The 72089-nt window shown below is 40.4% G+C and overlaps 2 protein-coding genes and 1 non-coding gene across 6 annotated transcripts; 2 read left to right on the top strand and 1 right to left on the bottom strand.

Moving 5' to 3' along the window:
• Window positions 1-12153: 12153 nt before the first annotated feature.
• card19 (caspase recruitment domain family, member 19) lies at window positions 12154-27966 on the top strand. 2 transcript variants are annotated; one of them, XM_062052494.1, is made up of 6 exons: window positions 12154-12215; window positions 14406-14545; window positions 14758-14914; window positions 25535-25600; window positions 25717-25782; window positions 25899-27966. In XM_062052494.1, the coding sequence occupies exons 1-6, from the start codon at window positions 12209-12211 to the stop codon at window positions 26006-26008; spliced, it is 546 nt and encodes a 181-aa protein (XP_061908478.1). In that variant the 5' UTR covers window positions 12154-12208; the 3' UTR covers window positions 26009-27966. The 2 variants fall into 2 exon arrangements, with proteins under 2 accessions (XP_061908478.1, XP_061908469.1); XM_062052485.1 differs by lacking the exon at window positions 12154-12215 and having other exon boundaries at window positions 14393-14545.
• LOC133661163 (U6atac minor spliceosomal RNA) lies at window positions 26915-27042 on the top strand. The gene has a single exon (XR_009827908.1). It is a non-coding gene; the product is annotated as a U6atac minor spliceosomal RNA (small nuclear RNA).
• ninj1 (ninjurin 1) lies at window positions 27961-69122 on the bottom strand. Of its 3 annotated transcripts, none has more exons than XM_062052506.1 (3): window positions 69021-69122; window positions 48136-48373; window positions 27961-32881 (listed from the first exon to the last, which is right to left on the bottom strand). In XM_062052506.1, the coding sequence occupies exons 1-3, from the start codon at window positions 69084-69086 to the stop codon at window positions 32739-32741; spliced, it is 447 nt and encodes a 148-aa protein (XP_061908490.1). In that variant the 5' UTR covers window positions 69087-69122; the 3' UTR covers window positions 27961-32738. The 3 variants fall into 3 exon arrangements, with proteins under 3 accessions (XP_061908490.1, XP_061908495.1, XP_061908502.1); XM_062052511.1 differs by lacking the exon at window positions 69021-69122 and adding an exon at window positions 65428-65562; XM_062052518.1 differs by lacking the exon at window positions 69021-69122 and adding an exon at window positions 65393-65526.
• Between the last annotated feature and the right edge of the window lie 2967 nt (window positions 69123-72089).

The following is a 72089-nucleotide window of genomic DNA, read 5'->3' as shown; positions in this document are numbered from 1 at the left end:
GCACTCTTATTTTGGTTCCTTTTCCAGCATGTCTCCCTGAGCGCTTGTTTCCCTCACCTGTACCTGATTGGCAGTCTGGCACACCTGTATGCTGAACACTTTCGACTGTTTGCTGTCTCCAGTTCTTCCTGTTTCCTGGTTCCTGTTTGCTGTCTCAAGTTTGCCTGTTTCCTGGTTTCTGGTTCGTGTTTTCCTTGCATTTTGTGGACATTAAAATCATGTTTTCCTGCACCAAGCCTGCCATCTCTGCATCTTGGGTTCGTCACCACTACTTCCTGACAGAATACTCCAGCCAAATACAAACCCCGTGGGGATTTCTATGGCGGAGAGGCTAGACAGGATACTGGCGCTGATGACCGAATGGAGATGTTTTGCCTCCTTTTAAGCTCCCTCCCACCCATCCCTGTTGTCTGTGGGCCTCTTAGGGGCCGTCTTAGATCCGTCCCTTGAGGGGGGGCTATGAGTAGTGTTGCGTTTGACCAGATGTTCCTCCAAGTGGGATGTAAAACGCTGGTTAGTCCCAAGTTCCTTAGTTGACATATAAACTGAACTCAAATGTACCACCAAGGACAGGATAGGTATTTTGTAATTTATTTTCAAATATTTGAGAATAGAGACCACCCTCGAACAACACATATAAATGCGGAGCCCAAGTTGATCTGACAAAATCTATGAAAACACTCTCTTCTTCAATATCTCTCCCCCCCCCCCCCCCCCCCCCCCCCCCCCGCCCTCACGGCCGCACAGATGCCCATTGTGTCCGTTATCTCAAGTCGGCCCGAGAAGGGAAGCAGGGAGGACTCCTCTTCTCTGCCTCCTACTTCAAGGTCGTCCACAGTGCAAGCACTTTGTCATGAGACGATCAAAACAATGAAAAGAGTACAAGATGGAACATTAGCTATTTAAAATATGACTATAGAAATATAGAAAGAAGTAACTCTTAATTATGGATAAATGTGGATATATGCATCCGTCAATTCCCCCTTTAAGATCTTCTAAAAAGATCTTCATCACTAGTTCAACACTTCTAAAGCACGCCCCTTTTTGAGCAAGCTAGCAATAAAATAAAAGCATAGCTACATGGGAGATAAATGGAGGGAGTTTATGTCAATGTCGTCATTGTCAGGGAAGGAAACTAGCAAATCTCGAAAGTCTTAAAGTCACCACTTTGCTAGACCCCCTTCGGAGACATAGCAAACCTAGAAACAGGGTGGGGTTGACCTTTGACAGCTCTAACAAAGATGCGGGTGCATGGGCGATAAAGCAACCGCATGAGGCTATAATGGCCAAGAAAACTTTAAAGGAGACTAGGGCAGACTTAATTATGTCAGTCCACCTGCCAAAGGTGGTCTAGAGCCAATCTTTAAATGGGTCAGAGACACCGGAAACTTCAGTAAGTTCCTTAGACAGGGCTTGGAGGCCTTCTAAGGCCTTCTGAACCAAGCCATTTATGTCAGTCAACTTAAAGGGGGCGGGATAAGTGTGGGGAAAGAACGTCCAGCGGAACAAGCAACACAGTCACCCAGGTTTTGGCTCTTAGCCATGCTAGTCATCCACCTGAGCCATAGGTTGCCTGCACCTGCTCCTAAGGTCAAAGCTACCAGGCCTTCGGTGGTGATGTCATTAGCACGCACAGATGTGAGAGCCTTTGAAACACCACCGAGGTGGGGTGGTACTTTGGGTGCTACAGAGGGTGTAGAGGTAGTTAACGCCCTCTCAAGGACATTAATTTTAATAATTCCTTTAGAGTCTGTATCAGTCAGGTCAACCCCCAAAACAACATAAAAGGGACGATGGGCACCACTTACCAGAGTATGTTGTCTGCATCCGACACCAATGGTTCAGGGTTGAGTCGTTACAAATATAGAGGTTATTACCACGGTAATAGCTATTGTGTCCCCCGTAATTAATCACACTGCACAGGTCAAAAAAATAAGTCTTGCTATCCCCTTTGACCCAGTCTATTTAAAGTCCGCTGTATGTTCTAAGACATTTGTCAGTCACTGTCGTCAGGAAGGAAGAACTGAGACATAAAGACAGTAGAACAAGCCCAAGCAGCAGTCTGTCAGGGAATACTAGTCGGGTGTAACATCCTGCCTTTCGTCTATCAAAATCAGAGTAATTTAGGTAACAAAACGGGGATAAACATCAAACTTTTCACTTAATGTAACGACACAGATAGTTATGCTGCAAACAAGCAAGAGAAATTGGATAACTTTGAGTATAAAGGCTGGTCTCAAATAAGGATATACAATATAGAAGTTGAAAAGAGTAATATAGGTAGAAAATCTCTCTCTCAGCGTCATCTTCTGGGCTGTAGGATTATGTGTGTGTAATTAAAGCCTCGCTCTTCTATGACCTAGAGGGGGAGAGGTTACTAGCACAATCACCCCTTATGTGTGTTACCTCGGTAACACACACTAAAAATGAGTCGTTTTCTGCTCCCGTTCTTCTTCAGATGCCTCAGGCTCAAAAGGCGCTGCTAGGGGGTCGACTGGGGCAGATGTAGTGGCGATGTCAGCAATGACATCCGCTGGTAATCTGTCAGGTTCTTCAGCAGAAGTGTAGAGGGAGAGGTGGTACCAGGCGTCCCTTTAACCAACCAATCGAAGGGCGTGGGACGTCCGTTCCACGACCTTGAAGGGACCAGTCCACCCGGGCTCCGTCCACTTGCGTTTGATGACCTAGATCTTGACCCTCTCAGCGGGCGGAAGGGAATCTGGAGTGGCGGGCTGTCATCCTCGTATCTGTACAGAAGAACTGGCACATAAATTCTGCATTTTTTGTGTAAAATACCATTTTGGTTTTACGCTGAGTCCTCCTTCCATGGGGGGCTGCTGGTCCTGTGAATGGCTGACCTGTATGCAGCTCATAGGGTGAAAAACTCAAAGGGCGGTAAAACAGTTTTATTCACGGACCTTCGAATGATCATTAACGCTAATTGCAACATGTCAATCCAATTAAATTTGGTCTGTGCACAGATTTTAGCCAATTAGTTTTTGATATTCTGGTCCATCCTTCAACCTTACCTTGGGACTGAGGATGGTACCCCAAACCTGTGTTCTAGTCCGAAAGCCTTTTCGACCAAGGCTAGGTGAGTATTTTTTTTAAATGGTTGCCGTTGTCTGACCTAATCTTTTTGGGGAGACCATGTCGGGGTACTAGGTCATTCACAAGTCATTTAATTACTGATATTGCATCCTCTTTTGAGGTTGTTGTTGCTTCCGGCCAACCACTGTGATTGTCAACACAAGTCAGTACGTACCTTTTCCCTTGTACCGTATTGATCATATCAGTGAAATCAAAGACTATACATGGTTCACCCTCACCTCCTCCATATTGTAAATTTGATTTACTAAACTACTATCGATGTGTAAAATCGTTATTTTCAAATTAAAATTAGTTATAACTTCTTACCCATGGGAAAACCGTTAAAACTATGGAATGTGTCAGAGTCGGATTTATTGTCGATTTTGTTCCAAGGAGTCTGTATCCATCCTCACTCACCCCCTTCTGTTTCTGAAAAAAGGACTGTGTTAGTAATACTATCACTTTCAGAAACATCTAAGAAAAAGGTCAACTAATAGCCAAGTAGCGGAGGACAAGTCATGTTTGAGGTCAATGATAGTCTCTTTAGCCTCTGTGGTCCACTGGGGGGTGTTGTTAGGGTAGGGGACCCCTTAGCGATATCACAAATAACTCAAACTCAACTAAAGCCTAACTTTTATGTAACTTGTTCAATATGGTGAAAGTAACAACATATGCTCATATTTATATTGTCACAAATACAAGAAAAATACTACCCTTATGGCGGATGTTTTAGCAATAGTATTTTGAAATTTTACCACACCTGGTGCCCCCAATAATTCATTAAGTCAAGCTCATGTTGTAGAAAGTCGAATGATGCGGACACGTTTGTTACTGAATACTTTCTATCAGACTTCTGCCATGGCAACTTTGTGTATGTAATGAGCAACTATAATTATTTGATATGCTTAAATGTGTAATGTGTCGTTTTAGCTCAGCTGTTGTGTAGCTGCTACCTCCTCGTAGTCTACAGGTGTCTAAAGTGCGGCCCATAGTTATGTGTTTAACACAACTATGTGCTAAACCTAAACAATTGAAAATGTGGTATTTGGGTGTCGGTGTAATGTTTGGCAGCTACGCCGTGTCTTATCATTGCACCTAAGTTCTTTGGTTTTGTAGGCGAGACAGAGAGCAAGGGAACAATGTGGGACACTATTGTGTCCATCTTATACCATGCTAGCTGTTGCAAAGATAGGTCAACATGAGCAGCCACACCTTGAGTTCCAACATATATGAATAATCATAACATATGGCGAGTTGGGTGGCAGAACACACGGAAGCATCTCAGTCAGTCAGGGTTTTCACTGTTAGAGCAGTTGGATGTCAGCCATTCCTGTTGTTTCAGGCTGTGGTATGAGCTCATGGAGGAGCCTTGGTAGTGGTGTCGCAGCTTGGTGGTTGAGCCGTCAGGTAACACCAGGAAGGTTCCTTCTGTGCGATATTGAATGTCAGGGTACAGTCTGTAAAGGAGGTCATTACCAATCTGGCAGGGTGTGTGCAGGTCAATCACGAAGGGGTGCTTTAGTGTGTGTCCAGCAATCTGAACCGGAAGTGGTTTGGTGACAGGTAACCTTCTTGTGACCCCATCGAAGCCTTCAACCTTTAAAGAGGAAGCACACAGTTTCTTTGGTACCTCTGCATTCAGAATCGAATGGGTGGCGCCAGTGTCAATCACGAACTGATAACATTGTCCGTCGACACTCATGTCCAGCAGGGGGCCAGTTTGTATCTCCTGCTGGGGCTCCTGCGGTGGGCGTCCTTTGCCACGCTTTTGTGTTCGTTTGTTGGCACTACGGAACCTTTCCTGTTCGGAAATGTTCGGACAGTCACGACTCCAGTGACCAGGCTGGTCACAGCCGAAACAGTTTCCACCCCGGACTGGCTTTGAAGCACCGTGTTGTCCACCACCCGAGTCCAACCGTCTGGTCGCACGTCTGTTGAGGATTCTTTCCTCCACCTGTTGGAACTCAGAAGCAAGGTCACCCAGTGCTGAATATACCCTAGCTGATTTTTTACTAATTAGTTCTTTTGACCTTTTATCTTCAGCGATCTGTAAATTAAGGAGTTGCTTCCTTGCTGCTCTGTCATTAGCCTTATCATCCTCATCTTGAGGAAAGAGACTGCGCATAGCAGTAGCTATGTTTGTAACGTATGGTGTTATCGGTGAGGTCGAAGATTCAGCCAATAATCCTGCTTGTTGTTCTGTATTTTTGCCATCTTGTGTGGAAACACAACGATACAAAATGCTTCTAAAGTCTGCTACGGAGAGAGTGTATCCTGCTGTTAGCTTGTCTAATGTGTTGAGCCAAAGACTCCCACCTTCAGACACAGGTGGAAATTTGTCAACAATGGCTTGCATGTCTGCCACAGCAAAAGGCTTATATTGTAGTATGTCCAAAGTGTTAATGTCATGTGTCAAAAATGTCTGCCGGAGAAAATGGTCAGATGTGTACTGTTAGGATCCGCTGCTCGGATCACAATTTGTTTACACTTTAGCGTCACGTGTTTGTTTCTGTTGCCATGACTGCAGATTTTACTCACCTGCCTCTGATCAGCGTTCGGGACGCGCACCTGTTGCCCGAGCACTGATCAGAGGGCTATTTAGTCTTTGCCCGGGCCTCACTCGGCCTGGCTTCCTAATTTGCTTTCACGCAACAGCTAACGACCACCTTGTTTCCTGCTAGCTCTCATGCTATATTATTTTGCTTACTAGCTCCCACGCTAGTCGTTTTTTGTTTTTCTCTGTCTGAGTATGTCTTAAATAAATCATTTTTTCCTACCTGCAAGCTGTGTCCGAGCCGTCTGCATCCTTGGGAGAACACCACCGCACCTCGATGCGACCAGGTCGTTACATGTACAAGGGGTTAATTTTCGGAGGCAGGATTAATCTTAGAGGGGGTGTGTTAATACCTCCTTCTCTTGTCACTGGAGTAGGGGGCGGTGTCCATCTCAAAGTCTGGGCGGGTCGTTTGAATTGTCTTACGCATGCGCGGCAGACAAAAAACCAATCAGTCAATTCTGTCATTAATCATCGGTTCTTTTGCTGCATTTCGTTTTTCCACGTAATCCCCGTTTACTTTTATCATACGCCAAACTCTTAAATTCTCTCCCTGAGTGTTCCATTTTCACCAGCGCACACACACACACACACACACACACACACACACACACACACACACACACACACACACACACACACACACACAACACACACACACACACACACACACACTCAGCAGCACACACACACACGAGCACGCCTAAGCACTCCCGCACACACACACACTCAGCAGCACACACACACACGAGCACGCGTAAGCACTCCCGCACACACACACACACACTCAGCAGCACACACACACACACGAGCACGCGTAAGCACTCCCGCACACACACACTCACACTCAGCAGCATACTCTCTGCGTTTCACTTTACCATAAAACTTCCAGTTACTTTTTTTAAAAACATTTTTTTATTTTATTTTACCAGACGTTTGAGTTCACGACTTTTCGAGTATTATAAACTCCCTCTTAACCCTTTCAAGGAACGTTCTCCTTTTTTCTTTTTTTTTTTTCCTCTACCTGCTAGTTCCATTGTCGACAACCGTCCATTCAATTGATCATTACACAGTAATGATTAATCACATTTTCCCCAGCCGCCATCACATTCTTGTCTGTCACACTCCTTGGCCATTGTGTCCATTTTTTTTTCAGGGGCCTCGAACCCCTGAGGGCCGTAAACCCCCAAACCATACGGCGGCCTTTAACCCCGTACTTTTATCATACAATACGCAGCTAGAGCCTCTAACTCTAACCCGTGCAATTTATCGTACAATACGCAGCTAGAGCCTCTAACTCTAACCCGTTACTCTTTTAGGCGGCGACCAACTACCCAGGGTGAGCCACACCCGACTATTTTCTTACTCGTCAGTGAAGCAGCCCGTCACGGTAATCTTGACACAATGACGTGAGTGGTATTCACAACTTTTATGCAATGGTGGCTACGGCAAAATGCAACCAATCTATCAAAATGCAATCAATCAATCAAAATACAATCAATCTATCAAAATCACCACTCTGTGTCTGGGGTACAATTCTGTGTTTGACTTACAGACCTCAGGACAGACTCCTAATGCAGATTTTATCTAAAAAGAAAGGTTCTGCTTACCTTGAATTATGTTTTGGCCATGTGAGTCTGTCCAGAAGATTGCAAGAGAAGGTCCAATTGTCAGCGTGCCATCTCGGACGAAGACCCCAAATTGTTGCGTTTGACCAGATGTTCCTCCAAGTGGGATGTAAAACGCTGGTCAGTCCCAAGTTCCTTAGATGACATATAAACTGAACTCAAATGTACCACCAAGGACAGGATAGGTATTTTGTAATTTATTTTCAAATATTTGACAATAGAGACCAGCCTCGAACAACACACATAAATGCGGAGCCCAAGTTGATCTGACAAAATCTCGGAAAACACTCTCTTCTTCAATATCTCCCCCCCCCACCCCCCCCCCCCCCCCCGCCCTCACGGCCGCACAGATGCCCATTGTGTCCGTTATCTCAAGTCGGCCCGAGAAGGGAAGCAGGGAGGACTCCTCTTCTCTGCCTCCTACTTCAAGGCCGTCCACAGTGCAAGCACTTTGTCATGAGACGATCAAAACAATGAAAAGAGTACAAGATGGAACATTAGCTATTTAAAATATGACTATAGAAATATAGAAAGAAGTAACTCTTAATTATGGATAAATGTGGATATATGCATCCGTCAGTAGCTGTGTAGCTTGGGAGGCACAGCTACTTCTAACTTCAGTGGATCTGCCGCAGTTGCCGCCATCCACCCCGGTGGGACTACAGACGCCGCCATCCACCCCGGGGGGATTTTGGACGACATCAACCACGGTGAGCCCTCCCACGCCAGCAGACGAGACGCCTGCTCCTCTGACTCCGCCCACGCCGGCAGACAAGCCGCCTGCTTCTCTGACTCCGCCCACGCCGGCAGACTAGCTGCCTGCTACTCTGGCTCCGCCCACGCCGGCAGACGAGCCGCCTGCTCCTCTAGCTCCGCCCACGCCGGCAGACGATATGTTTTGCCTCCTTTCAAGCTCCCTCCCACCCATCCCTATCGTCTGTGGGCCTCTTAGGGGTCGTCTTGGATCCGTCCCTTGAGGGGGGGGGGGGCTATGTGTAGCTGTGTAGCTGGGGAGGCACAGCTACTTCTAACTCCAGTGGATCTGCCGCAGTCGCCGCCATCCACCCCGGTGGGACTACAGACGCCGCCATCCACCCCGGGGGGCCTGTGGATGACATCAACCCCGGTGAGCCCTCCCATGCCGGCAGACGAGCCGCCTGCTCCTGTGGCTCCGCCCACGCCGGCAGACCAGCCGCCTGCTCCTCTGGCCCCGCCCACGCCGGCAGACAGCTGCCTGCTCCTCTGGCTCTGCCCACGCCGGCAGACGAGCCACCTGCTCCTCTGGCTCCGCCCACGGCTTCGCCAGCGTCTCCTGCATCTTCGCCTCCGTGACCTCCAGCTGGCCTGACGCACGGTCAGCCATCAAGCGCCGGCATGCGGTCCTCTCATCGGCCACGGATGTGGCCATTCCACGGGCGACCGCCTCGCCAATTGCGGAGGCGTTTAACTCGCCGTCGCCACCTGACTCTTCCCCGCTAGTTGCGGGGACACTTGGCCTGGTGGCCCATTGTGACTTTGGACTTTTTTTTGGTGGTTTTTTTAGAACGTCTTTTATCCGTTATCGGAACGGGGGCTACTGTCAGGATTCTCACTGACAGTTTGGTATGTTGTGTTTTTTTTTCTGTGTTTGTTTTATTTCCTGTCAGCGCTCTAATTTTGGTTCCTTTTCCTGCGCATGTCTCCCTGAGCGCTTGTTTCCCTCACCTGTACCTGATTGGCAGTCTGGCACACCTGGTGGCAATTGCCAATCAGGCTCCTATTTATACCTGCCTCTCCCACCAGTCAGTGCTGGAGTATTATTAGCTGTATGCCGTGGACTATGAGCTGTTCCTGTATGCTGAACACTTTTGACTGTTTGCTGTCTCCAGTTCTTCCTGGTTCCTCTTTGCTGTCTCAAGTTTGCCTCTTTCCTGGTTTCTGCTTCATGCTTTCATTGCATTTTTTGGACATTAACATCATGTTTTCCTGCACCAAGTCTGCCATCTCTGCATCTTGGGGTTCGTCACCACTACTTCCTGACACTGTAGTGAATAATTCATAACCTTCCAATCTCATTTCACAACACTTGTTCTCATCCAGCCAAGTCTCTGAGACTGCAACAACACTACATTTTTTGAACTGGCTCAGATATTCTCTGTTTTCATAGTTTTTATACAAACTTCGGCTATTAAAATGTATTAGGGTAAATAATTCGTCCACATTCGCACATTTACATTGTTCATCTGTGTAGAACTCACAATTTCTGATAATATCAATCCGGATCTATGTCACTACCAAACTCATTTGAATTACAGTTTTAATTGATAATGTCATACAAGTTTGGTTGGATGTGATTACAATTATTATACAGTTCACTACTATTATTATTCTCAGTACTTCTACATTATTTTAAAAATAAATTGCATCATAATAAATCAATCAATAATTCACTAAATACCAATATTACTGAATACATCTATTTTTCATCTCTACTTTGAAGGACTGTTTACCTATGTTCTTGTTTTGTTTTAATACAGTTCACAGTATTTTTAGTAAAAATGCCTCGGGACCAATAAATTCTGCAAAAGAGATGTGTGCCCCAAGTGACCTCCAGGACACAATTTGAGCACCCCTGCAGTAGGAAATCTAACTAATATAATTATTGTACACTGTGATACTGTAATAAGTTTGTGTATAACTGTTGTGTACTACAATATTACAATATCCTACCACGAAAAAACATAACATACATTTTTTATAAGCAGTATGAGTTTTAGTCTTTTCCATACATTAATTTATTTGTGGAGGGCCGACACAATCAAAACGGTTTGTTGCTACCTTTTACGCCCTCGCTCATTAATGCAGACATGCGGTACAAAATGGATGGATGGATGATGGGACTGTCACTTAATGTTATTGTAGGTTGTTGTTACAACTCCATACAGAAGATGGCAGTATAACGCTACTCCTTAACACAGCTCATACACATCTGGTCTGCCAGATAATAAGCAGATGCAGCAGGAGGCATCAGTGTGACCAACTTCGCAACTTTGTTGTTATGCTTATCAAGTATTCAGACCCCTCAAAGTTTTGTTTTTGAAAAAGCGACAAATTAGCGACTTTTTCTGGTCTTATAGGGCACTTTTGCTTTAACACGAAAGAGCGTATCGCTTAATGAGCAGCCGGTGCTGCTGTGGCCCTGCTCCCACCTAAAAGCACTCACAAGCATTACTCTTTGTCTCCCACAACGTTCCTAAAAATGATAAATGTGGCAAATTATGCAAATGACCAGATGCCATCATCTACTCCCCCCACATGTATACATACACATAGGCGCCGGTCCCGTGGGTGCTTCGGGGCTCGAGCACCCACAGACAATGCTGAGCACCCACTTGGGATTGATGGCAAATTATTTCTCACCACCAAGCAAAACCCGCGCATGCTCAGAAAAGTAAATTGTATATATATATATATATATATATATATATATATATATATATATATATATATATATATATATATATATATATATACTCCAAAGACATGCAACTGGGGATAGGTTGATTGGCAACATTAAATGGTCCCTAGTGTGTGAATCTGAGTGTGAATGTTGTCTGTCTATCTGTGTTGGCCCTGCGATGAGGTGGCGACTTGTCCAGGGTGTACCCCGCCTTCCGCCCAAAGCAGCTGAGATAGGCTCCAGCACTCCCCGCAACCCCGAACAGGACAAGCGGTACAAAATGGATGGATGGATATATATATATATATATATATTTATATATAATATAATATAATATATATTATATATATATTATAATAATATATATATAATATATTAAATGTTATAATTAATATATATATATATATATATATATATATATATATATATATATATATATATATATATATATATATATATATATATATATATATATAAATTGTGTCGAATGGCTCTCCAAGAGCCATGAATTCCATCTATATTTTCTGTTTCTAAAAACAAAAACATAATTTAGGTGCAAAACAGATTAATAACATAAACAAAAGAGCTTACCTCTCAATTTTGTTATGTGTATACAACGGTTTCTTGTCTGAAATCAATTTAAAATTGATATTGCACATTTGACCTTTAAATTATTTTTCAAACATTACCAAAAAAAATTTATTTCGGCATTTTTTGCAAGCGTCCCAAATGTATATCTCGTCTATGCAAACATGGTTTTAAGTATTTCCTATGACAAACGATTAATACGTTGAATGAATTAATTTATTTATTCCGGCAAACATATATAGCAACACTTCATCACTCTTTGTAATTTGACAGACATGCAACGGCACCCACCGAAAAGGGATACGGGGAAAAAGCAAGAATGCTTATCAATATCCCGCCCCTAATTTACAATCAATTTATATGTTGGTTATATATGTTGGTTATATATGTTGGTTATATAGTCCAAGTTTCAACAGCAGATTTGATGGTTACATGACAATTTCGGAACAAGAATAACATATGCTCGAAAACACTTTGTCAATAGCAATATTATTGACAAATTATTATTTTATGCGGAAGTAAAAAACACAAAGAAAAAGCCTTGGATGACAAAAGCGTTGAGTAATGCATGCAGGAAAATAAATTATTTAAAACTTTTTTGAAGGCCAGAAATGAGCAAACATGTGACAAATACAAATACTACAGAAATAAAGTGACTTATTTAATCAGAAAACAGAAAAAGGACTCTTATGATAAACTATTGACGGATAACTGGAAATATACTAAGAGCATTATGATGCTTGATATCAAAACAGTCCATTCATAATTACTACATTAATGCATTATTATTAATTGATTAGTTTGCAGTTTAAGAGAAAATAAGAACGTACACTAACTTCCGCTTCCGGTGTAGCCGAGGCTGTGACGTCAAGGGGGCGTGTCTTGAGAAAGGACAGCAAGGACTCCACCATGGGAGGTTTGTGTCTTTCGTTGAGTGGAAAACATGTTAAAGGCCTACTGAAATGAATTTTTTTTATTTAAACGGGGATAGCAGATCTATTCTATGTGTCATACTTGATCATTTCGCGATATTGCCATATTTTTGCTGAAAGGATTTAGTATAGAACAACGACGATAAAGATTGCAACTTTTGGTATCTGATAAAAAAAAGGCTTGCACCTACCGGAAGTAGCGTGACGTAGTCAGTTGAACATATACGCAAAGTTCCCTATTGTTTACAATGATGGCCGCATGAAGTGAGAGAGATTCGGACCGAGAAAGCGACAATTTCCCCATTAATTTGAGCGAGGATGAAAGATTTGTGGATGAGTAAAGTGCAAGTGAAGGACTAGTGGGGAGTTGAAGCTATTCAGATAGGGAAGATGCTGTGAGAGCCGGGGGTGACCTGATATTCAGCTGGGAATGACTACAACAGTAAATAAACACAAGACATATATATACTCTATTAGCCACAACACAACCAGGCTTATATTTAATATGCCACAAATTAATCCTGCATAAAAACACCTGCGTGTTTGTTATGCTAGCTCCTAGCTCCTCTGCTAGCTCCTAGCTCCATAGAACACGCCAATACAATTCAAACACCTGATCAACACACACAATCACTCAGCCCAAAAGACCGTTTACCTAACCCAAGGTTCATAAAGCTTATATATTTTTAAAAAGTTACGTACGTGACGCGCACATACGGTCAAGTTATCGAATGTTTAGCAGCCAAGGCTGCATACTCACGGTACCTGATATTCAGCTGGGAATGACTACAACAGTAAATAAACACAAGACATATATATACTCTATTAGCCACAACACAACCAGGCTTATATTTAATATGCCACAAATTAATCCTGCATAATAACACCTGCGTGTTTGTTATGCTAGCTCCTAGCTCCTCTGCTAGCTCCTAGCTCCATAGAACACGCCAATACAATTCAAACACCCGATCAACACACACAATCACTCAGCCCAAAAGACCGTTCACCTAACCCAAGGTTCATAAAGCTTATATATTTTTAAAAAGTTACGTACGTGACGCGCACTTACGGTACGGTACGTGTTATGCTAGCTCCTAGCTCCTCTGCTAGCTCCTAGCTCCATAGAACACGCCAATACAATTCAAACACATGATCAACACACACAATCACTCAGCCCAAAAGACCGTTCACCTAACCCAAGGTTCATAAAGCTTATATATTTTAAAAAAGTTACGTACATACGCAAAAAAAAGCCAAAGCTGCATACTCACAGTAGCACGTCTGCGTCTTTGTCATCCAAATCAAAGTAATCCTGGTAAGAGTCTGTGTTGTCCCAGTTCTCTACAGGCGTCTGTGTATCCAAATCAAAAGTCCTCCTGGTTAGAGTCTCTGTTATCCGAGTTCTTCCATCTTGACTGCATCTTTCGGGAATGTAAACAAAGAAGCGCCGGCTGTGTACTGTTGTGGCTGACTACGTTCGAAAAATACGTCCATTTCGCACCGACAACTTTCTTCTTTGCTTGCTTGGCTTCCTTCTCCATAATGCAATGAACATGATTGAAACAGATTCACGAACACAGATGTCCAGAATACTGTGGAATTATGAAATGAAAACAGAGCTTTTTCATATTGGCTTCAATGTGGAAGGCATACCCGTGTTCGTCGGGCTACGTCACGCGCATACGTCATCCTCAGAGGCGTTTCGAACCGGAAGTTTAGCGGCAAATTTAAAATGTCACTTTATAAGTTAACCCGGCCGTATTGGCATGTGTTATAATGTTAAGATTTCATCATTGATATATAAACTATCAGACTGCGTGGTCGGTAGTAGTGGGTTTCAGTAGGCCTTTAAGTTAACATTTTTACGCGCTTTTTTCCACTTCAATATTTGACATTTTAGGTTTCAGCGACGACGTCGGTTACACAAACCGCTAAATGACTCACTAAATCCATTTTTTATGTGTCCGGAAACTTTCTTACTCGTGAATGTTGCGTTTCCTGCTGCCTCTGCTAAGTCGAAGACACTTTGTGTTGTCTTTGCCTCCTTAAAACGCTTCTCTGCGTCCTCATGGGCAGTGGCTTATACAAAACTATGTTTAGAAACCTATTTGTGTGTGGGGGTTTTTTTTGGCGCCAATGTGTCACTGATTTAAATGTGACAATGTTTTTGACAGAAAGCTTCCATGATCAGCTGACAGAAGATGGCGCCTTCCTCAGGGCTGAGAGGAGACTGGACACAGAATTGGTGGACAAAATCATCCTGCAGCTCAACAGAATCTACCCACAAATACTCACAGACAAGGAGGCCACAAAGGCAAGTGCACACTTATCAGGGCTTAGCATGTCCTGAGTTAGTTTTTTTTTAATTTTTAGATCACAAGGTGAAAATACTGCAAGACTGTCTATGTTTTTATAAATCAAAAATGCTGACCGTGCATCATTATCCACGCTTGTAAGTCCCTCTGCTCAGGAATTGACATTCATAATGTTCTACCCCCACTAATGTGTCATTATGTCCCATTCCAGTTCCGAAACCTAGACGTGCCTACGTGTGTCCGCCTGGGCGAGCTCCTGATGCACCTGCAGGGGAAAGGCGAGGAAGCGTGCAGGGAATTTTACCGGGCACTTCACCTGCATGTAGAGGACGTGTACTACAGCTTACCTACACGCCTGCGCCTCAGAGGTCAGCACGCTAATATACTTTATATTATGCTGCATTCAAGTAAGTAAATGCAGTGTTTTTCAACCACTGTGCCCGTGAGATACAGTCTGGTGTGCCGTGGGAGATTATCTAATTTCACCTATTTGGGTTAAAAATATTTTTTGCAAACAAGTAATTATAGTCTGCAAATAATGTGCCGTTTTTGAGTGTCGGTGCTGTCTAGAGCTCGGCAGCGTAACTGTGTTATACTCTTCCATATCAGTAGGTGGCAGCCGGTAGCTAATTGCTTTGTAGATGTTGGGAACACGTCGTGTGAGACGACGATGGTTTGTCGTGATCACAATATGCAGACGACAGCGGGAGGCAGCCTGCAAGTAAAAAGGTGTCTAATGCTTAAACCAAAAATAAACAAAAGGCGAGTGCCCCTAAGAAAAGGCATTGATTAACAATTTCATGGAAAATCCTAAAGCAAATATTGCAACCAAACGTTTTTAATTGAGAATATTTCCAACGTATTTCGGCATGCTGGGAAAAAGTAAACAGCCAAGCAAGCTGGTGTACAGAAACAATTTGGAAAAATGTCGCCCTCGTGTGGTGTGAATAGAGTACTTGCACAAAGCCAGCCTGTAAAAGACAGCGTAAAAGCGCCAAATAACGTCCTTAAAAAGGGTTTTAATAGAAAGATACAATTTTATCAAACAGAGGCTGTATCTATGCAGAACGAAACTAAAACTGAACCGGCTGCAAAGTAACCAAAAACAGAATGCTGGGCAACAGGAAAGACTTACTGTGGAGCAAAGACGGCGTCCACAATGTACATCCGAACATGACATGACAATCAACAATGTTCCCACAAAGAAGGATAAAAACAACTGAAATATTCTTGATTGGTAAAACAAAGTAGATGCGGGAAATATCGCTCAAAGGAAGACATGAAACTGCTACAGGAAAATACCAAAAAAAGAGAAAAAGCCACCAAAATAGGAGCGCAAGACAAGAACTAAAACACTACACACAGGAAAACAGAAAAAATCTCAAAATAAGTCACGGCGTGATGTGACAGGTTGTGACAGTAAACCTACTTTGAGACAAGAGCTATAGTGATGCATGGTTGGTTATGGTTTAAAGTCATATCCAACAATTGCAACAACGACTTTTTACTGTCAACTGAGTTTAGTTTTTTAATGATTTCTGCTGGTGGTGTGACTCCGGATATTTTCAATGAAAAAAATGTGCCTCGGCTCAAAAAAGGTTGAAAAACACACAGTAAATGCACTCGTTATTCCAATACTTCAAAGTCCCAATTTCAAACATGTGAAATGTCCATGTTTTTAAACATTCATTTTTGCATCAAAATATCACGTTTTTGTTTTAAAATATCAATAAAAATACGATCTTGACACAATTTGTTGAACGCTCGCGTCAGCTGCAGGTACTAAACGCTGCAATGAGTTGCAGGACGGGGATCAGGAGCACCAAAACAAGCCTGCTAACCATCTAGCTAGCTTACTTGTTGCCTTCGTTGACTCTCCAAGCCACAACGTAGACCAGACCTGGGCAAATTAAGGCCCGGGGGCCGCATGTGGCCCATTGAGATTTTCAATCTGGCCCAAATAATTTTTTTAGATCTTTAAGATGGAAACTGTAGCTGCCATTATGAGGTGCAGTGATGTTTTCAAATGACCGTAAGTCTTGAACTATACAAAGTATTTCAATGGTTGGAATCTGCTCTTTTGCATGATATACTAGTTACTATGGTAATATTTCGCTGTGTCGGTTGCATTTTTGTTGCGTTTCGCTTGATTGTCAAATATGTCGATGGAAAGGGGGTGTGACGTTCATATGTTGTCAATCTTCCGTGTTTTATCGTTCATAGTTAATATTGTAAATCCCACATTCTTTATTTTCATGTACATTCTGGGTGTCTCATTCAGTCAAAAAAACGGAAAACTCCGTTCCGTTTTTCAAGGCGGTCTGTCATAGCGTTTTTAGCATTCAATCAGACATTATTGTGAGATTTTGTATTAGTGTTCCTAAAAATCAAATATACCGACCCCAGACACATTTTTCTCTCTAAATTTGGCCCCCTAAATAATTGCCCGGGCCTGACGTAGACGGCTGTCCACTTAACTGCTAATCATATTTGGATGATTACAATCCGAACACTGTTAGTTCCTAACCAGTTGTAGATCTCGTGTAGTTGTCAGTAGCCAGTGAGAAGGTATATTTTTGACGTGACCGATCGTAAACACAGAGGATAGAGTTGCCAAATGGGAAACGTTTTCTGAGTTCTTTGATTGCATGTCATAGAATTTTACATTACATTTTCAATGATAATATTGTTAGCAAATGATCTACTAAAAAAATGTGTACTGTAAGTGACAAAAAGACAGCCGAAAGAGGTTGGTGGATGAGATTAAATCTAAAGGTAAAATATAGTGTAGAAATGTAGTGTTGATCATCAAATACATTTTAACTTTTTTCTTTTTTCCTAAAAGGGTGCTCACATCCCTGCACATTATAGTATATTTCAACAATTAAATATGTTATGTTTCATGAATAAGTGTTAGAGGTCCCACAATAGTGTGTTGTTCCAAATTACTTTTAGTAAGCCTTACTGGGAACACATGTCTGTAGCTTTAATGCTAATGAGTTGTTTTTGTCCGGTCTTTGTGTCTCCACGATAGGATTGTGCGACATAGACAATATAAATGATAACTATTTGGTTGACGATAAAGCTTTTAATACTATCTTTATATCGTGATATTGCATGTTAATGACACGTTCTAGCTGTGTCCTGCAAATTTGTCAGTGACAAGTGAAGGAATTTGTCCTCAACGCACTTGATTGATTGATTGATTGAGACTTTTATTAGTAGGTTGCACAGTGAAGTACATATTCCGTACAATTGACCACTAAATGGTAACACCCGAATAAGTTTTTCAACTTGTTTAAGTCGGGGTCCACTTAAATTGATTCATGATACAGATATATACTATCATATATACTATCATCATAATACAGTCATCACATAAGATAATCACATTGAATTATTTACATTATTTACAATCAGGGGTGTGGGGGGGGAGGGATATGGACATCAAGTAGTGGACATAGAGAGAGAGAGAGAGAGAGATCAGAAGGCATAAGAAAAAGTATCTGCATTTGATTGTTTACATTTGATTATTAGCAATCCGGGGAGGGTGTTAGTTTAGGGTTGTAGCTGCCTGGAGGTAAACTTTTATTGCGGTTTTGAAGGAGGATAGAGATGCCCTTTCTTTTATACCTGTTGGGAGCGCATTCCACATTGATGTGGCATAGAAAGAGAATGAGTTAAGACCTTTGTTAGTTCGGAATCTGGGTTTAACGTGGTTAGTGGAGCTCCCCCTGGTGTTGTGGTTATGGCGGCCATTTACGTTAAGGAAGTAGTTTGACATGTACTTCGGTATCAGGGAGGTGTAGCGGATTTATAGACTAGGCTCAGTGCAAGTTGTTTAACTCTGTCCTTCACCTTGAGCCAGCCCACTTTAGAGAAGTGGGTAGGAGTGAGGTGGGATCTGGGGTGGAGGTCTAGAAGTAACCTGACTAGCTTGTTCTGAGATGTTTGGAGTTTAAATTTGAGGGTTTTGGAAGTGCTAGGGTACCAGGAGGTGCATGCGTAATCGAAAAAGGGTTGAACGAGAGTTCCCGCCAGAATCCTCAAGGTGCTTTTGTTGACCAGAGAGGAAATTCTGTAGAGAAATCTCGTTCGTTGGTTAACCTTTTTGATTACCTTGGTTGCCATTTTATCACAGGAAAGGTTAGCCTCTAGAATGGAACCTAGGTAGGTGACCTCATCTTTCCTGGTGATAACAATGTCACCTACTTTTATGGTGAAGTCATTGACTTTCTTAAGTTTGATGTGGGACCCAAACAGGATGAATTCTGTTTTAACCAAGTGTATGGATAGCTTGTTGTCAGCGAGCCAGGTGCAAGTTCTACAGAGCTCAGCACTGAGGATTTTCTCCACCTGTGACTTGTCCTTGCCGGATACCAGCAAGGCAGAGTCATCCGCAAACAAAACCAATTCACAGTCGCATGCCGATGACATGTCGTTTATGTATATTAGGAACAGTAAAGGTCCCAATATACTGCCTTGGGGGACTCCACAGCTTACCGAGAGGGGGGGGGGGACACGGTGCCGTTCACCTCTACCACCTGCTCCCTCCCCTCCAAGTAAGATTGCATCCAGCTCCATGAGGTTTTGTTAAATCCGATTGCTCTGAGCTTATCCAACAGTATAGCGTGGTTAACGGTGTCAAAGGCCTTCTGAAGGTCCAGCATGACCATGCCGCAGTATTTGCCCGCGTCCACCTCATGTTTGATATGGTCGGTCAGATAGAGAAGGCATGTGTCAGTGGAGTGGTTAGTTCTGAAGCCGGATTGGAATTTGTACATGAGTTTATTAGTGGCAAGGTAACTATCGACCTGTTCATAAACTATTTTCTCCATTACTTTCGAAACGGAACTGAGAATAGAAACAGGTCGGTAGTTGCCAGGTTCCAATTTGCTTCCTTTTTTAAAGAGGGGAGTTACTCTTGCTATCTTAAAATCTTTTGGTACTTGGCCTTGTGTAATTGATAGGTTTATTATGTGCGTGATGATCGGGGCAATGATGGAGGCAGAGTCCCTGAGGAATCTGGAGGGAATATTATCAAGGCCGGTGGCCTTGTTAGGGTGGAGCGCGCTCAATTTTTTAAACACATCATCAGCTGTGACCATTTCTTATTTGAAATCATCGTTGGATACTCCTAGCTTTCTGTAGAAGGCTTTAATGTGTTCTACACCAAAGCAACCAGAGTGGTGGGACAGCTTGTTGACAAGAGTTGCGGCTATGCTGGTGAAAAAGATGTTAAGTCTGCTAGCTACCTCCATTTTGTCTGTAAAGAGGGAGTCACCCTCCTTGATGCTGATGTTGGTGAGTCTTGTTTTAAGTTTCTGGCTACAACCAGAAAGCTGGTTGTTGAGAATTTTCCAGAGCTCACGTGGCTTATTTGTGTTTTCCTCTATTTTGTCGTTAATGTAATTTTTTTTTAAGGATTTAGTCAGGTTGGTTGACTTATTTCTTAATTTATTGCATTGCTTTTTGAGAGTTGAAAGGAGTAATTTGAGGTTGATATTATTGGGTTGTTTATCTACTTCTGTTTTACATTTTTGGTATTCAGAGTATTTCCTGTCTCTGTCTTTTATGGCAGCTAATAGGTCCGGATTCATCCATGGTTCCGAGCGGGCTTTGATCCTGACTGTTTTCACGGGAGCCATGTCATTTAGTATCTTTAAGAACGCCGTTTTGAAGCGATCCCAAGCAACATTGACCAGGTTGCTCGCGAGCACAGGGGACCAGTCCCACTCATCTAATTTTAAATTGAAATTGTCATTGGAGTATTTTTTGAGGGATCTGGATTGGGCTGTTATGTGGCCATTGGCTTTAGGTTTAGCTATTTTACGGGTGCAGAAGGTTAGATAGTGGTCGCTAAGACCACAGATCATGACCCCACTATTTTTTATTTTAGGCCGGTCTGAAGTGAGAATGAGATCTATGGTTGATTGGGTGGAATCACACACCCTTGTGGGTAGCGCTATTAGCTGGGAAAGACCGTGCAGATTACAAAACTTGCTGAAGGATCTGAAGACAGGCGCATCTTTGCGTTGAATATCTGTGTTCAGATGTGAAGTGGATTATATTTATATAGCGCTTTTCTCTAGTGACTCAAAGCGCTTTACATAGTGAAAACCCAATATCTAAGTTACATTTAAACCAGTGTGGGTGGCCTGGGAGCAGGTGGGTAAAGTGTCTTGCCCAAGGACACAACGGCAGTGACTAGGATGGCGGAAGCGGGGATCGAACCTGCAACCCTCAGGTTGATGGCACGGCCACTCTACCAACCGAGCTATACCGCCCCAGTTATAATTTTCTCCATGTTGTCTGTCCCTGCCAAGCATTCTTCCAAAGCCCCATAGAAATCACTCTGATTAGGGGGTCTATAAACAGTCCCTATTAGTACCGGCTTAGCGTTTTTAAATTTGATTTCCGCCCACACAGATTCCAGGTCATTGTGGTTAAGATCAGTGCGAGTTATGTATTTAATATCCTGGTGAATATACATACAAACGCCCCCACCGTGTTTATTCCTATCCTTTCTGATAACCGAAAAGTTTTGTATTTCTATCTCTGAGTCAGAAATACTTTGATCAAATTTGGTTTCAGAGAAACACAAGATTTTTACCTTCGTGTTGAGGAACATTTCTCTGATTTGGTCAAGTTTGGCTCCAGAGAGGCTGTTCACATTAAGGTGGATAATGTGTAGTCCACTGGAACCAAAAAGAGCATCAGAGTCCGCTGTGTTGTGGTACTGACCAGAAAAATTGTTGGTTATTATGGCTGTTGAAGTTGAAGAGCAAGGAGAGAGAGGAGAGAGAGAGAGAGGCATATTGATCGTCCTCCAGGTGAAGGGGGAGGGAGAGGGAGGGGGAGGGGCGGAGAGGGTTGCTGGGGGTGGGGTTGGGTTTCCTTTTGGCGGGCTTTTTTGAAGACAAAGAGAAAGAGAATAACGAAAATGTTTGTGTAAAGGCGCCTCTAAATCCTGTGTATGCCGCATCCTCGACCGTCTGGGACCGGGGAGAGGCCGCGTGGACCCCCGCCATCTCGTGCAGTTCCCCGCAATCACCGATGTCTGGGTCGCCGTCCACCGCAGCCGCCGCGTCGTTCACCGCCGCTGAGTCGCTGCCTTCTCCGATGACCGGGTTGTCCTCCACCGCCGCCGCCGAGCCTCCGACCGTGTCGGTGAACGGGGCGAAGTCCGCCGCCGATCGCTGGAGCACAGGTGAGCTTGAGCTGAGATGAGCCGGTAGCCGAGTTAGCTTCGATGGCGACGCTAGCAGTAGCATTGCTAGTCTTCGCCAGTCGGGACAACATTAACCGTGTTGTTGCAGGTCCAGGGTTGAGTTCAGTGTCTCCTGATAGTAGAAGTAATAGTAGTATTATTGACTTTCTGTCTATCCTTCTAGTCAGGGGCATGTTCCCTTTGCCTCGATGGCCAGTCAAGCACGATGCTAACACGTTAGCTCCAAAGCCAAGGTGCTTTGCTGATGTATTGTCGTGGAGATAAAAGTCACTGTGTATGTCCATTTCGCGTTCTTGACTCTCATTTTCAAGAGGGTAGAGTATCCGAGGAGGTTTAAAATATAAATCCGTGATCCACAGTAGAAAAAGGAGGAAGTGTGGGATAATCCGAGCAGTTGTTTGGATTCCCGATCGGGAGCGAAAGAGAGTGTGACCGCTCATCTCTGCGTCCAGCGACACTGTTGTGTGATGACTGTAGCATTCTTGCTAGCGGCTAACGTCCCTCCACAGTGCAAAGACATCCAAGTCAGCAATCCTCATCTCAATGACAGTAATTAAACTGGAGGACGAGGAATATTCTACACAGCATAGCAGGTCTTGAATGTCAACAACGGTGGGCGGATCAATACAAATATTGATAGCAACGATACAAAGTATAGAATCCGCATATGGTCGATACTAAAGTGACTAGATCAATATTTTTTATTATCACAAGACAGGGTATTCGCGGGGTCTGAAAGTCTAAAAAAGTCTTAAATCCAATAATTTGAATTTAAAGGCCTACTGAAATTATTTTTTTTAATTTAAACGGGAATAGCAGATCCATTCTATGTGTCATACTTGATCATTTCGCGATATTGCCATATTTTTGCTGAAAGGATTTAGTAGAGAACAACGACGATAAAGTTTGCAACTTTTGGTCGCTGATAAAAAAAAAGCCTTGCCTATACCGGAAGTAGCGTGACGTCACAGGAGGAAGGACTCCTCACATTTTCCCATTGTTTACAATGCAGCGAGACAGATTCGGACCGAGAAAGCGACGATTACCCCTTTAATTTGAGCGAGGATGAAAGATTCGTGGATGGGGAAAGTGAGCGTGAAGGACTAGCGTGCAGTGCAGGACGTATCTTTTTTCGCTCTGACCGTAACTTAGGTACAAGGGTTCATTGGATTCCACACTTTATCCTTTTTCTATTGTGGATCACGGATTTGTATTTTAAACCACCTCGGATACTATATCCTCTTGAAAATGAGAGTCGAGAACGCTAATTTAACTTAACTTAACATGGACATTCACAGTGAGTTTTATCTCCACGACAATACATCGGCGAAGCTCTTTAGCTACTGAGCTAACGTGATAGCATCGGGCTCAAATGCAGATAGAAACAAAATAAATAAACCCCTGACGGGAAGGATAGACAGAAGATCAACAATACTATTAAACCATGGACATGTAAATACACGGTTAATAATTTCCAGCTTGGCGAAGCTTAACAATGCTGTTGCTAACGACGCCATTGAAGCTAACTTAGCTACGGGACGGCGGCGGCGGCGGGCGTTGTAGTTTTCGACGACACCCCAGCCGCCATCAGAGTCGGCAAGAAACATATATTTCCCCAAAGTTACGTACGTGACATGCACATAGCGACACGCACGTACGGGCAAGCGATCAAATGTTTGGAAGCCAAAGCTGTACTCACGGTAGTGCGTCTGCTATCCTTCTCAAAGTCCTCCTGGTTGTGTTGCTGTAGTCCGCCGCTAATACACCGATCGCACCTACAGCTTTTTTCTTTGCAGTCTCCATTGTTCATTAAACAAATTGCAAAAGATTCACCAACACAGATGTCCAGAATACTGTGGAATTTTGGGATGAAAACAGAGCTTTTTGTATTGGATTCAATGGGTCCGAATACTTCCGTATCAACCATTGACGTCACGCGCATACGTCATCATACATAGACATTTTCAACCGGAAGTGTGGCGGGAAATTTAAAATTGCACTTTATAAGTTAACCCGGCCGTATTGGCATGTGTTGCAATGTTAAAATTTCATCATTGATATGTAAACTATCAGACTGCTTGGTCGGTAGTAGTGGGTTTCAGTAGGCCTTTAAGTACGGTGTAAATATATTAGTCTGTGGTTAAAAGGAGTTGAAAGGACTCGAAACTCAAAATGCAGGACTTGGGACTTGACTTGAGACTTTCCAGTCTTGACTTTGGACTTGACTCGGGACTTGCCTGTCTTGACTCGGGATTTGACTCAAGACTTGAGACTTACTTGTGACTTGCAAAACAATGACTTGGTCCTACCTCTGGCTAGTAGTGTACTCAGTAAAACTATATAAAAAAAAAACATGATTGTCTTATATTATTTCTATTATTTGTTCCAACAATGTCAGGTCAGCTTCTCATGCCTCATCTTTTCTCCCAAGTTTATACAGCAACTGACATTAAAAGTGTTTGCACTCATCTTATTGTGGGGTGAGGAAGGCAATGGAGATTTGCGAATGTCATCTTGTCATGTCTGAATAAAAACTAGTCCTTGTGTATTAGCAGTATGTTTTCAAAATACTCACAAAAAACTGGTAAAATGTATCCTTACACACCAGATACAAAATGAGCTGAGCACATTATTTCATGTTATCAACATTCACATCCAAATTCTGTTTGAGGCTTTCAAGACATAATCGCCTTCCTTCTTTTTAGACAATCGCTCTGTCTGCACTCTCTATTTTTCACAATTAAGTGCAAATACAGTAGTACTGTAGATTTTTTAAATCAGTTTGCTCAGTTTTGACAGCAGGAAAAAAAATTACCAAAGTTAATAATTTAGCTTCAGCAGAGATGCTATTGTTGTGCTTTCCTCTACCATTGCTGATGTTGTGACATGAGAACACTGGATATGAAGCACACTGCACCTGTTGCAAGAAAACACTTCTATGGCAAATCTGAAAATTGGCTGTGATGATGTTTGCTAATATTTTTTTCAATTAGTTTAGACTAGAAAAGCTCCTGGTGTATTTAGTTAGTTTAACCATTTCGTTTTCCAATGTGAAAGAGCAGTGAATTAATTAATATACTTAGAATTCATTCTGGACCTCTAATTTTACTTTGTCGTTGTATTTTTTGTCCGTATGGATGTGAAATGGTCTTAAATTATTTTCAAGATGGTTATAAAAAAAGTCTTAAAAAGTCTTAAATTTGACATGTTTAAACCTGCAGATACCCTGACTAACTTTACACTTCAGTTCTAGTAGTATTTGGTTGCATTGTCTCAAAATGTCGATTGTATTTTGCTGTTTCTGTTGTTTTTAATAGACTATATGCTGACTTTGTGAGCTCTCTGGGATGAGTGCCATATCTATAAAATGTACTTACTTTCTGACATACAACAACGTAACACTAAGGAGTGGGACACAAGCGTTAGCGACCTTAGCATAGCTGTGCGAGTTACAATGCTAACAGCAGTGTCAGTATCCTATTCACTTGAAAAACAAAGTGATCAAACGTACATCAATAGCAGCTGCTGACTGACAGATAGTTGGCAGAGCAGCAGGCTTTATTTTAAGATTTGAAGCAAAGCCTACCAACAATTTTTGCACAAAGCTGACCCTATGAACTTTGGAAGCGACCGTTTGAGCGCCTTTTCCCCTTTAAACAGGCGCCAGGGACACTTATGTCATGAATTTTGCATAATAGGAGTGCTTTCATGAAACTATATTGCATCGTTTACATCCCCAAAATCAATCTGTTTCCAGATTCTGCTGATCCCCTCACATATCCGACAAGTGCCTACAAACAGAGACAAGTTATGAATGATAAAGGTAAGCTGTCATTACAATGGAAGCTCCCACTATTCACTATTATCAGTTAAAACAAGGCATGAATTTAAGCGATCAACCCTTAGTATCATCACTTAACAATGTGTACCTCTTTTTAGGCCCCTTCTTCTTCCTAGGCTGTTTCAGTATTACAGTTGGAATGGCATTAGTCTATTATTATGGTGGTAAGGAGCTATTGTTTTTCCAGTGCTAATATTATATTTGCTAATTTTCCTTGAGGCTTTGCATAGTTTAAAATAGACATCCAGTGTCACCTACATAGGCTGTCCTTGTTCCGTAGAAGCCAAGATGGCGGGAGGCAGCCGGGCCCTTGGCATGGCAGCTCTGGGTTTGACGCAAAAAGCCCGTGAGGTTCTTATATGGTACACCGAAGAAAGCCTTATCAAGTAAGAATTGACTGATCCTCAGTGGCCATAAGGATTCAGCAAAAACTATCTGTACCAAAGCACAGCACCACACTTTGCCTTGTCAAATATGTAATACTTTTTCTTTATGTATTACTATTTTGGGGGTCCAATACAATGATGATGGGGCACATTTGGGTCCACAGTTGCTTATACTTGGTGGATATCTATTTAATTTAAGGGAAGTCAACTATTAAAATGAACAGGGAAGTATAAGATACTTAGCAGACTCTGCTTATAATATTAATAACATTTTGTCAACTGTCACAATGCAGTATATAGAATTGTGTTCATTTTAATTAAATGGAAAATCCTAAAGCAAATATTGCAACTAAACGTTTTTAATTAAGAATTTGGAAAAATGTCGCCCTCGTGTGGTGTGAATAGAGTACTTGCACAAAGCCAGTCTGTAAAAGGCAGCGTAAAAGCGCCAAATAACGTCCTTAAAAAGTGCTCAATTTTTTAGACAGATACAATTTCGTCAAACAGACTGCATGTTTTGACTTTAAAAGCAACCAGTTTGTGACTCGTTACTGCAGGAGCTAACCATTTCCGGGTCTATGCCACCGCTTCAGAGTAAACATTTTACTCAAGAAGAAACGTGTGGTGACTAATGTAGTCACGTGACTGCCGCAGCAGCCAATCATTTCTGTGTCTGTCACGCAGTGCCTTATGGGTGGCACCTCGATGCTTAAAAAATGTCGTAAAATGCCGACATAACATCTTGAATACTACGCCTACACAAAGTTAACGATTTAATGTAATCAGATAATCAACAATGTCGTAACAGTTAATTATAGAAAACAAACTAAGCCAAATGGCTAGCACCGTAAGTAAAGATGCACCGCGGGATTACCATTATAAATACACTAGTATTCGCTGTTTATATGACGTGTTGTATGAAAGGAGAGAAGGTTAGCACTCCCCTTGACAAGGATGGAAATGGCCCCTGTGGCCTGCAACACATATATGGTTAAGGCATTGCCACCTACTTCGTGGCATCTCTAACCAAGTTTTTTAATATTAATATTCCTTATTACTTTTAGTTTTCTCTGCTTATGCGTGCTACTTCTTGAGGAAAACATATTGCTATTTAAATTACAGAATTGAGAGCTTCTGTCAGATTTTTTGCACATATTTAGTCCACACAATCTAAACAAAAATGATTATATTTTTAAATGTTTATAAATTGCACCCTTGTTGTTGAGAAACTTTTCTATCCTAAAGCAGGCCTATTTGCGCACATCCACGCTTTGGTGCCTTTTGCAAACTATATATTTATGTGTATTTTTTGTTGTAATATCAGTCAGTTTGAAAGTAATCTAATTCAAGGGCCTTATGACAAAACATGTGTACTACCATAAATGCTCCAACTATAGCGCTTTAATGTTTATTTACTGAAACTACAAAGAGGATGCATGATCAATTCTACCATGAAGACTAAACATTTAAATCAACTTTATTTGAATATAACAACTTAAAGAACAATAATGGTGTTCACATAGTGCAGCTGACATCATGGTGTAATTGTTTATAAATTTACATACATTACATACCAACATTTTATGGCACAAGCAGAGCTAAATAAATCTGCTGAATGCTAACCATTCACAATACTTAAATGCATGTGAAATTGTGCAAACTGTATAGTGGTTAACTGCTAGCCGTTAATTGGAGCATGTACGGTACATCATGAAGACACGGTGCCTTAAGAACAAGTTGATTTCATGTATTTCTTCTTATTGTGCAGTTATGTGTTAATATTTAATATTCCTGTGCCTGAATTTTCCTTGCTTTGTGATGTAAAGAAGCCTTCAGTATAGACAAAGTGCCTCTAGGCAAGGCAAGTTTATTTCTAGAGCACAATTTGTTCACAAGGCAATTCAAAGTGCTATATTATAACAATAAACATAATCACAACACTCATCTGATGTTTGGATTGTATTTTAATTTAAAACAGTTGTCACAGTGTGTAATACGTCATATAGTAGAAATCCCAATTGTAAAAAAGTAAGCAGATAATCCAAGTGGTTGAACAGAAGACACGTAACACAAATGTACAGCAGTGGTTGCATAGTACAGAATAAATCATGTAACTGGGAAGATGCTTAGAATGTTGATCAAGCTTTGTGAAGAGAAGAGGCAAAGTGCATTTGTTGTTCTTTAGTTTGCAATAAGGCAAAAACTGCATGGATGACGTTTGATATAATACTCATGACTTCATAGTTTACAGGTGTCCAAACTTTACAGCAGGGGATATTCAAAATTATTTTGATATAAAACCCTGTGATGCATGAATTATCATAACCTATGTCAGAGGCATAAAAACGTACAGTAGATACACTTAATTAAAAAAAATATGGTCAATGTTCACAAGGGTGGACAACATGTTTTATTACATGCAACAAAACACAATGTCTTTTTAATGATCTTTAACAGTGTGTTCAAATATTTCAACATATTGCAAAAACATCGATCCTCTTGACTTCAAGAATACATTTATTGAATTGCCTCTTTCTACTGAAGGCTAAATGTACATTCTAATAACATAAATTCATGTAATGCAGCCAAAAAGTTGCTGAAGTACTTTCAAAAACCACAAAGTGCAATAATATTAAACATGGCAGTGAACATATATCTAACAATGTCCAAATTAGTGGACACATAATTTATTCAAAAATAAAATGATATTACTCTTTAGTTGTTGCTTGATGTCTGCATATTTGATACTTGCAAAGTGTCCTGGAATAGAAGAAGTGGAAAAGATCGTCCTGCCCTCTTCTTGACTTCTCTGTCGTCCATCTTGTTTTTGAGGGGTTTTATTTTGCACGTGTAACAGCTGACCAATGGGTGGCAGTGTGTTATTATTGCAAGACACAACAGTGTCCACTGTTGAGTTGAGTTGGACTTCATTTCCAACATGCATACAATTACTACATGATATGTCACCATTTCCAGTTTCTCTTTTCAACATGTTCGAAAAGTTTGTCAGATTTTTGACATTAAAGTCTCGTGCATGAAGGAGGGGGAGCTTTTAAATACACTGTTGTGCACATTATGCATCACAGGGTTAAAACCCATGTCAATAATATGTTAAAAGTAAGAAACTACAAATATTTCAAGAAAAAAAAACTGTCAGCTTTGTGTTAAAGGTGACAAAGCATATTTTTATTTTAACCTTTTATTCAACTTTTGGTTGTTGCTTTTCAAAAAAGTGGTTTTGTTGAATTGTTTACAATGCAACCCGCTTATCTCGCCTGATGACTTCCGCCTAAATAAGTTAAAAGTGTTAAAGTTAACCCTTGTGATAAATCACAAAAAATATCGCATTAATCACGTATAAATGCAAATTAATCATTCAATTTATTTTGAACAAATATATGACGTGCATTTAAGCAAGACATTTTTTAAAAAGTTACTGCAACATTCTGATAATAAAACTGCATTTGTGTCAAAAATATTAGGCTCTTTTTAAAGTTAATTTCAATTATGTAAGTAACTGCGATTAATCACGAGTATTCAAGTGTGATTAATCAGATGTTTTTTTACCCCGAATTAATCATTTTATAGCCGTACTATAATTGAATGGGTGCATTTTGTTAGTTGTGGTAGAGTTCAGGTTCATGATTTATTTTGAAGCTTATTTTGCACTGAACAGGAAGTCACCACGTGCACATTTTAAATCCCCATTTAGGAACTTACGGTTTTGGTTGATTTTGGCACCACCAGTGGACCAAAGCGGTCGTGTTTTGCCAGAAGAAGACCACATTTCCCATAAAGCGTCATACTGACACGATGTCCACCATGATATTGACACAATATTACGTCTCTAATAGCTATTGTGATGTTAAATAGCAGACACTATCAAGAAATGATCTTGGATTGTGCTTCAAACATGACGCTACTACCAAGAACGTATCGGAGCAGATGCCGGTCTCAACACCAGCTGGACATTTTTTTTGAAGGAAGAAGTAGTGGAACTATCACACTGGTCGGTATTTATAGCTTCCTCGCAAATTTCTGATTGCTAAAATTATTATTATCTTTTTGATTTAAGCATTGAAAGTCACTTACTAGTCCAACAGGAACAGAGCCAAGGCACCATTGGTCTGAAATGTGCTCATCTTTGAGCTCACGCCAGCGAGTGAAAGCCGGGGCAATGTTGATCCTGACTTTTCATTTATCCGGGTAAGATCCGTTTTCCTTTTTTGTCTCCTCAGAAAAAACTTTTTGTTTCTTTGGTTGTTTTGGAGCTTCGGCCATGATGGCAGTAATTGCAGGTAGGTGTTCTTCTTGTTTTCTGGTGGCACGCAGGCGTTCGGCAGGAAAAAAATATTCATTAAGAAAAGAAGAAAGTAAATGAATGTTTATAACTGAATACATTTACATATGCATAAAAATGTCTTTTCTTTTGTATTTTTTTTAAAGGAATTAACGTTTAGGACAGCTTTTTTCCAAAACACAACATAGAATGTGAGATATAACAGGATAATGCATACATTTATCATTTGTTTTCAAAACGCTTACAAAAAAGTGGGACCCCCAAAAAATTACTGTGGGACCCCATTTTTATGACTTGATGGGGTCCCTGGGACTCCATTTAGAAAATTCCTAGCGCCAACACTGATGGAGTATTGGTGCGTGCAAAACAGCAGCAGGCGGCTGTGGCCTGCGGGCCGGTTCTAATACTAATCAAATATCATCCCGGGGGCCATTCATTCGCGGGCCTTGACTTTGACACCCCTGCCGTAAAGCAAGTCAGCACATTTGTAGTTTTTTGTTCCTGCCACCCTCCTCAATGTTGCTAATTGCAAGGAAAATGCAATACAGACCCCTCAGGCAATGACAGAGGTGTCATTCAACTAGTTGTAAGTCCATGTATCGTCCTGAAAGTAATGAAGCATTTTTCTGAAGGTTGAAGTTACTAAACAGTACAGTGGTTGTGATGTGCTATTATATATATATATAATAGCGTTAGCAGTACTACAACACAAATAAACCAGTTTTTCAAAGTAATATTAATAATAATAACCTCACACAAAAGCTGTTCACCATGTATGTTGACTTAAAGGCCTACTGAAACCCACTACTACCGACCACGCAGTCTGATAGTTTGTATATCAATGATGAAATCTTAACATTGCAACACATGCCAATACTTATAACTTATAAAGTGACATTTAAAATTTCCCGGGAAATATCCGTCTGAAACGTCGCGGTAGGATGACGTATGCGCGTGACGTAGTCAGTTAAACGGAAGTTATGGTACCCCGTAGAATCCTATACAAAAAGCTCTGTTTTCATTTCATAATTCCACAGTATTCTGGACATCTTTTGCAATTTGTTTAATGAACAATGAAGGCTGCAAAGAAGACAGTTGTAGGTGGGATCGGTGTATTAGCAGCGGACTACAGCAACACAACCAGGAGGACTTTGTTGGAGAGCAGACTCGCTAGCCGGCGACCTCACCTTGACTTCCTACGTCTCCGGGCCGCCAAACGCATCGGGTGAAGTCCTTCGTCCTTCCGCCGATCGCTGGAACGCAGGTGAGCACGGGTGTTGATGAGCAGATGAAGGCTGGCTGGCGTAGGTGGAGAGCTAATGTTTTTAGCATAGCTCTGTGCGGTCTGGTTGCTAAGTAGGCTTCAATGGCGTCGTTAGCGCAGCATTGTTAACCTTCGCCAGCCTGGAAAGCATTAACCGTGTATTTACATGTCCACGGTTTAATAGTATTGTTGATTTTCTATCTATCCTTCCAGTCAGGGGTTTATTTTTTTTTGTTTCTATATGCAGTTAAAGCACGATGCTATCACGTTAGCTCGTAGCTAAAGCGTTTCGCCGATGTATTGTCGTGGAGATAAAAGGCACTGAATGTCCATTTCGCGTTCTCGACTCTCATTTTCAAGAGGATATAGTATCCGAGGTGGTTTAAAATACAAATCCGTGATCCACAATAGAAAAAGGAGAGAGTGTGGAATCCAATGAGCCAGCTTGTACCTAAGTTACGGTCAGAGCGAAAAAAAAACATGTATTTCACTGCATTCTAGTCCGTCACTCTAACGTTCCTCGTCCACGAATCTTTCATCCTCGCTCAAATTAATGGGGTAATGGTCCGAATAGCTCTAGCTGCGTTGAAAGCAATAGGAAAATATGAGGGAGTGAACAACTGACAACGTCACGCTACTTCCGGTAGGGGCAAGGTTTTTTTTTTATCAGAGACGAAAAGTTGCGAACTTTATCGACGTTGTTCTATACTAAATCCTTTCAGCAAAAATATGGCAATATCGCAAAATGATCAAGTATGACACATAGAATGGATCTGCTATTCCCGTTTAAATAAAAAAATTTCATTTCAGTAGTCCTTTAAGCAGGCACTTTATAGTCGACATAAGCGGGTTCCACTGTATTTGGCCAATAAGAACCAAGCTGGAGATTTACTGGCTTGTGATAAACAATTAGAAGAGTTTTTACTGCACACATGTACGATAAAGAAGGCAGTTGTTGCGTAACAGTCACCTGAGCATGAAATGAGCATCAAAAGGTTAAAAAAGAAAAATCATACTGACCGCCGCCAGAGAGGAAGACGTGTGATCCTTGATGTACCTTTGCTCTGCTCGGGCCAGCGAGGTCAAATTCCAGCCGCCGCTCGTGTATTTAGTCCGCTTTGTTTGCGGGGCGAGGGACTATCTCGCCCCCGTGAGCGAAGAGTTCAGAGGTCACTGGCTGGTGTTGGGCCGCTGCACGCCGAAGGCCGTGATGAAGACGTTGACCACCACGATAATGAACACGAAGGCGGTGGCGGCGTTCTCCATGATGTTCAGCCTGTTGTGCATGCGCTGGTCGTTCAGGTTCCACTTGACTGTAAGAGAGTGAAACAGAGCGTGTATAAATGTGTCCACTAGGGGAGGCTAGACTGACAATATTTTGCTGATATATTTGTTGACTTTCAGTTTCAGTATCAATAACACTGACAGTGTATTTACTTGTGCAAACAACTGAGTTGTGATGCAATGTCACCACAATGACGACACCAGCACCACAATCTATACCCCGCAAGGCATGCTGGGTAACCCAGGGTACTCTTCCACAACATACCAATCAGACCCGTCTAGTCTACACCTCTTCCAAAAGGTGACTTTTTCTTGCCTATTTGGACACTTTTAGAGTCTGACATGCTCTTCTCAACGAGCAGCGGGTCCTTCTGGAAGCATCGGAAATCTTGTGACATTTAAAAAACAAAAACAGTTAAATTAACTCGTATTTCCATGGGTGTTGTTGATAAATTGCGTTCGCTTTGCATAGTAGAGTTTTAACTTGCACTTACAGATGTAGCGACAAACTGTAGTTACTGATAGTGGTTTTCTGAAGTGTTCCTGAGCCCATGTGGTGATATCCTTTACACACTGATGTCACTTTTTGATGCAGTACTGCCTGAGGGATCGAAGGTCACGGGCATTCAATGTTGGTTTTGGGCCTTGCCCTTTATGTACAGTGATTTCTCCAGATTCTCTGAACCTTTTGATGATATTACGGACCGTAGATGGTGAAATCCCTAAATTCTTTGCAACAGCTCGTTGAGAAATGTTGTTCTTAAACTGTTCGACAATTTGCTCATGCATTTGTTCACAAAGTGGTGACCCTCGCCCCATCCTTGTTTGTGAATGACTGAGCATTTCATGGAAGCTGCTTTTATACCCAATCATGGCACCCACCTGTTCCCAATTAGCCTGTTCACCTGTGGGATGTTCCAAATAAGTGTTTGATGAGCATTCCTCAACTTTTTCAGTCTTTTTTGCCACCTGTGCCAGCTTTTTTGAAACATGTTGCAGGCATCAAACTCCAAATGAGCTAATATTTGCAAAAAATAACAACGTTTACCAGTTTGAACATTAAGTGTATTGTCTTTGCAGTCTATTCAATTGAATATACGTTGAAAAGGATTAGCAAAACATTGTATTCTGTTTTTATTTACCATTTGCACAAACTAACTGATGGTTTTTACTCAGAGAGGCGTTTCAGACCACTGACTTTCTTTCTCTAGATTTAGGACGCTTACACAATGGGGAAACACTGTTTAGATAAGATTAGGACACTTTTTGTCCAGCTGTCTGAGGGGCCCTGTCTTTCCGCAGTCACATCATTAGGTACACCTCTGTACAATCTCATGAGCTATGTAAAAAATGTAAGCATTTACAAAGATAATAATACTCATAATTGTATTATTTCAAAACGTGTGCAAATTGTGTCTGTCTTCATGAATATATGTTGATCATCAGAACGGCCACAATACTGGGAGGAGAGAATGCAAATATAATGATCCATTATTTATCATGTGATTTATAAAGCATGAAACTGTTCTGCGAGACAGATGGACAGAGAATCCTTCGTCCTACATGTGTGTCAACATATTTGGACTGTCAGAAGAAGAAAAAAAGCATTTCGTTTAATCAGCTGTATCATTTTATAGCTAATGGATGACTTAATGAGCTGATTTAAACAAATTAAAATTTGATGCGTTTTGGTGTCTGCTGGCGTTTTTTTTATGCCATTCTTTTTTCCATTTAAGTAATATATTATAATATATTTTCTATATGAAAAAATTTCTTTCAATATGCATTTTCTTTAGTTTGGATTATTCCAGATTAGGGGTGTAACGATAAACGATATAATGGTAAAACTTCCCACGGTTAGTACGACCATTTTAAATGAAAATAATCGTAAAACTGTGATTGATAACACTGATAAACTCAAGGACCACTGACACTAGGGCTGGGCGATATGGCCTTTTATTAATATCTTGATATTTTTAGGCCATGTCACAATACACGATATATATCTCCATATTTAGCCTTAGCCTTGAATGAACACTTGATGCATATAATCACAGCAGTATGATGATTCTATGTGTCTACATTAAAACATTCTTGTTCATACTGCATTAATATATGCTCATTTTAAACTTTCATGCAGAGAGGGAAATCACAACTAAGTCAATTGACCAAAACTGTATTTATTAAACAGTTATTAAAGGCCTACTGAAACCCACTACTACCGACCACGCAGTCTGATAGTTTATACATCAATGATGGAATCTTAACATTATAACACATGCCAATACGGCCGGGTTAACTTATAAAGTGACATTTTAAATTTGCAGCTAAACTTTCGGTTCGAAACGCCTCTGAGGATGACGTATGCGCGTGACGTAGCCCGGGGAACACGGGTATGCCTTCCACATTGAAGCCAATACGAAAAAGCTCTGTTTTCATTTCATAATTCCACAGTATTCTGGACATTTGTGTTCGTGAATCTGTTGCAATTATGTTCATTGCATTATGGAGAAAGAAGCTGAGCAAGCAAAGAAGAAAGTTGTCGGTGCGAAACGGACGTATTTTTCGAATGAAGTCAGCAACAACAGTACACAGCCGGCGCGTCTTTGTTTACATTCCCGAAAGTTGCAGTCAAGATGGAAGAACTCGGATAACAGAGAATCTAACCAGGAGGACTTTTGACTTCGATACACAGACGCCTGTAGAGAACTGGGACAACACAGACTCTTACCAGGATTACTTTGATTTGGATGACAAAGACGCAGACGTGCTACCGTGAGTATGCAGCTTTGGCTTCTAAACATTTGATCGCTTGACCGTATGTGCGCAACTTTTTTTTTGCATATGTACGTAACTTTTTAAAAATATATAAGCTTTATGAACCTTGGGTTAGGTGAACGGTCTTTTGGGCTGAGTGATTGTGTGTGTTGATCAGGTGTTTGAATTGTATTGGCGTGTTCTATGGAGCTAGGAGCTAGCATAGGAGCTAGGAGTTAGCATAACAAAGACGTAGGTGTTTTTATGCAGGATTAATTTGTGTCATATTAAATATAAGCCTGGTTGTGTTGTGGCTAATAGAGTAAATATATGTCTTGTGTTTATTTACTGTTTTAGTCATTCCCAGCTGAATACCAGGTACCGTGAGTATGCAGCCTTGGCTGCTAAACATTTGATAGCTTGACCGTATGTGCGCGTCACGTACGTAACTTTTTAAAAATATATAAGCTTTATGAACCTTGGGTTAGGTGAACGGTCTTTTGGGCTGAGTGATTGTGTGTGTTGATCAGGTGTTTGAATTGTATTGGCGTGTTCTATGGAGCTAGGAGCTAGCAGAGGAGCTAGGAGCTAGCATAACAAACACGTAGGTGTTTTTATGCAGGATTAATTTGTGGCATATTAAATATAAGCCTGGTTGTGTTGTGGCTAATAGAGTATATATATGTCTTGTGTTTATTTACTGTTGTAGTCATTCCCAGCTGAATATCAGGTCACCCCCGGCTCTCACAGCATCTTCCCTATCTGAATAGCTTCAACTCCCCACTAGTCCTTCACTTGCACTTTACTCATCCACAAATCTTTCATCCTCGCTCAAATTAATGGGGAAATTGTCGCTTTCTCGGTCCGAATCTCTCTCACTTCATGCGGCCATCATTGTAAACAATAGGGAACTTTGCGTATATGTTCAACTGACTACGTCACGCTACTTCCGGTATGGGCAAGCCTTTTTTTATCAGATACCAAAAGTTGCGATCTTTATCGTCGTTGTTCTATACTAAATCCTTTCAGCAAAAATATGGCAATATCGCAAAATGATCAAGTATGACACATAGAATAGATCTGCTATCCCCGTTTAAATAAAAAAAATTCATTTCAGTAGGCCTTTAAGCAGTGGCACAAACATTCATATCATTTCCAAAACAGAAAGTGCAAGATTGTCAGACATTTTAAAACAAGCTGTTAGTGCACTTTTGTGCATGATGTCACTAAGATGACATATAAAAACATCACTAAATTAAAGTGTACTTTTTGTACAGAATGCCACTACAATAGTTTAAAACAAATAAAGTGCACTTTTGTGCATGATGTCACACAATCTATTTCAATAGCTGTCAAATAAAAATGAGCTGCATAATAGGTTCCTGCGGACGTTATCTCCTTCTGTTGTTGACTTTTTTTTTTTTCATACGGTGTTGATCTGGAAATAGTTGCTTCGGCATTTTGTTGGTGTGGCACCGGCCGGAGATGTTGACATGCAGAGTTTCAAGAACTCCTCATTCTCTAGCGGGTAACTTTTCAAATGATGCTACATTAGTAGAGCTGCTACTTTTTGTAGCAACGCTTTTGCCGCATAAATGTTGAACATATTCCCGCTTGAAGCCAAACCACCGCCAGACGATGGATCCCGTGCTGTTTTTCTTGGTAATTAATTATTCCTCCATTTGTTACCAGATTCACACCTTCTCTCTCTCGTATTACCACCCGCACCTCACCGTTAGCATCACAGCTAACGTTACCACGTCGCTACCTCGCTGACGTTGCACACGTGACGTATATAAGAAGGTACGCTTGTTTAAGTCTCTGTGAGAAGGAGAGACAAGAAAGAGTGGGAAACTCATGTAGTGTAATGCCCGCAGCTAAAAGCAACTGCGTGAGAACGTATACTGGAATATCACGATATAGTCATTTTCTGTATCGTACAGAGACAACCCCGCGATATATCGAGTATATCGATATATCGCCCAGCCCTAATTGACACTATTCATTTCCTGGAGGAACAAGCTAGCACTTGCTAGCTAAAATGCTAGCATGAAAACAAGAGACAAAAACGTCTTTCTCTATTAAAAAGGATATTCCCCAATCTAAATGTATACAAACACATTACTGTCCGAGCAACTAAGAGATTGTGATGTATGGGGACGGCGTGGCTCGGGTGATAGAGCGGCCATGCCAGCAACTCGAGGGTTCCAGGTTTGATCCCGGCTTCTGCCATCCTAGTCACGTCCTTTGTGTCCTTGAGCAAGACACTTCACCCTTGCTCCTGATGGATCGTGGTTAGGGCCTTGCATGACAGCTCCCGCCATCAGTGTGTGAATGTGGAAATAGTGTCAAAGCGCATTGAGTACCTTGAAGGTAGAAAAGTGCTATACAAGTATAACCCATTCACCATATTCAATTGTTAGCCTACAGGCTGTATTCTCTTAGAGCAGTGGTTCTTAACCTGGGTTCGATCGAACCCTAGGGGTTCGGTGAGTCGAGCTCAGGGGTTCGGCGCAGGACAAGACCCACGCTACTCATCGTGTAAATAAAAATGTCTCCCTATCGGCGTATTACGGATACGGCACCAGCAGAAGTCAGACTGTGCAGGTGTGTAATTTGTTGTGAGTTTATGCACTGTGTTGGTTTTGTTGTTTGAACAAGGTGATGTTCATGCATGGTTCATTTTGTGCACCAGTAAAAAAAACATGGTAACACTTTAGTATGGGGAACATATTCACCATTAATTAATTGCTTATTAACATGCAAATTAGTATCATATTGGTTCTTAAAGGCCTACTGAAATGATTTTTTTTAATTTAAACGGGGATAGCAGATCTATTCTATGTGTCATACTTGATCATTTCGCGATATTGCCATATTTTTGCTGATAGGATTTAGTATAGAACAACAACAATAAAGATTGCAACTTTTGGTATCTGATGAAAAAAAGGCTTGCCCCTACCGGAAGTAGCGTGACGTAGTCAGTTGAACATATACGCAAAGTTCCCTATTGTTTACAATGATGGCCGCATGAAGTGAGAGAGATTCGGACCGAGAAAGCGACAATTTCCCCATTAATTTGAGCGAGGATGAAAGATTTGTGGATGAGTAAAGTGCAAGTGAAGGACTAGTGGGGAGTTGAAGCTATTCAGATAGGGAAGATGCTGTGAGAGCCGGGGGTGACCTGATATTCAGCTGGAAATGACTACAACAGTAAATAAACACAAGACATATATATACTCTATTAGCCACAACACAACCAGGCTTATATTTAATATGCCACAAATTAATCCTGCATAAAAACACCTGCGTGTTTGTTATGCTAGCTCCTAGCTCCTATGCTAGCTCCTAGCTCCATAGAACACGCCAATACAATTCAAACACCTGATCAACACACACAATCACTCAGCCCAAAAGACCGTTCACCTAACCCAAGGTTCATAAAGCTTATATATTTTAAAAAAGTTACGTACATACGCAAAAAAAAGTTGCGCACATACGGTCAAGCGATCAAATGTTTAGAAGCCAAAGCTGCATACTCACAGTAGCACGTCTGCATCTTTGTCATCCAAATCAAAGTAATCCTGGTAAGAGTCTGTGTTGTCCCAGTTCTCTACAGGCGTCTGTGTATCGAAGTCAAAAGTCCTCCTGGTTAGAGTCTCTGTTATCCGAGTTCTTCCATCTTGACTGCATCTTCCGGGAATGTAAACAAAGAAGCGCCGGCTGTGTACTGTTGTTGCTGACTACGTTCGAAAAATACGTCCATTTTGCACCGACAACTTTCTTCTTTGCTTGCTCAGCTTCCTTCTCCATAATGCAATGAACATGATTGCAACAGATTCACGAACACAGATGTCCAGAATACTGTGGAATTATGAAATGAAAACAGAGCTTTTTCGTATTGGCTTCAATGTGGTAGGCATATCCGTGTTCTCCGGGTTACGTCACGCGCATACGGCATCCTCAGAGGCGTTTCGAACCGGAAGTTTAGCGGCAAATTTAAAATGTCACTTTATAAGTTAACCCGGCCGTATTGGCATGTGTTATAATGTTAAGATTTCATCATTGATATATAAACTATCAGACTGCGTGGTCGGTAGTAGTGGGTTTCAGTAGGCCTTTAACTAGTCATTATTAAGTACTTATTAATGCCTTATTCGGCATGGCCTTATTATAACCCTAACCCTCTAACCCTGACCCTAACCCTGTAACCCTAACACTAACCAAATAACTCTCAATTAAGTCTTTGTTACTTAGAATATGTTCCCCTAGTGCCCAAATAACTCTATATTAAGTCTGTTACTTAGAATATGTTCCCCATACTAAAGTGTTACCAAAAACATAACTTTGTCTTGAACTTGAAAAAAAAACAAAACATTTTATTTTTCACTAAAGAAGGGTTCGGTGAATGCGCATATAAAACTGGTGGGGTTCGGTACTTCGAACAAGGTTAAGAACCACTGTCTTAGACAAAAAGATCGATCGATACTCAAAGCAATATGACAACAGGAAGTGAATTTGGGTGATGTCAAATAAACCAGACGTGACGCACCCAACACGTTTTTTCAAAATCATTAAAAAAACACAAACTTTTACAAATTGAAACGAAGAAAATAAACATTATACTCTCAAATAAAAATCATATGGCTCTTAAAGAGGAAATGCACTTTGATGGAATGTTGCCTACCAATCACAACACGTGTCTTTGTTTAATGCATTCTAAAAGTGCATTTATTCCGCCCATAAAGCCCTCTAAATAACCATTCAAAAAGCACCAACAACACACCATTTACATGTCGTTACCTGAATATTAACCAAATATTACCGATCTTGGTATTATAAGCGCAAACATTAAGGACCTACATTTAACGGCGCATTGATCCGAGAGAGGCAACTTCCTTCTGCTGCTGAATCATCAGCTTGTGAGCTGCTTTCTCGCCCCGCAGCTCGTAAAAGTGTATTCCAGATTATAAATTATGCCTCTCACCTTGATAGTAAAATGATGTGGACATAAAGTTTAACAGCCAATTTAGACCCTGAAATGGCGAGAAAGACATAGAAGATGCTGGCTTGCACCCACCCTTTTTTTAACCCTTCGCAAGGATTATGAGTCATTCTTTACCTGAATGGGAATAGATCAACATCCCAGCAGCCGGCATCCTATTGACAGCTGACATTGTACAGTAAGTGATGTTTTATTATGCTTGTTGGAGTGAGTAATAATCCGTGATGTTGTTGGAAGGAAAAGCAAACGTTAGTCAAATTAATGCGTAAAAATGATCAAAATATGTACATGTTGTTATGATTGTGCCTGTTACTACATTACATATATACTTGCAGCGTATATATAAAACCATGATGGAGGTGTTTGGATGTTTTTAAAGTGCTTTAAAGGAGGAATAGAGCGATTTCCATAGGCTCCATTGTAAGCAGACTTTTTGCTTGCATTTATTTACGAGTTAGAATGCGTAAAAAAACAATACCTGTGTGTGTTTGTCTTACATAAGGATTGTGAATGCGGTTCACCGTGCGTGACTGCTCGCCGTCTGTTCGCTGTTGCGAAAAAGGCTAAGTATCGCTCTATCTGTGTGCTTTTAATTGTTCTACAGCTTTCTTTATCACTTCTCAAACATATATAGTGGTAGTATTTAACTTGCAAATCACCCGATCTCTGTCCCACCACCCTTTCCTCAGCTAGCTAGCTGCTAAGCTAGCGCGGAGAAAGGCAGCGCCGGTCAGAAGGTAAGTAGGAAGCTACTCCCGCAGACCGCGACCACTTCCCTGAGGACAGCAGGAACTTCACTCGGTGACAGAAAACACTGTGAGTAATGGCTTCCTGCGCGTCTTGCACCATACTCACGGAGAGGTTGGCTCTGCTAGAGGGCCGTGTCCGCCAGTTAGAGCAGAGTAATGTCGTAACTTTAGATGTTGCGGACACATCTGCTAGCGTTAGCTGTAGCGAGCTAACTAGCCCAGCTTGTAGCAGTCCTAAGCGGCCTACAAGCTACGGTGTACCGGTTGAGACGCATAATAGATTTAGCTCTTTAGCTAGTCCTACACCCCAGTCTACCGGGCACCACACCTTAGTCATAGGGGACTCCATCACCCGAAACATAAAGCTTAGCAAACCAGCCACAGTAAAGTGTATCCCTGGGGCCAGAGCACCTGACATTGAAGCTAATCTTAGGGAGCTAACTCGCAACAGGCCTAGTAAACACGTACGACAGGCTAATCGCACCACTAATTATGCGAATATAGTAGTACACGTTGGCTCCAATGACACTAGAATGAGACAGTCAGAGATTACAAAGAGAAACATAGCCAGGACTTGTGATCTCGCCAGAAAGATGTCCAGGCATCGAGTAATTGTCTCTGGCCCCCTGCCTGCGAGAGGCAATGATGAGAGATATAGCAGATTAGTCTCGCTTAACAAGTGGCTGCCTAGCTTCTGTAGGCAACAGGGACTAACGTTTATTGATAACTGGCCCTCTTTCTGGGGCAAACCAGGCTTGCTGATGAGAGACGGCCTTCACCCTAACCAGGAAGGCGCCATCATCCTGTCTAGAAACATAGACTACTATTTAAGTCTCACTTGATTGACTACACTAGAGCAAGCCCGGTCACAGGCAATTACAATGTCTGTTAGTCCGGGTGAAGAGTCAGTTAAGCTAGAACTAGCCAGCGCCAGGCTGGATAATCCATGTACGCATAGCAATTCTCTTAGAATAATACACAATTCACATAATGTTTTTTCTGTTGTGTCTGTGTCAGAGGTGGACATGCATTCTACTGAGGTGGCAAATTATGATATGTCCAGTCTATTGCAGCACCAAGCAAACAATCGGAAAATTCCCGTCATATCAATTCCTAGATATGGTCGAAACTATTTAAAGTGCACTACGCATAATAAACGCAACATTGTTAATATTGCCACTACGGATAATCTTAACAAAAACTCGTCAAAACAGCCCAATACCTATAATATGGGCTTTTTAAACATAAGATCATTGTCTCCCAAGGCGTTATTAGTTAATGAGGTCATTAGAGACAACAATCTTAACGTCATTGGTCTTAGCGAAACCTGGCTCAAACCAGACGAATTTTTTGCGCTCAATGAGGCATCTCCTCCTAACTATACGAATGCGCATGTTGCCCGTCCTCTTAAAAGGGGAGGGGGTGTCGCACTAATATACAATGAAAATTTCAACCTTACCCCTAACCTAAATAATAAATATAAATCGTTTGAGGTGCTTACTATGAGGTCTGTCACACCGCTACCTCTCGACCTGGCTGTTATCTACCGCCCCCTGGGCCGTATTCGGACTTTATCAGTGAATTCTCAGAGTTCGTTGCTGATCTAGTGACGCACACCGACAATATAATCATAATGGGGGACTTTAATATCCATATGAATACCCCATCGGACCCTCAGTGCGTGGCGCTCCAAACCATAATTGATAGCTGTGGTCTTACACAAATAATACATGAACCCACGCATCGCAACGGTAATACAATAGATCTAGTGCTTGTCAGGGGTGTCACCACCTCCAAAGTTATGATACTTCCATATACTAAAGTAATGTCCGATCATTACCTTACAAAATTTGAAGTTTTGACTCATTGTCAACAAGCTAATAATAATAATAACTGCTATAGCGGCCGCAACATTAATGCTGCCACAACGATGACTCTTGCTGACCGACTGCCTTCGGTAATGGCACCATTCCCAAATTATGTCGGCTCTATTGATAACCTCACTAACAACTTTGACGATGCCTTGCGCGAAATTATTGATAGTATAGCACCGCTAAAGCAAAAAAGGGCCCCTAAAAGGCGCACCCCATGGTTTACAGAAGAAATTAGAGCTCATAAATTATCATGTAGAAAACTGGAACGCAAATGGCGCGCGACTAAACTTGAGGTTTTCCATCAAGCATGGAGTGATAGTTTAATATCTTATAAACGCATGCTTACCTTAGCTAAAGCTAAATACTACTCAAATCTCATCCGCCTCAACAAAAACGATCCTAAGTTTCTGTTTAGTACAGTAACATCGCTAACCCAACAAGGGACTTCTCCCAGTAGCTCCACCCACTTGGCAGATGATTTTATGAATTTCTTTAATAAGAAAATTGAACTCATTAGAAAGGAGATTAAAGACAACGCATCCCAGCTACAACTGGGTTCTATTAACACAGATACGACTGTATATACGACGGACACTGCCCTCCAAAATAGTCTCTCTATTTTTGATGAAATAACATTAGAGGAATTATTACAGCGTGTAAGTGGGATAAAACAAACAACATGTTTACTTGACCCACTTCCTGGGAAACTTATCAAGGAACTGTTTGTATTATTAGGTCCATCAGTGTTAAATATTATAAACTTATCACTTTCCTCCGGCACTGTTCCCCTAGCATTCAAAAAAGCGGTTATTCATCCTCTGCTCAAAAGACCTAACCTCGATCCTGACCTCATGGTAAACTACCGACCGGTCTCCCACCTTCCGTTTATTTCCAAAATTCTCGAAAAAATTGTTGCACAGCAGCTAAATGAACACTTAGTGACTAACAATCTCTGTGAACCTTTTCAGTCCGGTTTCAGGGCAAATCACTCTACGGAGACAGCCCTCGCAAAAATGACTAATGATCTATTGCTAACGATGGATTCTGATGCGTCATCTATGTTGCTGCTTCTTGATCTTAGCGCCGCTTTCGATACCGTCGATCATTATATTTTATTAGAGCGTATCAAAACACGTATTGGTATGTCAGACTTAGCCTTGTCTTGGTTTAACTCTTATCTTACTGACAGGATGCAGTGCGTCTCCCATAACAATGTGACCTCGGACTATGTCAAGGTAACGTGCGGAGTTCCCCAGGGTTCGGTTCTTGGCCCTGCACTCTTTAGTATTTACATGCTGCCGCTGGGTGACATACGCAAGTACGGTGTTAGCTTTCACTGTTATGCTGATGACACTCAACTCTACATGCCCCTAAAGCTGACCAACACGCCAGATTGTAGTCAGCTGGAGGCGTGTCTTAATGAAATTAAACAATGGATGTCCGCTAACTTTTTGCAACTCAACGCTAAGAAAACGGAAATGCTGATTATCGGTCCTGCTAGACACCAACATCTATTTAATAATACCACCTTAACATTTGACAACCAAACAATTACACAAGGCGACTCGGTAAAGAATCTGGGTATTATCTTCGACCCAACTCTCTCGTTTGAGTCACACATTAAGAGTGTTACTAAAACGGCCTTCTTTCATCTCCGTAATATCGCTAAAATTCGTTCCATCTTGTCCACTAGCGACGCTGAGATCATTATTCATGCGTTCGTTACGTCTCGTCTCGATTACTGTAACGTATTATTTTCGGGTCTCCCTATGTCTAGCATTAAAAGATTACAGTTGGTACAAAATGCGGCTGCAAGGCTTTTGACAAAAACAAGAAAGTTTGATCATATTACGCCTATACTGGCTCACTTGCACTGGCTTCCTGTGCACTTAAGATGCGACTTTAAGGTTTTACTACTTACGTATAAAATACTACACGATTTAGCTCCAGCCTATCTCGCCGATTGTATTGTACCATATGTCCCGACAAGAAATCTGCGTTCAAAGAACTCCGGCTTATTAGTGATTCCCAGAGCCAAAAAAAAGTCTGCGGGCTATAGAGCGTTTTCTATTCGGGCTCCAGTACTCTGGAATGCCCTCCCGGTAACAGTTAGAGATGCTACCTCAGTAGAAGCATTTAAGTCCCATCTTAAAACTCATTTGTATAATCTAGCCTTTTTTAGACCAGTTGATCTGCCGTTTCTTTTCTTCTCTCCTCTTCTCCCCTGTTCCTTGCGAGGGGGAGTTGCATAGGTCCGGTGGCCATGGATGAAGTGCTGGCTGTCCAGAGTCGGGACCCCGGGTGGACCACTAGCCTGTGCATCGGTTGGGGACATCTCTGCGCTGCTGACCCGTCTCCGCTCGGGATGGTTTCCTGTTGGCCCCGCTGTGGACTGGACTCTCGCTGATGTGTTGGATCCACTGTGGACTGGACTTTCACAATGTTATGTCAGACCCACTCGACATCCATTGCTTTCGGTCTCCCCTAGAGGGGGGGGGGGGGGGGGGGTTACCCACATATGCGGTCCTCTCCAAGGTTTCTCATAGTCATTCACCGACGTCCCACTGGGGTGAGTTTTTCCTTGCCCGTATGTGGGCTCTGTACCGAGGATGTCGTTGTGGCTTGTACAGCCCTTTGAGACACTTGTGATTTAGGGCTATATAAATAAACATTGATTGATTGATTGATAGGCAAAATTTCCCCCAAAAAGTGCAGTTCCTCTTTAAGTAGCCAGAACAATGTTATGTATAACATATTTCTTCTGCCAAGAAAGTACATTGTGTGGCTGTTTATTTATTGTATTTATTTTTTAAATAGTGGGTTTTCTAACAATGTGTTTATTCATTTTAGTTATTTAAAACAAATAACATGGTCCAAATATTTCAATGTGCGTATAAGTACTTTAAAGGCCTACTGAAACCCACTACTACCAACCACGCAGTCTGATAGTTTATATATCAATGATGAAATCTTAACATTGCAACACATGCCAATACGGCCGGGTTAACTTATAAAGTGCAATTTTAAATTTCCCGCCACACTTCCGGTTAAAAACGTTTTATTATGCTGACGTATGCGTGTGACGTCACGAGGGCAAGGGAAGTATTCGGAGCCCGTAGAAAAAGCTCTGTTTTCATTTCATAATTCCACAGTATTCTGGACATCTGTGTTGGTGAATCTTTTGCAATTTGTTTAATGAACAATGGAGGCTGCAAAGAAGAATGTTGTAGGTGGGATCGGTGTATTAGCGGCTGGCTGTAGCAACACAACAAGGACTACTTACTTGGATAGCAGACGCCTAGCCGATGCTAGCCGCCAAACCCACGGATGAAGTCCTTCGTCGCGCCGTCGATCGCTGGAACGCAGGTGAGCACGGCTGTTTAGGAGCAGATGAGGGCTGGCTGGCGTAGGTGGAGCGCTAATGTTTTTATCATATCTCTGTGAGGTCCGGTTGCTAAGTTGCTAAGTTAGCCTTAGCGTCGTTAGCAACAGCATTGTTAAGCTTTACCAGGCTGAGAATTATTAACCGTGTAGTTACATGTACATGGTTTAATAGTATTGTTGATCTTCTGTCTATCCTTCCAGTCAGGGATTTATGTATTTTGTTTCTATCTACATTTGAGAACGATGCTATCACGTTAGCTCAGTAGCTAAAGAGCTTCGCCGATGTATTGTCGTGGAGATAAAAGTCACTGTGAATGTCCATTTCGCGTGCTCGACTCTCATTTTCAAGAGCATATAGTATCCGAGGTGGTTTAAAATACAAATCCGTGATCCACAATAGAAAAAGGAGAGAGTGTGGAATCCAATGAGCCAGCTTGTACCTAAGTTACGGTCAGAGCGAAAAAAGATACGTCCTGCACTGCCTCTAGTTCTTCACTCTAACATTCCTCATCCACGAATCTTTCATCCTCGCTCAAATTAATGGGGTAATCGTCGCTTTGTCGCTCCGAATCTCTCTTGCTCCATTGTAAACAAAGGAAAATTGTGAGGAATATTACCTCCTGTGACGTCAGGCTACTTCCGGTACAGGCAAGGCTTTTTTATCAGTGAGCAAAAGTTGCAAACTTTATCGTCGATTTTCTCTACTAAATCCTTTCAGCAAAAATATGGCAATATCGCGAAATGATCAAGTATGACACATAGAATGGATCTGCTATTCCCGTTTAAATAAATAAAAATAATTTCAGTAGGCCTTTAAAGCACATTTAAAGGAGCCATATGCAATAGTGTGGCCAGAAATGGTACTGCAATCACGGTCAAAATTCTGTAGTCCCCTGCCTGACTGAGGTTGCCAAATACGCAGCCGAATCCAGCTGGATGGACTGGGCTACTCCAAGGAACTTCAAACTTCCACTGCCTCTTACTAAGGGTTGAGGTGCTGGGACAATAATAGCTGAATAGACAAGCATTTTGTCAAAAACAAATCTCTAACCAACAAATTTTACACATAAATTAGGCTATTTTAATTTTCCTGAGGGAACTCTCCTGAAGGAATCAATAAAGTACTATTTATCTATTTTCAGGAAGAAGTGCGTCATGCCTGTGTACAATATCACAACCAATGGAAATCATATGGTTTAAACAACATCGCACACAGGCTGCAGAGCATAATAACAGAAATATGGAGGGAAATTAGTTTTTCCATGGCCACAGCCATTAGTACACGCAAAACCTAATTTAAATAAGGCGGTCTGCACCACTTGTTATCAATTGCACACACAGTCTTAGTAGATCACACGCCCACTAATAATACACGCAATGTTATTGTTTGCACACGTGTGGTATTTGGGTCTTAGTAGATGAGGCCCATAGTGGCATCGAACGTGTTCTAATATTCCTTACAAATGACTGAAGGTTACTTCCCTTATGAAACAAGTCAAGAAAACAAGTCTTACCGATGAAAATGAGCAGAATCCCAACCAGGATTTGCAGGAGGAGGGAGACGCTGATGAGGACGATGAGTGGCACGTAGAAGGAGGTGTTAGGCCCTTGTTCCATCACGGCCTTCAGCTGCGACGCGTTGGCCATCAGCAGAGCTACGTCCAGCATGCTCTCTGCCACGCTCTTCTTGTTGGCGTAGTGGTTCATGTTCAACGGCCTCGTCCGCTGCCTCGTAGGACCGCGCAGTGGAACCTGCCACACAAAACACCACTTTTACTTCAGCTCCTGATACAGTAGTGTAGTACACACCACTTTTACTTCAGCTCCTGATACAGTAGTGTAGTACACAACACTTTTACTTCAGCTCCTGATACAGTACTGTAGAACAGTACTGTATCAGGTACCGGTCCGTTGATCGATTGGTACCGGGCCCCACAAGAAATGTAAAAAAATAGATACATTATTTTTTAGTTTTTATTAAATCAACATAAAAAAACACAAGATACACTTACAATTAGTGCACCAACCCAAAAAACCTCCCTCCCCCATTTACACTCATTCGCACAAAAGGGTTGTTTCTTTCTGTTATTAATATTTCTGGTTCCTACATTATATATCAATATAGATCAATACAGTCTGCAGGGATACAGTTCGTAAGCAGGCATTATTGTATTTTTTTATGACCAAAAAAAAAATAAAAATAATTTTTATTAAATCAACATAAAAAACACAAGATACACTTACAATTAGTGCACCAACCCAAAAAAACTCCCTCTCCCATTTACACTCATTTGCACAAAAGGGTTGTTTTTGATTGATTGATTGAAACTTTTATTAGTAGATTGCACAGTTCAGTACATATTCCGTACAATTGACCACTAAATGGTAACACCCCAATAAGTTTTTCAACTTGTTTAAGTTGGGGTCCACGTAATCATTTCATGGTACAAATATATACTATCATCATAATACAGTCATCACACAAGTTAATCACCAGAGTATATACATTGAATTATTTACATTATTTACAATCCGGGGGGTGGGATGAGGAGGGTTTGGTTGATATCAGCACTTCAGTCATCAACAATAGCATAATCAGAGAAATGGGCATTGAAACAGTGTAGGTCTGACTTGGTAGGATATGTACAGCGAGCAGAGAACATAGTGAGTTCAGATAGCATAACAACAAGTATATACATTACAAATACATTTGATTATTTACATTTGGTTATTTACAATCCGGGGAGGTGGAAGTGGGAGGGTGTTAGTCAAGGGTTGAAGTTGCCTGGAGGTGTTGTTTTAGTGCGGTTTTGAAGGAGGATAGAGATGCACTTTCTTTTACACCTGTTGGGAGTGCATTCCATATTGATGTGGCATAGAAGGAGAATGAGTTTAGACCTTTGTTAGATCGGAATCTGGGTTTAACGTGGTTTGTGGAACTCCCCCTGGTGTTGTGGTTATGGCGGTCATTCACAATAAGGAAGTAGTTTGACATGTACCTCGGTATTAGGGAGGTGTAGCGGATTTTATAGACTAGGCTCAGTGCAAGTTGTTTTACTCTGTCCTCCACCCTGAGCCAGCCCACTTTGGAGAAGTGTTTCTTTCTGTTATTAATATTTCTGGTTCCTACATTATATATCAATATAGATCAATACAGTCTGCAGAGATACAGTCCGTAAGCACACATGATTGTATTTTTTTATGACAAAAAAACAAAACAAAACAAACAAAAAAAACATACCTCCGTGGGACAAATTTTCAAGCGTTGACCGGTTTGCAGTTACAAAAAGGTTGGGGATCACTGCTGTGGTACACACCACTTTTACTTCAGCTCCTGATACAGTACTGTAGTACACACCACTTTTACTTCAGCTCCTGATACAGTACTGTAGTACACACCACTTTTACTTCAGCTCCTGATACAGTACTGTAGTACACACCACTTTTACTTCAGCTCCTGATACAGTACTGTCGTTAGGGCTGCAACAACTAATCGATTAAAATCGATTATAAAAATAGTTGGCGATTCATTTAGTCATCGATTCAATGCATCTATGCTATGTGCATGCGCAGAGGCATTTTTTAAATGTATTTATTTTATTTTTATTTTTTATAAACCTTTATTTATAAACTGCAACATGTACAAACAGCTGAGAAAAAATAATCAAAATAAGTATGGTGCCAGTATGCTGTTTTTTCCCCCAATAAAATACTGGAAAGGATAGAATTTGTTTTTCTTTTATCCGACTATTAATCGAAGTAATAATCGACAGATTAATCGATTATCAAATTAATCGTTAGTTGCAGCCCTAACTGTCGTACACACAACTTTTACTTCAGCTACTAATACAGAGCTGTAGTACACAAAACGTTTACTGAAGCTACTAATACAGCACTGTACTATGCAATATTTACTCAAAGTACTAATACAGACTGTAGTACACAACAAAACATTTACTTGAGGTACTAATACAGACTATAGTCCACAACAAAACATTTACTTGAGGTACTAATATAGTACTGTAGTACACAACATTTCCTTGAGGTACTAATACAGACTATAGTACACAACATTTACTTGAGGTACTAATACAGTACTGTAGTACACAACAAAACATTTGCTTGAGGTACTAATACAGAACTGCAGTACACAAAATTTACTTGAGCTACTAATACAGTACTGTAGTACACAATATTTACTCATGGTACTAATTAAGGCTGCAGCTAACAATTATTTTTCTATCTATTAATCTATAGATTATTTTTTTTGATTAATCGGTTAATCTATAGATTATTTTTTTCGATTAATCTATAGATTATTTTTCCTTTTACCGATTATTTTTTTATTCAAAATGAAGATGAAAAAATAAATGTAGACCAGTTTTTTCAAAAGGCATGGCTTTTATTTACAAAAAAAAAAGAAGTATGGCCACTCAGTCAACATTGACAACAACATGACTAAATATTCTGTAACAATGTAAACATTTAAAACTTTTAACATTTAACAAAATTAAAAGTAGCTTATTTGCTTTTTAATGTGCAAATATAAAAGTCAACATCCAGTGCAAATCTTAATATTCTGCAATAGTATAAGCATTTCAAAAGTAAAAGTATTGCTTATTTTGCTTTAAAATGTGCAAAAATAAAGATAAACATCCAATACAAAAAAGTGCAAAACGAAATATTCTGTAACAACAGTGTAAACATTTCAACAAAAGTGAAAGTATTGCTTATTTGCTCAAATGTGCAAAAATAAAGATAAACATCCAATACAAAAAAGTGCCAATCTAAATATTCTGGAGCACTGTAAACATTAAGTATTGCTTTTAAAATGTGCAAAATAAACATCCAGTCCAACACAGTACACAATAACCAATTCTACTCATTCCAGTGAGTGACTAACAGTCGTAATGAAGAAAGGTTAGCATGTCTACATGCTCTGGTTCTTTTCATGTTTACAATATTCCCAGCAGCTGAAAATAGCAAACAGAAGTGGTCGATGTGGCTGGAACTAAAAGGTAATTAGCCTTCACCTCAAGCCAGGACTGCGAGTGAGCTGAGCTCCAGTTTATATTCCTAGAAGGTCAACGGGCTCATAGTGATGTTACTAGTAGTTGACCGGGAGGTGTTTATTATCATTTGGGGGGAGTCCGCTGCCTGATGCTCACCTGCTAAACACCTATCTGCTCCACGCTGAAGCACTGACTACATGCGCTCTGAATACGCACTGCTGATTGGCTGATAATGCTTTGTGTGTACCAATCAGATGGTTGTGTGGGTGGGACAATGCTGCGTGCTGAGACAGAGGCAGAAGGAGCAAAGCAGCTTGTTAAGACTTTAGCTTTAGCTTAGAAACTCGTTCGGTACACCCCCGTACCGAAACGGTTCAATACAAAACACGTACCGTTACACCCCTAGCAGATACAAATGACACATTCATGTTTTTGTGTAATGATGACAACGTATGCTCACACGGACGATTGACTAGTTGATGGTTGATGGTTTTCTTTTCAAATGTTCGTTCATAGCCGTTGTGCTGCTATGATAGGCCATTTACGCTCGACACAGTGTGCATACAACAACATTATTAGGCCGTTTATTGAAATACTCCCACACTTTTGACGACTTTTGGCGTGATTTTTCCCCCTCGCTCGCACCGCTCGCATCGTCTGCTTTGATCGTCTGCTTTGCGCTTCGCCATGACGGTAGTGTGACGTAAATATGCGACGCGTCGACGCACAAAAACGGCGTCGACGTATTTATGTAACCGATGACGTCGACTATGTCGACGCGTCCTTTCAGCCTTAGTACTAATACAGTACTGTAGTACACAACAAAACATTTACTTGAGGTACTAATACAGACTAGTACACAACATTTACTTGAGGTACTAATATAGACTGTAGTACAAAACATTTACTTGAGGTACTAATACAGACTGTAGTACACAACAAAACATTTACTTGAGCTACTAATATAGTACTGTAGTACACAACAAAACATTTGCTTGAGGTACTAATATGGAACTGCAGTACACTAAATTTACTTGAGCTACTAATACAGTACTGTAGTACACAATATTTAGTACTGTTTGTAGTACACAACAAAACATTTACTTGAAGTACTAATACAGACTGTAGTACACACCATTTACTTGAGGTACTAATATAAACTGTAGTACACAACATTTACTTGAGGTACTAATACAGACTGTAGTACACAAAATGTACTTGAGCTAGTAATACAGTACTGTAGTACACAGCAAAACAATTATTGAGCTACTGATACAGATCTGTAGTACGCAACATTTACTTGAGGTACTGATACAGTACTGTAGTACACAGCAAAGCATTTCCTTGAGGTACTAATACAGAACTGTGGTACGCAGCAAAACATCTGCTTGAGGTACTAATACAGTACTGTAGTACACAACATTTACTTGAGGTACTAATCCATTATTGTGGTAAACAACATTTACTTGAGGTACTAATATACTACTGTAGTAGTAGTAGTAGTACACAACATTTACCTGAGGTACTAATAGAGTACTGTAGTATACAGCAAAACATTTACTTGAAGTACTAATACAGTGCTGTGATACAAACATTTACTTGAGATACTAACACAATACTGTTGTACAATAAACATTTACTTGTGCTACTATACAGTAATGTGGCACAATAAACATATAAACATTAACTTGTGGTACTACTGTAATACAGTACTGTGGTATAATAAACATGTACTTGTGGTACTACTGTAATACAGTACTGTTGTATAATACACATTTACTTGTGGTACTACTGTAATACAGTACTGTTGTATAATACACATTTACTTGTGGTACTACTATAATACAGTACTGTGGTATAATGAACATTTACTTGTGGTACTACTATAATTCAGTACTGTGGTATAATAAACGTTTACTTGTGGTACTACTATAATACAGTACTGTGGTATAATAAACATTTACTTGTGGTACTGCTATAATACAGTACTGCGGTATAATAAACATTTACTTGTGGTACTATGTGGTATAATAAACATTTACTTGTGGTACTACTATAATACAGTACTGTGGTATATTAAACATTTACTTGTGGTACTACTATAATACAGTACTGTGGTATAATAAACATTTACTTTTGGTACTACTATAATACAGCACTGTGGTACAAAGTGCCATGAGGTTCTAAAAGTTTGAAATCCAAACGTGTGTTTAGCTTTTTCTTACAAAAAGAAAAGAGGAAAAGTGTGATGATAAACATAGAACAGGAAGTTTAACTTGTGTGGTTAAGTCCCTGTCCTGGCTGCTCAGTACAACATGTAGTCCCACTTCAACATTGACAAGGGTCAAGGGTGAATAACTTTATTATAATAAGTTTTTTTGTTGTGTAAGTTATATTTTTGTGTCGTGTTTACTTCTTTTTACACTTGAATGACAGTTAAGCGTGTTAAATATGTCCCTTGTGGTTTTCACTAAACACTGCTACGGGGTACTATTATTCACAAGTTTTATTTATGTATTATTTTTATTTTTGTATTAGTTTGCTTCTTTTTGCACTTGAAGGACAGTTAGGAGTGTTGAAATGTAACTTTTGCCTGTACATTTTGGAAAAGTTTTATGATGGTTTGCTTTGAGAACACTTCCTTTATTTCCTGTGGAAGATTGTGAACACACGAGAAGTCAATTGAAGGGAGTGAAGAAGTTTCCATCTCCAACAACTTCCACTGCCACTTATAAAAAGGTTATGTTGCAGAAGTCAGCACAGTAATGACCATAAACCCTGAATATAGATTAGTAAGTGATGTCCACTTGCATTCCCTTCTTATGAAATCTCCAAATGACCATCAGCATCTGTTTTTATTTTGTTTGTTTAATTCGAGGGGAAAATCAATCATTTCCTTTTGTTATGGACACGCCATGAGTACACGCACACAGTAATAATCTTATAGACGTGCAGCAAATGATTAGAAACAGCTTTCAGTAAAAGATGTGGCGCCACAGCCACAATAATAAACATATTATGGAATCAATTCCTCCGAAGTGAGTATATGGAGGGCAAGTGTTAAAACAAGTGATGGACATTTACAAGATTAGATCGGATTTATGTGGGGAATGAAATGATATTACAGTACCGTATTTTCTGTACCATAGGGCGCACCGGATTATAAGGCGCACTGCTGATGAATGGTCTATTTTTGATCTCTTTTCATATAGGGACGGCGTGGCGAAGTTGGTAGAGTGGCCGTGCCAGCAATCAGAGGGTTACTGGGGTTCAATCCCCACCTTCTACCATCCTAGTCACGTCCGTTGTGTCCTTGGGTGAGACACTTCACCCTTGCTCCTGATGGCTGCTGGTTAGCGCCTTGCATGGCAGCTCCCGCCATCAGTGTGTGAATGTGTGTGTGAATGGGTGAATGTGGAAATACTGTCAAAGCGCTTTGAGTACCTTGAAGGTAGAAAAGAGCTATACAAGTATAACCCATTTATCATTTATTTATTTATATATAAGGCACACCTGATTATAGTACATTAGTTCACAAAATGTACTGTTATTTTTGTCGACTAAAAGTAGACTAAAACTAAATTGGTTTAGATGACTAAAATATGACTAAAACTGAAATCCATTTTCGTCAAAAGACTATCACTAAAACTAAATTAAAAACAGCTGTGAGAATTAACACTGATGGGGAAAGACGGTAATTTCTCTTGTTTTCATGTTAGCATTTAAGCGAGCGAGGTGGCGCCAGTTAGTCCGTGAGTTTGTCAAAATGCGGCTATTAAACATGTTTTTTTCCATCATTTTTTATTTAATAATTACAATTTTAATTTGAAACGGAATATTTAATTGTTGGGGATTTTACCACGGTTATAATTATTACCGTTTATCGTTACATCTGTAGTTACACTCATTAAAGGATTAATTGAAGCAACAAAATATAAATCGATGGTATCTTCTATTCAAATAATGAATTTAATTGACTAATAATTGCAGCCCTTGTAGTGATGAGTATCGTTCACATTTGAACAAATAGGGTACCAATTCCAGTTACCTGGGTATCGATGCTGTACTCAACGGTACAAATTTTCGGTACTTTTTGTGTGTGTTAATAAATATTGTTTGACAACAAAATCAATTTTTTTTAGTGCAACATTTAAAAATGAGTTGATTATGATAACTGCTGTCCAGTTATCTGCTGTCCATATTGTTTTACTATCGTTCAATTATCATTTGCAAGTATGATATTAAGTTCCAATTAGAGTTGCGAAGAGCCAGCTGAGTCGGCAACCGGGCGTGACGTCACGGGCAAGCTAAGTACCGAAACATGGCACCGTTGGATTTTATGTGAATCAATGGGGCCGGCGGGATTCGGTCGGTGGCAAAAAAGTGCCGGATTAGGTACCCACTCCTAAACCCTAGCTGATTGGTTTGATTTCATCCTGTAGCCAATACTACTGTGATATTGATCCTTTTAGTCCATTTAGCCATTTCCATTAATCCATTTTCTACCGCTTGTCCCATTTCATGCTCGAAAAATGCTTAACTTGGGCCGACAAAATACGTAGAATATGATTTTCAACAGTTCCACAAATGTTTAAATCCATCCACATTTTATTTCTTTGTCGTAACAAAAACAAGGTTACCCAAGGACTAGATTGTTATCATCAAAACTACATGAATCGACTTTTTTTGTGGGAAAAACCTCGAAGGAAGTGAAAGTTTTCAATTGCTCAAGGAAAACTTTACAAAACTCCCATGACCCACTAGGTCACCGTGTGTTGCAAAAGAAAGGCCAAACAATTTTTTCCTAAAGTCACATCCTTTTTTTAGAGCCCAGGACTTCCCTTTCATGCCTAAGTGCCAAAGCTCCAGTCTGCTTGGAAACAGGGGTGTACGCCAAACCTATAAACCTTTTTACAACATGGCGCAGACTCAACTCAGACGCTCAGAGTGATTATCAAGCCCAGCTGAGGTCTGTGTGTCCTTAGTCCAATGGGCTGGTCAGTCCATCCAGGAAGTGGGCATGCACCGACTTCCTTGTTTTGTACATGAGCAGCGTTACATAAGAGGAAGTCATCACTTGCAATATATGTTTCATCCATATATTTACTTACTCTGCATGCATGCACCGTGTGCCACAAACACACACTTCCACTGTGACAACTTCATTGTCCCTTTTTCTTTATGTGCCGACTGGAGGAAGTCTTTCTGGAACTGAGTTCTAGCTGTGGGTCCAATCTAGCAAGACCCTGTGAGGGACTGCACCTCCCATAAATTGTGGATTTGAATTTCTATGCCTGCATTGTTCCTCTGACACAACTGCCTCCCTCCACACATGACGCTTCTTCTAGCTAGAAAGTTCCTTTAAGAACAAAAAATTGCAGTTGAAGTGACACCCCCACGTTTGTCATACAATGTCCCCAAAGTCATACAATTCAGACTTTGCACACATTCTTCAGGATTTAAAAAAAAACAAAAACATTATATTTGTCCAATAAAAAGCAAGTACAGTAATCCCTTGTATATCACTATTAATTGTTTGTGGACATGACCGCGAAAAATTAATTTCCACCAAGTAGGTATCATTAATTACAAATAAAATATTTTCATAGCTACTGCATAACGAACCTGTTTATGACCTTCTAAATTTGTTTATTTTTTTAACATTATGAGAGCCCTCTAGACATAAATAACACCCTTTAGTCGCCTTTACACTCTTTTAATCTAATATAGTAATGCCGCCTGAGGCTGAGCCAATCAGGGGTCACGAAACTGAACAGCCTGCTCTAAATGGTTTCTCCTTTTGAGTCAACACCACTGTTGTGTTGATATTTTTAGTTAATTTAGCAATTTTTATGCTTGAAATATATATATATATATATATATATATATATATATATATATATATATATATATATATATATATACATACATACACACACACAGTGCAGGCCAAAAGTTTGGACACACCTTCTCATTTAAATGTTTTTTCTTTATTTTCATGGCTATTTACATTGTAAATTGGCACTGAAGGTATCAAAACTATGACACCTGTGAAGTGATATGATAACCCTTTCAGGTGACTACCTCTTGCAGCTCATAGAGAATACCAAGAGTGTGCAAATCAGTAATCAGAGCAAAGGGTGGCTATTTTGAAGAAACTAGGATATAAAACATGTTTTCAGTTATTTCACCTTTTTTTGTTAGGTACATAACGCCATATGTGTTCATTCATAGTTTTGATGCCTTCAGTGACAATCTACAATGTAAATAGCCATAAAAATAAAGAAAACCCATTGAATGAGAAGGTGTGTCCAAACTTTTGGCCGGTACTGTATATATGTATATATATACTGTATATATACATAGTTGTACCTCAACTTCAAATGATTGTTATTCTTTACGTTGCAAGCAGAAATTGGAGTTCCAAGCATCGCCGCCATTAGTGAACTGTGCTGAGAAGATGAAGCGGATGATATCTATTAAATTAAAAAAGTAAATAATCAAAAAAACTTGGTGAAGTATTTGGAGTGTATCACTGCTCATCTGCGCCATAGTGAAGCAGTCTAACGCCAGCTGAAACTGTTAAAATAAGATCTAAACAGCAGGCATTTATCCATTAAAATATGCAGAAGCTGTTGATGGTGTGTTTGACGAAGAAGTAGCTGGAAAAAGATACTGCATAAGTCCACTTTGTCATGTAAATGGTGTACATTATTATTACATTACTTTATAAAACTACTGTAGTTGTTAGTAATTAATTGTGTTGTATTCTTTTCATACAATATTTATTATCTAAAAGTTTGTTTTTATTTACTTTTTAAAAGGTAACTTGTTACAATTGTGCCTTTTTGGGGGACCAAGCCCCAATTAAGTTAATTTCAATTTAATATTATTTGAGATACAAGTGTTTTAAGATAAGAGCTTCGTCACAGAACCAATTAAGCTTATTTTTCAGACTGTTCAGTTTAGTTCAGTTTCAGTTTATTTCCAACAGGCATACGATACAATGTAATGCATCACATATTTCCAGTTGTTTCATTACAGCACGTCCGAAAAGGAGTAGGAAGAAGCAGAGCTTATTTAATCCTACCTCTTTTCATTCTATAGCAATGTTATCCCATTTCCTTGTTCTCTGTAACAGAACAGTTAATAAATAAATAATAAATGAATAATATACCATAGCAAGTAAACAAATATTAAATACATAAATAATCTTTATCTCAAAAGAAAAAAAAAAGTTTTAGTTTAGCACAGTTTGTTTTTTTAAAGGGGCCCAAATATTCAAATCCAACGTTCCTTACCTATTGCTACCTGCTTTGTTGTATTCGGGACCTGCATCAGTCACGGAAAGTTGAAACTAAACCGGGGATCTTGGATCTTGCCTTCCTTCATACTTCCAAGAAACAAGTTGTCTGGAATTTGCCCCATTGGCGTTTTTTTTGCCATTGGTGACATCAGTGGATTATCCATAATATATTTACCGAAAGGGCTTCGTGCGGGCACAAAACATCACATCCAGAAAAGTCGGTCAAAAAGCTGTTTAAAAATAGTCCGTAAAAAAAACAAACTGCCATCTTTTTTGTAGTTGTATTCCTTTTATTATTTTTAGCATTGATCCTACACTATTATTGTTTTTTTGTGTGTCACTCTTGATATGGGTTTGTCACAGTTAACTTTTTTTTGTTTTTTTTGTTTGTTTTTTTATTTCTTTTTTCTGTGACTTTTTATTTTGTATTGTTTTGCATCTGATCAAGCCCTGTGACTTTCTTTTTCTAAGTGTGAACGGTGGAGAGGTCCTCGGCAGGTGATCTTGTGATCACTTCCTGAGGATCCTTCATGCCGAGGAATATTCATCCATCTTGCTATGGTCTGGATAGCCTGCTGATCTTGAGCCAGAGCGGGATGGATGGATTTATATATACAATATCTAGGTATTTTTTCTAATAATGTCTATACTGTAAACCTTGAGTTGTTACAGGCCTACTGAAATGAATTTTTTTTATTTAAATGGGAATAGCAGATCCGTTCTATGTGTCATACTTGATCATTTTGCGATATTGCCATATTTTTGCTGAAAGGATTTAGTATAGAACAACGTCGATAAAGTTCGCAACTTTTGGTCTCTGATAAAAAAAAGCCTTGCCCCTACCGGAAGTAGCGTGACGTTGTCAGTTGTTCACTCCCTCATATTTTCCTATTGTTTTCAACGCAGCTAGAGCTATTCGGACCATTACCCCATTAATTTGAGCAAGGATGAAAGATTTGTGGACGAGGAACGTTAGAGTGACGGACTAGAATGCAGTGAAATACATATTTTTTTTCGCTCTGACCGTAACTTAGGTACAAGCTGGCTCATTGGATTCCACACTCTCTCCTTTTTCTATTGTGGATCACGGATTTGTATTTTAAACCACCTCAGATACTATATCCTCTTGAAAATGAGAGTCGAGAACACGAAATGGACATTCAGTGCCTTTTATCTCCACGACAATACATCGGCGAAACGCTTTAGCTACGAGCTAACGTGATAGCATCGTGCTTTAACTGCATATAGAAACAAAAAAAATAAACCCCTGACTGGAAGGATAGATAGAAAATCAACAATACTATTAAACCGTGGACATGTAAATACACGGTTAATGCTTTCCAGGCTGGCGAAGGTTAACAATGCTGTGCTAACGACGCCATTGAAGCCTACTTAGCAACCGGACCGCACAGAGCTATGCTAAAAATATTAGCTCTCCACCTACGCCAGCCAGCCTTCATCTGCTCAACACCCGTGCTCACCTGCGTTCCAGCGATCGGCGGAAGGACGAAGGACTTCACCCGATGCGTTTGGCGGCCCGGAGACGTAGGAAGTCAAGGTGAGGTGGCCGGCTAGCGAGTCTGCTCTCCAACAAAGTCCTCCTGGTTGTGTTGCTGTAGTCCGCTGCTAATACACCGATCCCACCTACAACTGTCTTCTTTTCAGCCTTCATTGTTCATTAAACAAATTGCAAAAGATGTCCAGAATACTGTGGAATTATGAAATGAAAACAGAGCTTTTTGTATAGGATTCTACAGGGTACCATAACTTCCGTTAAACTGACTAAGTCACGTGCATACGTCATCATACCGCGACGTTTCAGCCGGATATTTCCCGGGAAATTTTAAATGTCACTTTATAAGTTAACCCGGCCGTATTGGCATGTGTTGCAATGTTAAGATTTCATCATTGATATATAAACTATCAGACTGCGTGGTCGGTAGTAGTGGGTTTCAGTAGGCCTTTAAAGTTCAAGTGCACCTCTCTCCTCAAGTGTGCATGTGAGTGTGTATGAGTGGATGTGTGCCTGTATGAAGGGTTTGCGTGAGCAAAGTATGACTGTTAAATGTGATTTTAACTGAAAAATTCAATAAAATATATTTGTAAAAAAAAAAAAAAGTCCGTAAAACATAATCCATGCAAAATTTGGACCAAAGAACCACTATTACATGTTATGTAGAGCACAACAAAGTGTTTTAAATGTAGAAAAATAATCCTAATATGACTCCTTCAAATCATATTCTACACATTTTGGCCTAGGGTTAAATATCAAATTGAGTCTAATTTATGTTTTATATGTATTACAGTGCAGTATTTGTCTAATTGTTGTGGTGATTGATAAAGATAGTCGCCAAGCAAGACTTTTGTTTGCGGGTTAAGGATGACGGAAGCTAATCTCTGCAACATAATATATTAATATCTTAATTAACAAATTAGAACAGTATGGCATCAGAGGGAGGGTCTTGAACTGGGTAAGAAGCTACTTAAACAACAGGAAGCAATAAGTGAAGCTAAGCGAACGCATGTCTACAGCGCCAAACATGTATTGTGGCATACCCAAGGGATCAAAACTGAGACCAAAATTGTTCAATCTCTATATAAACAATATTTGTAAAGTTACAACAGACTTAAAGGCCTACTGAAACCCACTACTACCGACCACGCAGTCTGATAGTTTATATATCAATGATGAAATCTTAACATGGCAACACATGCCAATACGGCCGGGTTAACTTATAAAGTGCAATTTTAAATTTCCCGGCAAACTTCCGGCTGAAGACGTTTCGATATGATGACGTTTGCGCGTGACGTCAATGGTTGAACCGGAAGTATTGGTACACCATTGTATCCAATACAAACAGCTCTGTTTTCATCGCAAAATTCCACAGTATTCTGGACATCTGTGATGGTGAATCTTTTGCAATTTGTTTAATGAACAATGAAGACTGCAAAGAAGAAAGCTGTAGGTGGGATCTGTGTATTAGCGGCCGGCTACAGCAACACAACCTGGAGGATTGGTTAGCAGACGCGCTATCCGACACTAGCCGCCGACCGCATCGATGATCGGGTGAAGTCCTTCGTCGCGCCGTCGATCGCTGGAATGCAGGTGAGCACGGGTGTTGAGCAGATGAGGGCTGGCGTAGGTGGAGCGCTAATGTTTTTATCATAGCTCTGACGAGGTCCCGTAGCTAAGTTAGCTTCTATGGCGTCGTTAGCAACAGCATTGCTAGGCTTCGACAGGCGGCACAGCATTAACCGTGTAGTTACAGGTCCTGTGTTTGGTTCGGTGTCTCCTGATAGTAGTATTGTTGATCTTCTGTCTATCCTTCCAGTCAGGGGCTTATTTCTTTTGTTTCTGTCTGCATTTAAGCACGATGCTATCACGTTAGCTCCGTAGCTAAAGTGCTTCACCGATGTATTGTCGTGGAGATAAAAGTCACTGTGAATGTCCATTTCGCGTTCTCGACTCTCATTTTCAAGAGGATATAGTATCCGAGGTGGCTTAAAATACAAATCCGTGATCCACAATAGAAAAAGGAGAAAGTGTGGAATCCAATGAACCCTTGTACCTAAGTTACGGTCAGAGCGAAAAAAGATACGTCCTGCACTGCACTCTAGTCCTTCTCTCACGTTCCTCATCCACAAATCTTTCATCCTCGCTCAAATTAACGGGGTAATCGTCGCTTTCTCTGTCCGAATCGCTCTCGCTGCTGGTGTAAACAATGGGGAAATGTGAGGAGCCCTTCAACCTGCGACGTCACGCTACTTCCGGTACAGGCAAGGCTTTTTTTATCAGCGACCAAAAGTTGCGAACTTTATCGTCGATGTTCTCTACTAAATCCTTTCAGCAAAAATATGGCAATATCGCGAAATGATCAAGTATGACACATAGAATGGATCTGCTATCCCCGTTTAAATACAAAAAATTCATTTCAGTAAGCCTTTAAAGTTAGTACTATTTGCATATTGCACGACTGTGTTTTTTTTCAGGAGCGAACACACAGAAGCTAATACAAATAATAACAGAAGAAATTAACAAATTAAAGACATGGTTTGATGAAAAAAACAATAAAACAGACTATTCTTGAATCTCAGCAAAACTAAAATAATGCTATTTAGTAACAGTTGAAGAGAAAGTCAAACACAAATACAAATAGACACAGTAAACATTGAAAGGATAAAATAAATGACATTTTAGGTGTAATAATAGATGATGAAATGAACTGGAAATGTCATGTAAAAACTTCACAACATAAAGGGGAAAGAAATACGTCAAAGAATAAAGCTAAATATGTACTGGGCCAAAAATCCAATTACCATATTTTAGTTATATAGAAATATGGGACAATAATTACAAAAGTACACTTCATTCACTAACCGTGTTACAAAAGATGTCAGTTAGAATAATGCATAATGTTGAATATAGAGCACGTTCAAACCCTTTATTTATAGAATCCAAAATGTTGAAGATCAACGACTTGGTGCATTTGCAAACAGCTACATTTATTTGCAATGCAATTATAACCAGAACCCACAAATGTACAACTGTTCTTCTCAACAAGAGGAGAAATATAACCTAGGAAAAATTTTAATATAAAACATTTGTATGCACGCACAACACTAAGGACGTTTAGTATATCAGTATGTGGAATTCAATTATGGAATGGATTAAACCAGGGGTCCCCAAACTTCTTGACTCGGGGGCCGCATTGGGTCAAAACAATTTGGCCGGGGGCCGGGCTGTGTGTGTGTGTATATATATATATATATATATATATATATATATACAAACCCTGTTTCCATATGAGTTGGGAAATTGGGTTAGATGTAAATATCAACGGAATACAATGATTTGCAAATCATTTTCAACCCATATTCAGTTGAATATGCTACAAAGACAACATATTTGATGTTCAAACTAGCCAAAAGCTAGGTTTCATCTGCAGTCCGCGGCAGATTGATGACCTAAGATCAGGGCAGATCAGGAACAAAGTGACCATAGTAGTTAAAGTGCATAAGGCAGATGGAGAAGTGTTAAATTGTTGCATATAAAACTTGTGCTGAAGCAAGGAAATACACATCTCCTTTGGCCTAGTAAGCCAAAGTACTGGTATTATTGTACATAGTCCTATTACACAAGGAGTTAGCAATAACAAATATATTTAAGCATGGAAAATTTGACCAAAAAAAGCTAACAGTGTATTTACGTATGAAATATTGCACAAAATATGAATACATAACTTTTAGAATGGAAATACAAATCCACAGAAATCTATTGGATCTAATGGCAAGTATTTCTAGCTTTATTATACATCCATGCTCTTGTCCTTTAATGTGATGTATCGCCTATAACCGAGTAGGTAGAAAAAGCCTAGTACGAGCAAAAAAAAAAAAAAAAAAAAAAAGTAAAAAAAAAAAAAATCTATGGAGAGCTTTTTTGCAAAGGGAAAAGGCCAGGGGCTCCCACTAATTCAACGTGATGGTGAATTTTTTCATTCACTTATTTGCTATACTCTGCCACACGTGGAAGGCTGGCCCGTGAAAATAATGCCTACATTAAACCGGTCCCCCTTGCAAAAAAGGTTGGTGACCCCTGATCTAATGTACTGTAAAAGCACAATTCAGAAAGCATCTATTTGACAGGAGCACTGTCCTGTTTCCAAGGACCTACTGAAAAAACACTGGTGGTCAAAGATCATCTATACCAGCGGTTCCCAACCTTTTTTGCACCAGGGACCGGTTTAATGTAGGCATTATTTTCAGGGACTGGCTTTCCACTTGTGCCAGATAAATAGAGCAAAAATAAGTGCATGAAAAATGCAAGTCACTATAACGCTGAATTAGTGGGAGCCCTGGGCTTGTTTGTTTGCAATGAGATGCAGATGGAAATCAGCCTTTGGCTACAATCTGTCACATTTATATTTTATATGTTTATTAATGTGCATTGTATCATGTCACAAAGTTATATCAAATATAACAAATGGCAACTTACTATGAGGAGTGTTATTGTACATCTATAAACAAGCTTATTGGTGTGTTTAGTGGGACAGGCAAAAGTTAAGTCGGAGAAAATGCAGTCGTTTATAAATGATTTAATGTTTCTCTGCGGCCCGGTAGCAAATGCGTCACGGACTGGTACCGGTCCCCGGACCGGTGGTTGGGGACCCCTGATCTATACACAGAAGGGCATTGCTGTTTTAGTGTTCGTCGCTCCAAAGTTTTAAACTGATGTCATTTCTGGGTCGCATTTGGCCCGCGGACTGCCGGTTTAGGAGCCCTGCTTGATGAATAAGGAACGTAGAGTGAAACATATATTTAGGTATGTTTACTGGTGTAAGAAAAAGAAAAAAAGTCACCGCGCGAATAACTAAAGAATTTGTGTCGTTTCCGGGTTGATTAGCGGTTTAACGCTATCTCGGCTTAACAGCAAAGTAGAGCGGGGTTCTACCTCACCGTATCTCGTGTAGCGGACGCCGGTGCCGCCTTACCTCCGTGTCTCCGTTATGGTCAGCATCTCCGTTCATTTCTAAGCCTTCCATCGCCATCGCTGATTCCGGGAAGTTTTAGTTAAAGGAGAAATATTGTGTTTCTGTCTCGGTGGTCGTCGAGTGGGTTCGTGCGCGCTCGTGTGAAAGCTGCCGTGACGTCATCAATGGGGGGGGGGGGGTGGGGGGGGGGTGGAGCTGATGGAAGAACAATAGTTGTGATAATTGAGTTTATTCTACCAAAATATTTCTTGTCCAACAAGTTTTTTTTAAATAACTAATGAATTAGTATTCTAATTAAAAGAAGGGAAGTTCTGTTCTTACACTAACACTTTACTGCCACCCTGCGTTCACACGCGGCATTGCAACCTCGCTGCTGAAATATTGCAGATGCTATCAAATAGTTTTTCATCTTTCAGGAAAAGTATAACTTTTACAGCATTTAAGAACTCCTAAATTTTCCACTCAGACATTTTGAAATAAAGAGATTGAATATGATTTTAACCATTTAAAGGCCAAGATAGATAGATACTTTATTGATCATTTTCAATTATTTTAATTATACCACCCAACTGCATGCAGATGGAAAATAATATCTGGCTACAATGTGGCACATTTGAATGTTCATGTGTATTAATGTGCATTGTCCCATTAAACTATTAATAATAATTGATCGTCATAGTAAATGGTATTTGTAATGCACTATAAATTCCAGAGAAATTTCAAAATCCTACAACATTTGGAAAATGGTTAACAGATAAGAGATAAAAACAGAAAATGCTATATTTTGTAATATGTTATATTCTTCTAATTTTCCATTCTTCTAATTTTCCATTCCATTTTCTAACATATTGTGTTGAAGTTTGGGGAAATGTTTACAAAACAAACATAGACCCAATAATTAAACTTCAAAAAAGGGTAATTAGAATAATACACAAAGCGTGCTACTATGAACCTACCAATCCATTATTCATAAGTTCTAATGTGTTAACATTTTCAGATATTGTGGTTTTAAAAACAATGGAAATTGTGTTTCGAGTAAAGAACAACAACCTTCCAGCTTGTATTCTTGGGTTATTTAAATTAAGAGAAGAAAACTATAATTTACGGGGGATATCGATTTTTGAAATATGTAAAGTAAGAACGAATATAAAATACAAATGTATTCCAGTATTAGGAGTTAAATGGTGGAACAAGCTCAGTGAGGAGTTGAAGACATGTAGCTCTTTAAGGTTTAAGAAAGTCTTAAAAGGTGAAATAATGGAAAATTCAAAAATATAGCAACTATTACTTTCATCCCATTGATTTTTTTAACCTTGATGTACCAGGTAATCTAATTTTCAGTGAATGTATAGGATAGGCAAATACATGTCTTGGCTTCAGCCTATTCCTTTTTCGGTCATTCTTTTTCTTTTTGTGTGCGTATGTGTATGATTGTTAAAATGTATAATCTGTGCTGTTAAATTTATCACACAAAATGGTTGATTATATGACAGAAATAAGCTCATTTCATTCAAATGCTAAAAATAAAGAATACATTTAAAAAAAACATAAGGCCGAGTAAAACGGTCATATAGTTTATTATCGTATATATTTATTAACAATGTTGCAGGAAAAATACACTATGAATCAATAACTAAACACAGCCTCCTAGTACAGTATTTCTTATCCATACTGACTTGTGTATCATCAATTTTATGCAGTCACAACATGAACCTAAAAGTTTACAGTAAAATATAGAAGAAAAAAAAGCCAAATTTAAAGAGGAAAAGCTGAAATATCGATGCTATAGTAATTGATGAGCACAAAATTTTATGTTTATTTATTAGCTTTTTTACAAAATAAAAAAAAATATGTCAACTATCAAATATCTTTGTTTTTGTTTTTTTTTGGCCCTCGGTGGAAAATGGTTGAACATCTCTCTACCTTAAGGGATATGACACATGGCAATACCGCCAAGTCTTGCTAAAGATTTAGAAATAAAATGAAAAGACAAAATGAATACAGGTGATATCGTACCTGACATTACACATGTTGCACAGACTAGTTGCTTTTAATCTCCTTAAATTGAAAGATACCAAAGAATAGCAGCTGGAGCTGATTGTGTGCACCAGAGAATAGGATGAATACTTTTACTGACACATGAATGGTTTTAGAGGTTTGTTACGTTCCCTGATGGCTCAGAGTCTAGGGATCATAGGGGAACGCAACATAAAAGTGTATAAACCAAATGAGTTGTAAATTAAAGACACCGAAGCCAAGGATTGAAAACAAAAACTAGTGTTATTGAAAAGTAACCAAGGGGGCGGGGAGACACAACACTAGCCTAGCTTGGGAATACAGGTGCTGTCAAAGAAATGAACAAAACATACCAAAATACACCTCTAGAAAAGAAAAGGTAAGCTGACTAACTGAAGCTATTTAATTAGCACAAACCAAAAACCTACCTACCTACTCTAGCCAAAGAGGGGGTCCAAAACATACAAGGGTGACAGCCACCACTAAGCCTGGTGTCTCTATACACAAACAAATCCTACGTGTGTAGTGTATAGAGGCCTCTAGTGATGGGTCCGGCAACACCGATGCATCGGCGCATGCGTCGAGCTCATAGAGCGATACCCTGTGTCGGTGCGCGTATCGCTTTTAGAAAGTCACGTGACCGAACACGAGCTGTTTTGGTCACGTGACCGCTCATGAGCTGTTCTGGTCACGTGACCGCTCATGAACTGTATCGCACTGACGCCTGCGCGCCAAACTGTGTTTATTAGGAAGCGGCGCAATGCGTGTTGTTGACGAACACCATTAGGGCCGCTTGTTGTCACTGTCACTCAAAGTTGCATTTCAAAATTACACAGAATAAATGTGTTTATTTTGTTTAGAATTCAGATGGGTTTGATTTGGTGCGCGGCATATATTGGCTGTGCGGCGCACGGTGTGCACGGAGGACGCTTGAGCACTGCGCAATTGCGCAGGCGCGCACCTTAGAAGGAACGTTGCTCACAGGGCACAGAGGAGGCGTCAGTGCGATACAGTTCGCGTATCGGTCACGTGACCAAAGCAGCTCATGGTCGGTCACGTGACTTTCTAAAAGCGGTACGCGCACCGACACAGGGTTTCGCTCTATGAGCTCGACGCATGCGCCGATGCATCTGTGTGGACCCATCACTACTGGTACTAGAGAAGGTACAGGAATGACGGCGTGGCGAAGTTGGTAGCGTGGCTGTGCCAGCAATTGGTTACTGGGGTTCAATCCCCACCTTCTACCATCCTAGTCATGATACATGTTCACATTATTTGACTGTATCTAAAAAATATATTTTTATTTAAATGAAGATATGAAATAATCCTAAATGAAATACAATGACTTGGTTTATATTATTGTATATACTAGGTCATAATATCAGTGTCAGTTGAGTCGGTCCATAGGTTGCCTGTAGGGATTTTTAATGTCCAGCAGATGGCAGTATTTAGTGACACAGTATCGACACAGTATCAATACAGTTTTGCAATGTGTCGAAACGCTTCATGAGGCCTCATCAACCCATCACTAGAGGCCTCTGTCTAACCTTTCCCAAGACTAGGCTGCAGATACTTACAAAAGGTTGAAAGGTCAAGAAAAATGAAGACAAAAAAATAGCGTCTCTCCAAGCTCCACACAGCATGTCAGAAAAAGAATCCCCCTTGATCCAGTGGTGAGCAGGTGGTTTTAAACAGGCTGGGAGGATGAATGGTGGACCGGGATTGGCTGGCTGATTAACAGGTGAAACGAGGAGCAGCTGGGAACAGGAACCCGGTTGATTGGCAGCAGAGGCAGTGAAGGAGTGTGACCTGTACAAACAGAAGAAGAAACACAAAAACAAACCACCACTACGTGGAACGTAACAAGGTTGCATGGAGAGTGACAGCCACCCAGCTAATGAGTCAGTCATCTCCATGGTGACATGGACAGGCAAGAATAACAACTGAGGTGTAAACTTTAGAGATGTTGCTGTTGTTATACCTCAGTGTCAATATTGTGGTCTAACATGTCACTTTGTGTGTGTATGAGAGAGATTTACATTTACATTTACTTTACCTCATGTTTTCCGAGAGAGAGAGGGAGGAGGTGGCTTCACCAAATATGGTCTTGCCATCAGCACTAACAGCCCAGCATCATCTTCAAGGTGCTGCCTAGAACCTGGATTGGAGTTGTTTGGACTTTGCTGATCACAGACACGACGTTTGGAGTGGCTACTTAGACTCAAGCCCAGGAAATTTTCTGAAAAGCCGCGAATCTCACTATCAGTAAAGTTATGTACAAATAAAGTGAGCTTGGATAACAATAATTTTGCTTTATCAAAACCAGTAGAGTGGAAATCAATTTGACTTTATATGCTTATTTGTGTTTCATTGTATCTATTAAACCATATACAAAACCCAAAACCAATGAAGTTGGCACGTTGTGTAAATTGTAAATAAAAACAGAATACAATTAGTTGCAAACCCTTTTCAACCTATATTCAATTGAATAGACTGCAAAGACAAGATACTTAACGTTCGAACTGGAAAAGTTTGTTATTTTTTGCAAATATTAGCTCATTTGGAATTTGATGCCTGCAATATATTTCAAAAAAGCTGGCAAAAGTGGCAAAAAAGACTGAGAAAGTTGAGGAATGCTCATCAAACGCTTATTTGGAACATCGTAATTGGAACAGGCTAATTAGGAACAGGTGGGTGCCATTATTGGGTATAAAAGCAGTTTCCATGAAATGCTCAGTCATTCACAAACAAGGATGGGGCGAGGGTCACCACTTTGTGAACAAATGCGTGAGCAAATTGTCGAACAGTTTAAGAACAACATTTCTCAACCAGCTATTGCAAGGAATTTAGGGATTTCACCATCTACGGTCCGTTATATCATCAAAAGGTTCAGAGAATCTGGAGAAATCACTGCACGCAAGCGGTAAGGCCGAAAACCAACCTTGAATGCCCATGACCTTCGGTCCCTCAGGCAGTTTCTCAGTCTGAACATTAAATATATTGTCTTTGTAGTGTATTCAATTTAATATAAGTTGAAAATTATTTGCAAATCATTGTATTCTGTTTTTATTTACGATTTACACAACGTGCCAACTTCACTGGTTTTGGGTTTTGTACAATTGCATTTACAAGCCGCAAAGTATGTGAAAATACAATCTAAAATGTCGGAAATTCAGTCAGACATTGTCCTCACCTGTCTAGGTTGACTTCCTTCGTCTCCGGGCCGCCGACCGCACCGATCATCGTGGTGAAGTCCTTCGTCGAGCCGTCGATCGCTGGAACGCAGGTGAGCACGGGTGTTGATGAGCAGATGAGGGCTGGCGTAGGTGGAGAGCTAATGTTTTTAGCATAGCTCTGTCGAGGTCCCGTAGCTAAGTTAGCTTCAATGGCGTCATTAGCAACAGCATTGCTAGGCTTCGCCAGGCGGCACAGCATTAACCGTGTGGTTACAGGTCGAGGGTTTGGTAGTATTGTTGATCTTCGGTTTCTATCTGCAGTTAAGCACGATGCTATCACGTTAGCTCCGTAGCTAAAGTGCTTCGCCGATGTATTGTCGTGGAGATAAAAGTCACTGTGAATGTCCATTTCGCGTTCTCGACTCTCATTTTCAAGAGGATATAGTATCCGAGGTGGTTTAAAATACAAATCCATGATCCACAATAGAAAAAGGAGATAGTGTGGAATCCAATGAGCCCTTGTACCTAAGTTACGGTCAGAGCGAAAAAAGATACGTCCTTCACTGCACTCTAATCCTTCACTCTCACTTTCTTCATCCACGAATCTTTCATCCTCGCTCAGATTAATGGGGTAATCGTCGCTTTCTCGGTCCGAATCGCTCTCGCTGCTGGTGTAAACAATGTGCAAATGTGAGGAGCCCTTCAACCTGTGACGTCACGCTACTTCCGGTACAGGCAAGGCTTTTTTATCAGCGACCAAAAGTTGCGAACTTTATCGTCGATGTTCTCTACTAAATCCTTTCAGCAAAAATATGGCAATATCGCGAAATGATCAAGTATGTATGACACATAGAATGGATCTGCTATCCCCGTTTAAATAAGAACATTTCATTTCAGTAGGCCTTTAATGAATCTAAACTTTACTGCTGCCGCTATTTTTTTCTATATTTTTATTGTAATATTTTCAGATTGTATTTATTCTTTTTTTTGTCCAAAGTAAGACAAATAAAAACAATCTGAAGTTGTCTTTATTTTTTAGTTTTAATGCCACGATTTTAATAGTCCGTACCGCATGTGCACAGATTTTCCTCCATGCGGCCCCTGAACTAAAATGACTTTGAAACCCCCGACCTATGACGTCAGGATTTGGGGAACCTTACAACTTGTTTTAAGTGATTTTCGCTGTAATATTGCCACATTTTGTCTCTAATGACTATGCTGATGTTAAATAGCAGACAGCATCAAGAAATGATTTTTAATTGTGCTACGGACATGATGCTACTACCAAGAATGTATTGGGGCGGATGCAAAGAAAGGCGGCGGAATAGTTTTTTCGAAGACATTTTTGGACGAAAAACATGGAAAAAAAACTTTTGAATGTCTCAAAGTTCATTCAAAAGGCTCTGTGGATTGATGGAAGGAGTTTTAAATCCGAAGGAAAAGACCATTCGTTCCCTAACTGATAACCAG

This window comes from Entelurus aequoreus, linkage group LG01 (genome assembly GCF_033978785.1).
Source record: "Entelurus aequoreus isolate RoL-2023_Sb linkage group LG01, RoL_Eaeq_v1.1, whole genome shotgun sequence".
NCBI lineage: Eukaryota > Metazoa > Chordata > Actinopteri > Syngnathiformes > Syngnathidae > Entelurus > Entelurus aequoreus.
Note: the sequence above shows the minus strand (reverse complement) of the source record. Positions and strands in the feature narration are given on the sequence as shown.

Bases quoted from the DNA above. Each gene is read 5' to 3' on its own strand.
- card19 (XM_062052485.1), top strand. From the start codon at position 14,393: ATGTTTTTGACAGAAAGCTTCCATGATCAGCTGACAGAAGATGGCGCC. The intron at 14,546-14,757 runs GCAAGTGCACAC...GTCCCATTCCAG, and splicing joins CAGACAAGGAGGCCACAAAG to TTCCGAAACCTAGACGTGCC. The intron at 25,601-25,716 runs GTAAGCTGTCAT...ACCTCTTTTTAG, and splicing joins ACAAGTTATGAATGATAAAG to GCCCCTTCTTCTTCCTAGGC.
- ninj1 (XM_062052506.1), bottom strand. From the start codon at position 69,086: ATGCTGTGTGGAGCTTGGAGAGACGCTATTTTTTTGTCTTCATTTTTC. The intron at 48,374-69,020 runs GTAAGTATCTGC...TTTGTGTGGCAG, and splicing joins TCTTGACCTTTCAACCTTTT to GTTCCACTGCGCGGTCCTAC. The intron at 32,882-48,135 runs GTAAGACTTGTT...ACTCTCTTACAG, and splicing joins GATTCTGCTCATTTTCATCG to TCAAGTGGAACCTGAACGAC.